Genomic DNA, 72,089 nt, shown 5'->3' on the forward strand with positions numbered 1-72,089 from the left:
CCCCTAGTCACCCACTATTGAGGGAGTGAATGGCTTTGAAAGGAGTGAAGCAGAAAGCCCCCCAAAGTGAGCTGCTGGTCCCCAGAGAGTAGGTATTTCACAGAGGCCAGTAGCAGTATCCCCCTTGTACCTCAAAAGCCAGGCACGAAATGTCCCCCCAAGTCACCCACTATTGAAGGAGTGAAAGGTTTGAAAGGAGTGAAGCAGAGAGCCCCCCCAAAACGTGCTGCCAGTGGTCCCAAAGAGTAGGTGTTTCACAGAGGCCAGTAACAATCTCCCCCTGCGCATCAAAAGCCAGGGAGGAAATGTCCCCCCAAGTCACCCACTATTGAGGGAGTGAAAGGCTTTGAAAGGAGTGAAGCAGCAAGCCCCCCAAAGCAAGATTCCGGTCACCAGAGAGTAGGGGTTTCACAGAGGCCAGTAGCAGTCCTCCCCCTGCACCTCAAAAGCCAGGCTGGAAATATCCCAAGTCACCCGCTATTTAGGGAGTGAAAGGCTTAGAAAGGAGTGAAGCAGAGAGCCCCCCCAAAGCAAGCAGCCAGTCACCAGAGAGTAGGTGTTTCACAGAGGCCAATAGCAATCCTCCTCCTGCATTTCAAAAGCCAGGCAGGAAATGTCCCCCCAAGTCACCCACTATTGAGGGAGTGAAAGGCTTTGAAAGGAGTGAAGCAGAGAGCCCCCCAAAACGTGTTGCCCATGGTCCCAGAGAGGAGGTGTTTCACAGAGGCCAGTAGCAATCTCCCCCTGCACCTCAAAAGCCAGGCAGGAAATGTCCCCCCAAGTCACCCACTATTGAGGGAGTGAAAGGCTTTGAAAGGAGTGAAGCAGAGAGCCCCTCCAAAGCGAGCTGCCGGTCAACAGAGAGTAGGTGTTTCACAGAGCCTAATAGCAGTTTCCCCCCTGCACCTCAAAGCCAGGCAGGAAATGTCCCCCCCCAAGTTACCCACTATTGAGGGAGTGAAAGGCTTTGAAAGGAGTGAAGCACCAAGCCCCCCAAAGCAAGATTCCGGTCACCAGAGAGTAGGTGTTTCACAGAGGCCAGTAGCAGTCCTCCCCCTGCACCTCAAAAGCCAGGCTGGAATTGTCCCCCCAAGTTCCCCACTATTGAGGGAGTGAAAGGCTTTGAAAGGAGTGAAGCAGAGAGCCCCCCCCCAAAACATGCTGCCAGTGGTCCTAGAGAGCAGGTGTTTCCCAAGTCACTCGCTATTTAGGGAGTGAAAGGCTTTGAAAGGAGTGAAGCAAAGAGCCCCCCCAAAGAAAGCTGCCGGTCCCCAGAGAGTAGGTGTTTCACAGAGGCCAGTAGCAATCTCCCCCTGCGCCTCAAAGCCAGGCAGGTAATGTCCCCCCAAGTCATCCACTAGTGAGGGAATGAAAGGCTTTGAAAGGAGTGAAGCAGAGAGCCCCCCTCAAAGCGTGCTGCCAGTGGTCCCAGAGAGTAGGTGTTTCACAGAGGCCAGTAGCAGTCCTCCCCCTGCACCTCAAAACCCTGGCTGAAAATATCCCCCTAAGTCACCCGCTATTTAGGGAGTGAAAGCCTTTGAAAGGAGTAAAGCAGAGAGCCCCCCAAAGCAAGCTGCCAGTGGTCCCAGAGAGTAGGTGTTTCACAGAGCGTAATAGCAGTTTCCCCCCTGCACCTCAAAAGCCAGGCAGGAAATGTCCCTCAAGTCACCCACTTGTGAGGGAGTGAAAGGCTTTGAAAGGAGTGAAGCAGATAGCCCCCCCCCAAAACGTGCTGCCAGTGGTCCTAGAGAGCAGGTGTTTCCCAAGTCACCCGCTATTTAGGGAGTGAAAGGCTTTGAAAGGAGTGAAGCAAAGAGCCCCCCACAAAGCGAGCTGCCGGTCCCCAGAGAGTAGTTGTTTCACAGAGGCCAGTAGCAGTCCTCCCCCTGCACCTCAAAAGCCTGGCTGGAAATATCCCCCTAAGTCACCCGCTATTTAGGGAGTGAAAGCCTTTGAAAGGAGTGAAGCAAAGAGCCCCCCCAAAGCAAGCTGCCGGTCCCCAGAGAGTAGGTGTTTCACAGAGGCCAGTAGCAATCTCCCCCTGCGCCTTAAAGCCCGGCAGGAAATGTCCCCCAAGTCACCCACTTGTGAGGGAATGAAATGCTTTGAAAGGAGTGAAGCAGAGAGCACCCCCCCCCCAAAGCGAGCTGCCGGGCACCAGAGAGTAGGTGTTTCACAGAGCCTAATAGCAGTCTTCCTCCCCTTGCATCTCATCAGCAGCCAAAAAAAAAAAAAAGCGGGGGAATGAAGGCAAGAACTCAAGCAGACAACACCCAAAGCTGCCTTGCACCCACTGTGGGTCTATTAGTGGGGTGGCGTCACAGCACAATAGAACCCACCGGCAACCCAGAAAAAAGGAAGAGAGGGGACAGCCAGCTTGCCATGTGCTCCCTGTCCTGCTGGGCAGGTGTGGGCAGCTGCTCAGCTGCCAACGCTGCTGTTGGCATGCTCCTGGTGGCTTTGGTGGTGCTGGGGCAGACTACTCTCCATGCCACCCTCAATCTGGCCCTGCTCCTTGTTGCCCTAGGGATCTGTATCTGAGTTTGTCATGGCGTATTTTTGTCATTGATGAGTCATATGTGCTTTCATATGTGCTTTGAATTGATGCTTCGTAAAGAATTGTTTAAGTAAGACAGGTGTGTCATTATAGAAATTACTCAGTGATGAATAAACGGATGCTGAAATAGATTTCTCATGTGAATGGAAAATAAGCCTGGTATGTCATTGATGCATACCAATAAATAAAGACCCATAAAATTTCATCCTGTATTGTTTTGGCACATCATGTAATGGCACATCACGTAACCCCATAGGACTTCTGAGGATGGCTAACATTCGTATCACAGTGAAGGTAAAAAAGGTAAAGGTGGTCCCCTGTGCTAGCACTGTGTCATTACTGACCCATGGGGGGATGTCACATCACAATGTTTTCTTCATGACTTTTTAGAGTGGTTTGCCATTGCCTTCCTCAGTCATCTACACTTTAACCTCAAGAAACTGGGTACTCATTTTACCGTTTCTGGAATGATGGAAGGCTGAGCCAACCTTGAGCCGGCTACATGAACTCGGCCTCTGCCAGGATCATTCTCAGGTCATGAGTTTGGACTGCAGTACTGCAACTTCCCAATCTATGCCACAGAGCTCATATTCTAATGAAGAAAGACACTAAATTGAGAATTGATGTGGTGGTGGGAATTGGGGCAGACATCAAGACTGATAGCAACCATTTCATTTTGATGAAAGTCTCAACACATCTAAACAGCAGGGAGGTATTACACAGGTTTTAAAACCTTCCTCTTAAGTTTAAAAAATTTATGAAACAGTTTTAAAACATGCACAGTTATATCCCAGGGAACCCAAGGTAGAGCCTCATAGAATCTCATTTTTGAAGCTTTTTAAATTGTCCATTTAATGCAACTGGGAACTGCAACTCTACCTCTCTGAGTCAACATTTTAGAAAGTTTTTCTCTTTTAAACTTTAAGAAATTCTGTGCTGAAAAGATGTGTTGTTTTCCCCTTCATTTCCTTCCACCAAGGTGCTACTATTTGTTAGGTTGCAGTTGCTTTATCCTCTTCAAGATTGTGGAGAATTATTTCCTATTTTTCTTCTCCAGTTCTGAGGACCATAGAAGGATTAGTATAGTTACTGTTTACATAAAATCATGAATGATAACTCAAACAAGTTCCTTAAATTGATGGCCAAATGTTAAAATGCTTTTGTCTCTCTTAAACTTGAGTCCATAGGGCAATGAAACTTCTATATATCACTGAAAATATCTTCCAAATTAGACATTGTTTTTGGGTAATGCAATTAGTATGTGCAATGCACAAATTCACTGCTGCTTAGAATACTGCAGCTTCTAACCCAGTTTATTTTAATGGATTAAATGTATTAAAAGGTTGTACCTGACAGCACCCATTGTGCTGTAAAAGAATACTTAGGCTTTCCATGGCTGTATTGAGACTTTCATCGAGGTGAAATAATTGATCAAAGAATCAGTGAGTTGGAAGGGGCTTTCAGGGTCTGTGTGCTTCCCCTCCTCCTTCCAGGCCCTTTCTCTTCCTTTCCCACTCAACCTTGATAACATTTTATCAAACAAGCAAAGTGAATGATTGGTCTAAGTACTACTTTGACCAAAAAAATCAGGGATAATTTTCTTTGATTAGAAGGCAGTACTGTGTTATTTTTAAACTCATATCCACCGTGAAGGGTTGCCTCACTCACTTGTTCTTGACTTATTCTCTGGAAGAAGACATCTAAAAAGGTACGTAGAGATAGTTCCCTGTGCAAGCACTGAGTTGTTGCTGACCCATAGGGGGACATTGCTTCATGATGTTTTCTTGGCTGACTTTTTACGGGGTGGTTTGCCATTGCCTTCCCCAGTCATCTATACTGTACCCCCAGGAAACTGTATTTATTTTACCAACCTTAGAAGGATGGAAGGCTGAGTCAACCTTGAGCTGGCTCCCTGAACCCAGCTTCCTACAGATCAAATTCTGGTCAAGAGCAGAGCTTGGACTGCAGTACTGGAGCTTACCGCTCTGTGCCACGATTAAGACATCTCTGTATGAAGACATGTTAGGGATATCCTGTCAATTATCATGAAACACTCAAAACGAGCACTACCTGGAAAAGAGAGATCAAATATTGTCTCCTTGTTTTCTCTAAAGGGATATGAATACATTATGGATCCTCGAGAATGTTGCTTTGTGTTCTTAGAACCTAGTAACTTCTCTGAGCCCCTCCAATTTAAAGTCCAATATATTCGTGTTCGCTCTTCAATTCAGTAATGGCATTCTACTACCTTCACCTTTGGATTTCTTTAATTTGGATGAACCCAAATGCTGGCCATTTCTATGTATAATGAACTAGCACCTTTTCAGAGCACAGAACCACTATTTCTAAAGGCTGCCCTATAGGAATGTCACATCTAAACATAATATTTAAATTACAAAGGTTTGGCACCACATAAGATTTTGTACAGCTCTTATAAGTCCTGTGAGTCAAGACTGTCCTCATGCACAAGCATAGAAAAGTAGACATCTTTCAGGTTCTTTGAAGACCCAGTCTAATTCACAGGACTGGCTCCAGTTCCTCCTCTCTTGAGAAACAACCAGAGCAGGCAGAATGCTGGGCCAATGACTGTTGGGAGTCTGTTGCAGAGTGAGAAAGAGAGGCCTTTGACGTTCCTGTGAGAAAGCAGCAGAGAGATAGCTGGCAGTTAATATGTTCTGTTACATTGAAACAGTCCATGTCTAACCACCGTATGTTAATGAATATAAAAACCATTCACTTTTATGTGTCATCTTGTAAATAAAGTTTATTTTGTTTTGTTTAACCCTGGCTGGCTTGTAGTTGTTGGCTGAGTTGAATTAAAGAGCACACACAAACCTCAGACCCTTTAATCATGAAAGGAGTCATTAATCTAAATGGTGGCAGTGTATACAAGAGAAACTATTTTTCAGTTCTCTTTCCCCGAGACCTCTGGGCAGTACGTGAGTGAGATGAAGTAAACACAGGGAGTGGACTGCTTATCTGGTGGAGGCTCCAGGATAGGAGAGAGGGGACCCTGGGAAGTTTTGGGTCAGGGCTCTCTGACTTAAAATTAGAAGGTAGACAGCGTGTGGTAAATGTCTTTTTCTGCCAGGGAAGCCCCTGAACTAGTGAAAAAAGGTTTAGGGAGGATGGCAGGGTGTGGGAAGGCTGTTCTGCCATACCCACCAATAGGGGCCAGTTTCTTCCACTTTCTCTGAGTTGAAGCAGTTTTTCATTGCTTTTCATATTTCACAGCAGACTCTCATAAACATTTGTAAACTTCTTTGTGTGAGAAATGTCCCCCATTAACTAGCCTGGGAAAAATTGTCCATCTATCCAAATATTTCAGAGACAAACAAACAATGTGTGTTTGCAATTAAAAAAAACTTTTATTTATTCTTTTATTTAATAATAACATCTTAATGCCTTTTCTACAGAGGATCCCTCCTGAGGCAGCTCACAACACAAAATAGTGGTTTCACAAAACTCAATAGTAAGAAAACTCCAGTCATGGAATAAAAAAAAATTCAAATTATTCTGACACATTCAGGGTTGTGAGCACAGTATAAAAAGGTGTTAAAACACAAACCATTTAATTAAAAGCCTGGACAAACAGAAACATTTTGACTCAAGTTCTAGAAGAAAATTAATACAAATATTACTGAAAGTCGTTATTTTTTACTCAAAGTTTAAACTATTTTTATTGCTTACAGCATTGGCCTCTGTCACTATGCATCATTGTGTGTTTTATCTTAATTTTTTTACAGAGAAATTACCAAACACATTGTATCTAATTACAAAAAGAATTACATAACATTTCCCCTTTTATACATAATTCACATTTCAATGATTACAGAATTCAACATTTGTACACTTTACAGATAAAGTATTTGTATTTATCTCCTACTCCTCTGGTTCCACATAATCTCCGCTGTAAGAAAAATTTCTTTGCAACAGAGGATGTTCTGTAAATAAAATAAAAGAAATAAAATGTGTAGATTTTCAAGATGCTGGTAGAATTTTGGTTTACAATTCCCGATTGTATGGGACTGCATAAACTGCTGTGCCCCCAAAATAATTTTGAGTGGCAGCTGCCCTCCCCCATTGAAGGAAGGATTGGCATAGGTTCCCCTTTGGGAAGAGCCCCAGGAGTTTGGGGATGCGTAATTTGTGTTGCAGTTGCTCCTTTGCTTACTTGGGGCTTATACAGAAATTGCTGGAGGTATCCACATATCAACCCTTTGTTTTCAAACCCATTATTTTTTCAAAACAGATTTTATTGATAGTTTATTGCTTGTTTCAGAGTACTAAATGTTTTCCTGCTTAATAGAATTACACAGAAACCAGTGGCAATTGATATACAAAAACAGACAGCAATCTTGGTAGTCAAGCATACTATTCATTTATTTCTCGCAACCTGCCGATCAAGTATTGTTGAGATAATGCATCATGCAAAACTTACTCCCAGACCACATGAACCAAGAAAAGGGGCAACAGCTTTCCTCTTGCCCCAATGAATCATAACAATATGGTAGTACAGTGCCATAGCAACAGTTCTACCACAGTATTTCTGCATTTCTTTTTCTCCATAACAGAAATACATGAGAAAAAAATGCAAGGAGTGTTCTCTCTTTGAAATGTTAAAACTGACAGTAAGGTATGTAAATCATAGGATATTATTATGAAGGCTAGTCTGCATGTCTGCGAAAGGAGAACTTCTGTTGATACTGTGTTCAGGGAGCATTTATTTTTATTTTTTCAGATAAAAATAAATTACAAAGACAGTCTCTTCTTTTTCTCTGGGGACTGCATGAGTGGAAAGGAGGTTTATCCTTCCCTCCTTATTTACTCCAACTCTACGAAGCTACTGTTTCCCCCTTGGAACAGATATGCTAGTTTAGAAGTTGTTTACATAATTTATACCCAGCTAGTTCTCCCTGAGCAGACCAAAATCAGCTTACAACATTACTCTCCTTTTCTCTATTTCATCCTCACAATAAAAAAATTAACACTTCCTCTAGAGCTCTCTTGCACAAGCAGAACCATGAGAAAAGATGGTGATCTCTCTCTCTCACACACACACACACACACACTCCCTGCACTTAAAACCTACTGAAGGGGTTAGAGCCTAGTGTTTTCCCCAACATGGTGATTTTTTTAGGTGCAAGTTCACCACCACTGCCGCCACCATCTATATTTTTGATAAATACACTTCAATTATAATGGAGTGAGCAAACCAAGGACAAGAATTTTCAAAACAAAATACAAATTGAAATTCTTTTTATTTACAAGCACTTTCACTGCTGTAGCACAGCTTGCTTTTGTCATGAACTTCGGGGACACTGGGATTGTAACAATTCACATCTAGTTGGTGATCTGTAGGAATTAACCCAAACAACCAGGAGAAATTGTGGAAAAGGTCTAGATAACAGGGGTTAACCTGGTAACATTACACACAGAATTTGACATTGCTTAAGTTAAAGAAGGTCTTACTAATGAGACAAATTTTAGCAAACATTCCAAGTACTTATGTATGCTCATTGTACAAGTGGCTTTTATGTTACCCAACCGTTGGTTAATGCTTTGTGTGGTTAATATTGTTTCTCTGTTGTACAAATCTGACAGTACATTGGTCTTTTAGATTACAAGGAAAGATGTAGCTAGTGAAGCACTTTATGCTTCAGAGAGAAATTTAAATACTAGGTAAGTTTTGCATTGGCATCAGTGGGATTTTGCTTCCATTTTGCGCAAATGTCAGCCCCACAAAAATGACTATTTTTAAACGCTAAATAGTCCAAAAGTAAGCAAAAAATTGTCTACATTTTGCTGGTATACCATCTCTCAAAGAGTGAAACTGAGTTTAAAAATAGATTGTGTTATTACCCTTTACATTCTAAAAGGGCTATGCTTTGGACTAATATGGGAGAACTGCATAAACAGTGGACAAGGCTTGTCACTTTTGGCAGGGGACCTCTGACCATTCATAGGGGTAGAGAATACAGCAGTTTGTGCCTGCATTTGTTAGGGATATACAGATAATGATTTTTTAACAAGATAATAGACTCAATTATTTACAGGTTTTCTCTACATTGATGTATGCCAATACATAAATATGATGTGAAGAGACCCATTATAAAACTGCTCTTTGTAGTTTTTCCCCTTTAATGCTAACGAAGTGTTCTGTGCCACTGCTTTGAAGAGTAGAAAAATAGACTGATGATTCAGGAATGTCAATCCCTGGGTCTCCATTAGGTGCAGTCAGTGAGAATAAGGCTGCCCTTTGCCTTCTGCAAGAAAATGCATTACACAGAGCTGGCATCTAGCTGTTCTTCCAGGTTAGCATCATCCATGGTAGAATGATGCCTCTAGGGGCCTGCTCCCACCTATCTTCCTGGGCCATTTATGTCACCTGCATTGCTGGCCTACTGAGTGTTAGGATACAAAGCCCTTGAAACAGATGTAAACTAACTGCTCCTGCCCATCCTTGTGCGGTGGTCAGCACTGCTTCCTGACCCCAAGCTTTGTCCAAATTGTGCCAAAGACCCTAATTGCTGGAGCCACACTGAAGGTCTGAGATTTGGCTTTCCAACCATGCCTCTTACTCTGTTCCCAGGATTCAGGTCCCCAGGGGCCTCTTATACCAACGAGGAACCACTTTCTGCAAAGCAGCCCGCTTTCATTGACTGCCCACCTTTTTTTCTTTCTTTCCCTGAAGCATTTTAACACAACCCAGCCTTGGGGAGAGGGCAGAGAAATCCCTTGGGGAGAGGGCAGAGAAATCCCATGGTTTACGGGCTCCCTTCTTTTCAAAAGCAGTTCAAGCTGGTGCCTCTGGGGAGGGGGGGGGAGCCGAGAGCTGCCATTACACCTCCTCTCTCCCCCTCCCCCAGTACATCCCAATTTGATTTTAAGTTTCTCTTGTTTTTAACATGCCATGGAAACAGTATGGTTTTATTTCTAGTCTCATGTTGCTTACAGTTTCTGAAGTCCCAGCCTTGTGGCCTGTCACACGCCATCAGATTCCCTCACCAGGTGCCCATCCTGTGCCCCAGGCTATTATGCCTCTGAAACTTGGATGCTGTGTTTTTAAGCAGATCTACTTTTTGGTTGGTTTTTAATCACAATCCATTCAGTGATCTTATTCAGACCGGGGGTATAGAATAGTTCCTCTTCCCTGAACTTGCTTCCTTCCCTGCCCCTCCTCCTTGTCATCCATTGGCTGTGCCTCCACCACAGTCTCTTCTTACTGGGAACAAGAATCTCCTCCCACTCACCCACCCCCTCCTCAGCATGTGGTAGGGGCATGGCCGACCATTCCTTGTTCCTCCAATCTTCCAACATCAACAGCACCAAGATTTCCTGTGGGAAGTCCCCACATTTTGCTACAGGATGGTATCAAGGCTGCTGTTCCCAAGCAAGCAGGCCAACTGCAGAAGCCTTCTCTGAACTTCAGAGAAGTTCAACTGTGTGTCGTCCCCATCATAGACCTTTCTCTAGTGCCGCAAATCAATGAGGTGCTCTCAAAAGGTGCACAGAAGACTAGTTTTAATTTCCTGTCTGCCCCCTTCCAGCTGTAAATACATCTTCCCATTTGCCCTGTCCTCCTTCAAAATGGTTTCCTTTTACCATTCTCCCTGTAAATAGATTATAATTTTTTTCTTAATGCAACATTGCAATGATTGCCCCAACCCTATTCTTCTGCCCTCCACCTTCAAATCACTGTAGGATTGAAGGTTCCCCCTGAGGAGCCAGGGTGCAGCCTGTGGATAAGCCCCCCCCAAAGGATCTTCACTGTCTTCCTCTCCCTTCCAACATTGTGTGTTAGTTTCTTTCTTAGGTTGTTTGGCTGTGTACAGACATCCGGTTCAATAGATTTAGCCAAGCTTTGGGCCTTTCGGTTGGCCCATGTTTCTTTACCTGTGGTGGACACTGTTGTGCTAAAGAAGAGAAGATGGCAGGATTAAGATGTTGGACAAAGAAAGGGCAGTGCTTATGGACTGCTTGACTGGAAAATTAGCCCCTGAGCCTCGGGCTTTGGAGACCGCATACGCCAAATCGTTGTCCATCAAGGAATTGATAGGCTAGTTGTCGGTCGGAAAAGTTGTATGTCTTCGGAGACCTATTCCAATTGGCTGACCAAGCAAGGACTTAAGGACACTTTGGAAGTTTTTCAGAAGCATGCGGAGGAAAGTGTGCAGGAGTGGTTGGGCTTTTAGGACTGCCCTGATAAGGAAGGCACTGGACTGACTTAGGAAGATTAGGCAGCCTGGTGCAAGTAGGCTCTTTACTGGATTGATGTTTGACTCCAAAGGAAGGCTGAGATGACAGACTCCTTGAGAGTAGAGAACAAGACGGGAGACAAAGTGCCAACTAAAGGGAAGACTGCATCATGAACGGAAGGTCTGGAGTTCATTCCATCACAAGCCCAGACTGTGATGACTGCAGAACAAGAAGCCCGAACTGGAGGTCAGGGAGATTCTGCTTTGCAGGGTCTCCCAAAAACGGGTGAGGTTTCCAATTCCTTACCCAGAGTTAACAAGCTGTTTGTGGAAGGGAGGGGAGTAGGAGAGGGTGGGAAAGAAAACAGTACCGGGGATGAGACTAGTGGTGATGATGGGGGGTGTCTGGGGTGGAGTCTGTTCCTGTATCAGACAGTGAATTGGAAGCTATCCCAGCATTAGAAGATGAGCAAAAGGGTGGGAAAAAGGAGGGAGAGAATAACGGAAAGGCCTTTGGGGAAACAGGCGTGCAAGAGCCCATTGGGGGAGGGTGTACAGAAACATCAGATAGTCGAGAGACCGGAGGAGAAGGGGAGGGCGGGAGGGAAGAAAGGAGGAAAATACAAAAAGTGGAGGGTCCAGGGATGTTAGAGGCACAACCCCCTCGAGGGGTAACCAGTAGGAAAAATACTGGGCCTTTTGGCGTGTCTGCTCTTCTTTCTGTAGTCAACTCCCCTTTGCCACTGGAAAAGACGGGAGGAGGTGAATTAGGTATTCTGAATTAGGTATTCTGCAACTTTTAGTAGCAGCGATTAGCTGCCTCATGCTTGCCTTTGCTTTATTTTGACATATGCTTATTTTTTATAACCTTGTGACCCTTGGTGCTGCTCCACCTTTGTCTCAGATGGAAGAGGCAAATCAATTCTTTTACTCAGGGTTTGTAGTAAATCTACCACTTTATTTAAAAGCAAAAAATCCCCAATTTAAAATAAAAGTTTGAGGTTATCTGATAGAAAAAAGGCTACGTTTTGTTGAAAACAACTGGGTGAAGGTGAGGGGAGGTTGGGGTGGAGGAAGCAAAGATCACTTTTCTGTGCAGTGTCAGTACCATGCATTAATGGCCAGTAATGTGGATGTTAAGTTTTCCTCCTTTTTAGAGTCACGTTGAAACATGTAAAAGCATATCACTCCTGCCTCTGGGAATGACAACCTTTGATGACACTGAAACATGCTGCTTCTCCCCCACCTCCTTTGACCCCAACTTTGTCTCTCCCACTCCTGCTTCCTTCCTTCCCAACAGCTACCACAGTTGTGGCTCATTCCTTTCTCCTGACTTCTTTCAGAAACCAGGGGTATGGTTTGGAGCTGGAGCATATTGAGGGAAGGGGAAGAGGGGGTATCAGGGAGCTGCACTCTGGTTGGCACAAGCTGAGCTTTCTCTTGAGGGTCTTGTTGTATTGTGAGGTGTCCCTTCAAACCACATTTCCCTTGTCTATCTAGGACCTAGGGCTTCCTTTGAGCAGTGATCCCCTAGTTTCATCTCTGTGTGTGTATGTGGGGCCTTTATCTTTCTTGCCTCAGTTAATCCAAGTCAATATCCCCATTTGCATGTGTATGCTCAGAATTGGTTTATTCCAGATTTTGTTTCTAAGGGAGTTGAACAAAATGGGAATAATCCAGAACAAAGGAGAGGATATCAACTAGATCCTATTTTTCTCTAGGCACACCAACTAAAGTTAATCTGGATGAATCTTCTCACTACCCCCCACTCCACATGGAATCCTTTTATCAGAGGCACCTCATGTGTTGACTGCTGTGCCCCAAAGCTGGTTTTTGTGCTTCACCATCCTTCTGATGGTGGGTGGTGTGCTGTACTGTGTCACTAGGCTACAAAGGACCACATACAGAAAGTACAGGAGCTTGCAGGAGTAGGGGTGAGTGGGACATGCATTTTGGGAGGGAAGGACTGCATTTGGGGATTGCCCCCGTCAGCTCCTCAGGAATTGTGGAAATTGTGTCATGGGATCCTGGCATTATTGAGTGCTTCCCCCACCCCCACCCCCACCCCCGTGTTTTTCCTCAGGATGGTACTGTCTACAATGTTTGAGCTGCAGGGTTTGTGGTAATGAGAGTGTTCTTCCCTTGCTAACAGAGGTAGATGTTAATGAAAGCTATGGTAGACATGGTCTAGCACCAGTCAAAACATCAAGGGTTTCTTGTTTAACTATAAAGCCTAAGCAATAGTGCTAAACTCAGCTGGATATACTTGATTCTATCAACAGCTTTAATTTGTACAGCAGCAGTACAGCAGCAGTGTTCGCTGTCATCCTTGAGTCACTATTTCCTCAAACAATGCGAATGAGGCTTCAGCTTGGTTAAGAAGCTTGGATGTCAGGCATGCTGCCATTAGCATCTACTCATCAGCCCACTGATGAGGCTGGCTCTGAAGACAGGAATGTCTCAAATCATCGTCCTGTTACATTGTAGACTGCCACCATCAATTGCAAGCATTTTGTGAAACCAGACACTGAAATTGCTAGTTGTTGTAATTCTTAAATATTTTTAAAATAAAAAATGCCTGCCATTGTGTTTTCTCAAGTACGGCTGCCAGTTCGCTACTATGGGACCTCTTGATCAACAACTGTGCTTATAGTTCTTGCAATTAATCTTTATAGACCCACTTTCATTTATTCTCATGCTCAACTATTTCATTCTATGGTCATCTGTATTGTTTTCATTGAGTTCATGTTTGTTTTGAACAACTTGTAAAACAATGACCTCAATCCTTAATGAATTTTTTCATATAGTACAACACATAAACTATTTAATATAATTGCATTAATTATGTTCCTATTATACTGCAGTGTTATTCTTGTTCCTTGCCACTTTTTTGAGAATGCAGCTGGTAAACAGAGTAAAACTCCTGCCCTAGAGATAGTGACAGAAAATAACAATACAAGACTCTTTGAATCCAGTGTTGGAATGAGTCAATTTAAAAACCTTTACTGAGGATCCATTGGAGGGCATGTCTGGTGCCAGAAAATGCTAGGTTGAGTTGAGGATGAGGAGGGTTTTTTGGTAAGAGCCTATAGATCATTTCCAGGCTGTTTCTAAGGGGAATGGCTCCATGGGGAGAACAAGTCAGTGTTGGGGTGTACAAAAATTAGGTGCCATGAGGTTTTATCAACTCCTGAGAGTTAAGTCCATGAGAGGCATTTATGGTGAAGGGTTGGTGAAGTGAAGTGAACATCAGGTGGAGAGTACTGTCCAAAACTGGGTGGAGTTAAGGGTGAGGTCTTTCCATAAAGGATCTATAGAGGATATCCCAGATGTACCAAATGTGGAGAGAATTAGTCAGTGTCAGGGTGAGAAAGAGGGTTAGGCAGGACAAGGCAGGGCATTCTTGGAAGGTTAGGTGCCATGAAGTTTCAAGCCCTGAGGATTAAGTCCATGAGGGGTGTTTAGGGTGAGGATTTGGTGAGGTGAATGTCCCATGGAAAGTTCTGTCCAATGTTCTGTTGGGTAGAGGACGAAGAGGTGTCCTCATAAGAGTCTAGAAATAAATGGAAACATATAAAAAAAGGCCTTTGCAGCAGACTGGGTGGGCTGCCCTGTCCTGTCTACAGGCTTAGTGTCAGAATCAGGGCTACAGTATCTGCCACTGAGTTCCCATCCTCCTCTCTCTTTCTTCTCCTGGATAGTGAGTCCTTCAGGGACTTTTACAGCTGGAATGTTGAGAGAATTGTCCAGAATATGGGGAAGTCCGCTGCAGACATGTGTGCAATCTTCTATAGAGAACTGGGCCTGGTTTTGCATTGGCCTGATTTTTAGTGCTGGAGCCTTCCTCACACATCCTCCTCGTATTCCTTCTCCTTTTTCTCCAAGAATATATAATGTACAGACTTTGGGATCATCAGAGTACCCCTTGACAAACTCGGCTTCTTATAGATGTAGAAACATCTTCCTGAACATTCATCTTCCCCTTCTTTCTATCATTACCGCTGTACTACCCTGAATTCCAATGCCTTGCAAGGTGTTTGCAAGCTTGCTGGCTGGACCTGTCCATTTTTTTATGTTGCTTGTCAGTTACCTCCACCCCAACTAAAACAACCCTTCCTGTGAAGTCACAGCCTCCCTCACTAAAGTGGAGGTGATGGGCCTGGGTTCCCCAGAAGTCAGTGCTCATTGACAGCTATCACCTCTAGAATTCCCTCAGTTATCCAAGGAACGGTGTGCGGCCATCAGAAATGTCAGTACAAGGTCAAAGGCCTTTTTTGGCATTCTTCACCTTGTTTATTTTGTTTTCCAACACCACATTCTTGGCTATGTCTTGGATGATGTCCGGATGCAGGATGAGAAGGATGATTTGCAAGGGCCAGACAGTTGCTTTGCGTTTTGTGCTTTAGGCAAATTCATCGACTAAATCGAAAAACCTCTCTGCACCTTCTGCCAGATCCATCTGTGGTGTCTAGTACAGTTTCATAAGCTCATCCAGATAGTTTTTCTACGGAGTTCTAAAACGCCTTTTCAATGTCAGTACCTGTAATTGTGGCTGAACACTGCATTGAAGTTGTTGCAGCTGAGAGAGAACTCCCGAGGCAGAATTGCGACGTTCCACTGCAATTACAGGAACTGACAGTGTGCTCTGAAGACAATGCCGATGTTCATGACACTGAACTCTTGCAGAACATCAGCACAGGCTGTGCTAAACTGAAGCAGATCCTGCAAGAGACGGTGTTCACATTTAGAGCCCTAAAGAAAGTAGCGCAACTGGCTGTTATCAACAGTCCTGAAAAAGGCACTTTGGAACTGGGTAGAAAACTATCTGGATGAGTTTACAACACTACCAGACACCACAGATGGATCTGGCAGAAGGTGCAGAGAAGCTGTTTCATTTAGTGGACAGATTTGCCAAAAGCACAAAATGCAAAGCAGCTGTCTGGCCCTTGCAAATCATCCTTCTCATCCTGTGTCCAGGCATCATCCAAGACAACCAAGAATGTAGTGCTGGAAAGCAAAATAAACAAGGTGAAGAACGCAAAAAAAAAGGCCTTTGAACTTGTCAAGAAATTTCTGATGGTTGCTCACACTGTTCCTTGGATAACTGAGGGAATTCTAGAGGTGATATCTGTCAATGAGCACTGACCTCTGGGGAACCCAGGCCCGTCCCTGGCTGTGACTTCACAGGAAGGGGTGGTTTTGGTGGAGGGAGTAACTGAAAAGGGACATTACAAAATGGACAGCTTCAGGAAGCAACCAGGGGATATTAATTTTCTTTTTCTTACTTACAAACCCCTTGCAAAGCATCGGAATTCAGGGTACTACAGCTCTAATGATAGAAAGAAGGGGAAGATGAGTGTTCAGGGAGACATTTCTACATTTACGAGGAAGCTGATTTTGTCAAGAGGTACTCTGATAATCCCAAAGTCTGTACATTATCTGTTGTTGGAGAAAAATGAGGAAGAATAATAGGAAGATGTGTGAGGAAGACTCCAGCACTAAAAATCAGACCAATACAAAAGAAGATTGCACACATGTCTGCAGCTGACTTCCCCATATCATCCTGGAAAATTCTCTCAACATTCCAGCCATGACCGCCCCTGAAGGACTCACTATCCAGGAGAAATGTGAGAGGAGGACAGCAACTCAGTGGCAGATACTGTGTTCCTGATTCTGACACTAAGCCTGCAGACAGGACAGGGCTGCCCACCCAGTCAAAGAACTCTATAAACATTATCACATCCAGAATTTGGCAATCAGTTCTCAAGACAAACACAATCAGCGGAACGCTTCATTTGTTTTCCATCTATACGTTCTTCCTTCTGGAACTACCTCACTTCCAAGTTTGATTTTAAAAGTTTGTCTCATTGTTTAAGTTAGAGGAGCTCTCTTGTGAGGCAAATTTTAGCTAATTGTTCAATGCATGCTCATTGTACAAGTGTTTTTGTTTACCAATTGCTGGTTTGAATTTTGTAGTGTTAATATAGTTCCTTTTCCATCTGAATCCAACAGTACATTTCTGGATCTGAACAAATGATGCAGCTATCCTTTCAATTTTGGGATGCCAAAAGAAAAAACTCAATTGAATGACAATATGGATTTTTAGTGAGCAGAATAAGAGTTGGCAAATGAAGAACTCAATGCATCCATGTGATGCATTTTAAGTTTGATAGAAATTTAGAATCATAGAATCATAGAGTTGGAAGGGGCCATACAGACCATCTAATCCAAACCCATGCCTAGTGCAGGATGAGCCTAAAGCATCTCTCACAAGAATTCATCCAGCCTCTTGAAAAATGCCTGTGATGGGGAGCTCACCACCTCCCTAGGCAGCTGATTCCATGTTTGAACTACTCTGACTGTGAAGAAGTTTTTCCTAATATCCAGCTGGTACCTTTGTGCATGTAATTTAAGCCCATTGCTTCGGGTCCTACCCTCTGCTGCCAACTGGAACAGCTCCTTGCCCTCCTCCAAATGACAGCCTTTCAAATATTTAAAGAGAGCAATCATGTCCCCCCTCAACCTCCTCTTCTCCAAACTAAACATTCCCAAGGCCCTCAGCCTTTTCTCATAGGGCTGGGTCTCCAGACCCCTGATCATCCTCGTCGCTCTCCTCTGCTCTTTGCTCTCCTCTCCAATTGTTGCTGAGTCATGGATAGTGGCGGCTGCCGGAGCACAATGGTTGTTGCAGGTTGAGTTGTTTTGGCAGACCCCAACATGTAGTCGGCACTCCTAAACCATCCTTTAGAAATGCTAGGGTTGGCCATATATATCCCCCCACCCCACCCTAAGTGTGTGTTGCTGTTTTGGCTTGGTAGTGTAACTTATCCAGCCTCCATATAAGTAAGTAGTAGATGATTCTTGGAAATCATCTGGGGAGATCAGGTAATTCTTGTTGCAGCAGTTGTGGGGAAGAGGAATAAGCAATGAGTAGGGAAAGAGGGTGTTTAGAAAAGGACTTGAAAGATCACCCAGATTTGGATAATTGTCTTCCTTTCCCCATTCTTAAAGACTTGCAACACTCATCTTCCTCCCTGCCAGACACTGTACAGTTGTATACAATCATCCCCCTGTGGTGTCCATTTTTTTTTGCAAGAGCATCCAATTGGGACAGGGTTCAGCAACTGAAATCCCCCACCTGTCCCCTACGGCAGTTAATGGTACATCTGTTCATCAAAGGCAAACTAATTCAGCCTGCTGCTGTGAATGTAGGGAGGTTAAAGAGTAGGTGGGAGCAAAGATTGGGGGGGGGGCGAAAGATCCAGTAAGTTGAGTCACTTGGGGAGAATCAATTGTACTTGAATAATTATAGAGGGGAGGGTTTTTGTTACCTCAGGGGCTGGGTTGGGGGGGTGGAGTATAATGCCATCAGGGTGGAGTTTTGGAGGAAGAAAGAATGCCCACCTTTTGAATGGAAGGGTGGGAAACAGGGCAACACATATCTACAACTGGGAATTTGAGGGAAGGGTTTTTGAGGAAGAGTTTGGAGCATCTGATGTCAGTTTTTAGGGTTTTTTATGCTGTGGATTTAACTTTTTTTCAAATTTAAATGTTAAGTACCTATTGCATGTCAGCCTGCCCACCTGCCCGCCTGCCAGAAATGTCCTTCAAAGCGTTGTGCAAAACACTGAGGGGGCTGTGATATCTGAAAATGCATGGCGGGGCTGCTCTCTGAAGTGTTTTTTAGGTGCCAAAGACACAGTTGGACACCGAGTGGGGCAAGATGAGCTGGTGCAGGTGCCCCATCTGCACACTGAGATGGATTGGCTGTGACAGCCTGCCACACCTGGAGGTGGGGGGAGAGTGATGATGAAGAGTTCCTGCTGAGCTGGCCTCCACAGGGAACTGCTGAATTCCACAACCCCCATGTTCCACCAGGTCAAACAAATATCTGGCCTGCACTTAAAGCCATATCTCAAGCTGCAGAAGAAGTGGCCTCTTGTGATCAACCAGGATCCCCCACAAAGCCCACCCAAGAGCAACAGATACTGGGAAAAGAAAACCATAGCGGCCCCATGGGCAGTCTCTTAGCCAGCCCATGTCCAGAAGCCACTGGGGAACCTCTGCCAACTCTCTGCTGCAGGAATGGCAGCCGCACTCATGTCAAAGGGCCAAATATGAAGGAGAAAAGGAGCACCCTGCCTGCCACCATCCACCAGGGGGAGGATAGAGGGGCTGTTGGACATCTGGGCAGTCATAAAACCAGGAAATACCAAGGAGAAGATTGCATTTTTTTAAGCCCATCAGTGCAGCAGCAACAGGATATCCTCCATAAAGAACAAAAGCACCTGGGACATGGGCGGGAGGGCGACCAAGCACAGGAAAAAAAATCACTGGACCTCAGGAAGGTGAAGATTCACCTGGAAAGGATGAGAGAGGCCAGTGGGAGGTGCTACCAGCTGGAGCCATTTGCCTGTGGCATTGAACACTGCTCCATCCATGGGCTCAACTGCAGGTTCTCTGGGAAAGGGTGACAGGAATCTTCTCCCATTGGCCAGACAGTACGAACCTGATTCAGCATGCGATCCCTACCAAACCAGGACAAACAACCCAAGCCACATAGCGCCCTATTCCCAGGAAGCAGTGAGAGGCAGTAAATGCAGAGACTGAAAAGATGCTCCAACTGGGGGCGACTGATGCTTCCTGGAGCACATGGTGGAGCCCCATTGTCTTAGTGCCGAAGCTGGATGGGTCCACATACTTCTGTATGGATTACAGGGAGCTGAACAAGGTGGCCAAATTTGATGCCTACTCCATACCCTGGGATGACCTCCTGGTGGACCACCTAGTGGCTGCCCAGTACCAGACTGCCTTAGACCTTACCAAGGGCTACTGACAAGTACCTGTGCAGCTGGAGGATCAGGAAAAGACAGCCTTTGTGACTCCAAGGGGCCTTTATCAGTTCCACTACATGCCCTTTGGCTTCCATGGGGCAGCAGCCACCTTTCAGCACCTGGTGGACCAAGTCCTAGGAGACTGCAGGGAGTTTGCAAGGGCCTACATAGATGACATCATCATCTTTAGCACAGACTGGGAAATCCACTTGCAGCACTTGGAGGCGGTCCTATCACCTCTCCAATGGGCAGGCCTCAGAGCCAACCCAAAAAAGTCACTTTGGTTTCTGGGAGCTACAATACTGGGCTTCGTGGTAGGAGGGGGGCAAGTCAAGCTGCCCCCAGACAAGGTGGCCTCAATCGCAGATGTTCCCCAACCCCACTCCAAGAAGCAAGTGGTGGTGGTTCTTGGGCCTGCTGGGGTACTATGGACAATTCATCCCAGTTTGCCACCCAAGTGGCCCCCTTAACAGACTGCCTCAAAAACGGAGCCCCTCCCAGAGCAGGAGGTGGTATTTGACAACTTGCACACCACCCTTGCTAACACCATGGCCCTGAGGAACCCCGACTTCAACTTTCCCTTTACTTTGGCCACAAATGCATCACAGACAGGGTTTGGAGCCATACTGATTCAAGAACATGGAGGAGTGGAAGTCCTGATACTCTTCCTAAGTCAAGTTACAGCCGGCTGAACAGCGGGACACAACAGTCAAGAGGGAAGCCCTGGCAGTCAAATAGGCTGTTGGAGCACTCCAATATAACCTGGGAAACAATCCTTTTGTGACCAACTACATGCCCCTCCAGTGCATGGCATGAAGGAACATAACCCAAGGATCCTCCACTGGTACCTGTCCCTCCTCCCATACCAGTTCTCAATCAAGCACCACCAGGGAGTGCAACACACCAATGCAGACTTCATGGCTTGGATGTTTGAAGCCAATCCCGACCCCCACAAAACAGAGCCAAGTGTGGCAGTATCTGGGGTTTGAGGTGCAGCCCCCAGACTTGCCAGGAGGAGGAGACAGGAGACAGCTGCCCAGTCGTCCCAGCAGGCTCCCAGGGCCAGAACCTACCTACACAGGAGTGAGGGAAAGAAGCACCCAAGCCTCAGAGGGTTAGAAGGGGCAGGCGGAGGCCCGTTAGTCCCACCCTCCAACGGGAGTCTATCTCAGCTGATTATTTTGGATACACTGGAAAAATATCTTGCTGGACAACCAAAGGACATTATGCAGATTGATCAGATGATGCTGGTCAAACAGTTGTTGATGGAGATCTGCTACTTTATCCACACCTACTGTGAAAGGAATCAACATGCAGTGGAACTTCACAATTCTGCCTTGGGAGTTCTCTCTCAGGTGAAACAACTTCAATGCAGTGTTCAGCCACGTTTCTACCCAATTACAGGAACTGACAGTGTGTTCTGAAGACAATGCTGATGTTCGTGACATTGAACTTTTGCAATACATCAGGGTGGACTGTGCTAAACTGAGGCAGATCCTGCAAGAGAGGGTGTTTAAATTCAAAGCCTTAAAAAAAGTAGTGCAACTGGCTGTTATGGACAGTCCTGAAAAGGCATTTTGGAACTGGGTAGAAAACTATCCAGACGAGTTTATGAAACTGTACCAGACACTACAGATGGATCTGGCGGAGGGTGCAGAGTTGTTTTGTTTTTTTTAGTGGTCTGATTTGCCAAAAGCACAAAACACAAAGCAGCTGTCTGGCCCTTGAAAACCATCCTTCTCATCCTGTGTCCAGATATCATCCAAGACATAGCCAATGATGTGGTGGAGGAAAACAAAATAAACAAAGGCCCCAAAGAGGCCTTTGACCTTGTACAGAAATTTCTGAGGGTTACTCACACCCTTGGATAACTGAGGGAATTCTACAGGTGATCTGTCAATGAGCACTGAGCTCTGGGGAACCCAGGCCCATCCCCTCCACTTTGGTGATGGAGCTTGTGACTTCACAGGACGGGGTGGTTTAGTGGAAGGGGGTAACTGACAAGGGACATGACAAAAAAATGGACAGGTCCAGCCAGCAAGCCAGGGGTACTAATGTTCTTTTTCTTACTTACAAGGCATCAGAAGTCAGGGTACTACAGCTGAACCGATAGAAAGAAGGGGGAGATGAGTGTTCAGGGAGATGTTTCTACCTTTACGTGGAAGGTGGTTTTGTCAAGGGGTACACTGATAAATCACAAAGTCTGTACATTATATGTTGTTGGAGAAAAATGAGGAGGAATGATAGGAGGATGTGTGAAGAAGACTGAAGGATTCACTAGCCAGGAGAAAAAAGTGAGAGGTGGAGGAAGGCAACACGGTGACAGATACTGTGGCCATGATTCTGATAATACCACCATACCTGCAGACAGGATTTTCTCATAAAGGTCTAGAAAAAAGGAAACACATATCAAAAACACCTTTGACTTTATACCGAAATTTCTGATGGCAGAGGGGGGGCCGGCGGGGGGGCCAGACCCCAAGAGTGCCCCGGCGGCTGGAGGCTGCATGTGCCAGGAGCCATGAAGACCCCGGTGGACGCAAGTTTCACCTTCACAGACTGGGCCTACAAGCCCAAATTGAGTCCTGTCTCACAGCAAATCCAGCTGTGGCATTTTATTCTGAAGCTGTTGCATAAACAGGAGTACCATGATGTCATCAACTGGCAGGGGGACTACGGGGAATTTGTGATCAAGGATCCAGACGAAGTGGCCTGGCTTTGGGGGTGTGTGGAAATGTAAGCCCAAAATGAACTATGACAAGCTCAGCCAGGCACTCAGGTACTACTACAACAAGTGGATCTTGCACAAGACAAAGGGCAAGTGTTTCACCTACAAGTTCAACTTCAACAAGTTGGTGCTGGTCAGCTATCCCTTCATTGACATGGGCATGAGAGGTGGAGCAGTACCCCAGAGTGCCCCGTCGGTGCCCTCAGGTGGCTCCCACCCTCCACGCCATCTGATGTGCTGTCCCCAGCCAATGATCTGTGCTCGCCTGGCATATTCTCAGCAGTGGCTTGCCACTTGGCCCGTGGCTCAGTCAGCGACTGTAGTGATGGGACATCAGCAAACTCCGAAGTGGAGGAGTCCTTGGCCAAGGAGCGGAGGCATGGTGGAGAGGGAGGTGGTTTCTGTGCCCCCCCCGTGCCTAGCCACCCCCGCTTGACCCACGCATGCAGGTTGACTGATCGGAGCCCCAAACAGAATCAGACTGAAAACATTTCCTTCAAGTCAGTGCCTTTGAGATCTAGCTGCCTGGAAAACTTTTTCCTCTTTATTGGGGTATCTTCCCTCTATATCCAAAAGAGAATGGGGGGCCTTTGGGGGATTTTTGAGCCTCGCTTTGCCCTGCAGTAATAATTGATCTGCCCCTCCCCAGATGCCTCCTCTCTGCAGTGGGATGGGAAGTGAGTCGCAGAGAACGGCCCGAGTGTGCCAGATTGGGATGGTGCCACGGACTCATGGAAAGGAGGGGCTTCTGAAAGCACCGCTCCCTCTACACAATGCTAATTTAAAAGACAATTATCTTTTTGTTTGTTTAATCAAAGGTTGTCTTTTTAAAAAATGGAGATGAGAGATTTGCAGTGCACACGGAGAGATTTTTCTAATTTACACCTTTCTCTGCCTTGTTACCTGAAAGGGCTCTAAACTACCAGATCCATATTTTAGGCACTTTCATTTATAAAAAAAAGTTTTGGGTTATTCCTGTTCTTTTCCTGGAATGTTTGATCCCGTTTGCAAGTTAAACCATTTTTTTCTCTCTTTTTATTTTGAAAAAGGTTTCAATTTTGAGATAATTATGTCTTGACCTTGATTGCACAACTTAAACAAAAAAAAACCCTTTTGGGTGAGGTTTAAATTGCTAAATTATACAGTGCCAGATTTGACATTCTGCAAGATGGTTGTTGTTGTTTTCCTTCAGGACAGGTTTATACTGTGTGTAATGCTGTTTACATTGTTGGATTTTTTAATTTTAAAGTTGTCATTAATTTTAAGATGTGTACCACAATTGATAACAGTGTTAACTGTTAACTACAAACGCATTAATTTCTAGGTGAATAAGACTGAAAGCCAATGAAGGCAGCCTTTTCCTTTCATGTAGCCTGGCTTTCTTATAAGTCAGCCCCCCTCCCTTTTAATGAGGTGATTTTTGGGGGGTTAGAAAAATCTCCGTACCTGCCATCTGGTGGAGATTTTAGTAACCTCTTTTTGTGGACTCAGCCATGAGACAAAACAGCCAACTTTCTCTCTAAAGAGGGCTTCTTTTACTTTCCTGATACCCCAGAGCGTCCCGTCCCAGTGAGCCATAACTTGAGGCTTATTTTTAACATCAGGCTCTTCCTCCTCCCTTGGCATCCCTACATGACCATAAAGGGGTGTGGTTTTTTCCTAAAACAAGCAGTGACTTGGCATTGGTTAGGCTAATAGCAGCCCCTTAGAAGGCTTGCGGAGTTGTTTTCTCGCCTATTCTTCCTTCTCCAGAGCTAAAAGGACCATTAAGACTGGCATTAGGGTCTCCAGACAGCTTGCGGACCTGTAACTGACCAGTACATGCTTTCGGCAAAGTGCATCAAAAGAATACTGCATCCCCTCTTTGTAGAGGCCATTGATTTTTTTCCAAGCAGAAGCATCTCTCCTTTTTAGATTAAGGACTATATTTTTCAAGGACTGCATTTTTCAAAGGGAAAGGAATTCCCATGCTAGCCTTTAAGAAGTTCCTTTAAGACCAATATGAAACCAGTATGAATCCAACGGTACATTTCTCTTTTACATCTTAACAAGAGATGCAGCAATACTTTCGATTATCTATCAGTAATACAAATATTTGAGTAAACCCTGTTTATGCTATGAGACAAGCCAATCTACATAACACGCGCACTTCCAATTCTCAATACAAGAAAAATTTTTAAAATTTCCAAGCAGAAAAAAATAGTGAGTTCTCCAAACATTTTGTATTTCATTTTTTGAGTAGGAACAGATGTCATTATGGCAGATTTAGTTTTATAGTAAAGAGACTATGAACCAGATTTTTAATTGTTACATTAACTTAGAAGTAAAATGGGATCTTCTGGCTCATAGAAAGTGATTGAGCTGGCCTGGCTCTCCCCAGAATCAGAATCATAAGGAGCAAGTGGACATTCCATTAAGCTGTATGCTAGTGGTTCATCTGCAGCATTTGACCGGATATAGCAAGAAGAGTTAGAAAATTCCTCTTCATCTACACGGATAAATCCTGGGGGATATATAATACCACAGGGTAGTTCCTGCTCACCAAGTCACTAGCAGTTTTAAGTGAGATCGTTCTAAATGCGATGAGATGCATATGAGAAAACTTGGAATATTTTAAACATTTAAAGCCCAGGGATTCTACTGCAATTTTCCAGCTTTTCAACATCATAGCATGGCAATTTTGATGGAAAGAGTCGGGATTAATAATAAGCACTGGCACCTGCACAAGTAATACTGTGAAGTGGGAGACTGACAAAATCTGGCGTGAACATTGTGAGGATGAGGAAATTCTTTGTGAATATGTTGAGGCAATGAAACACCTAGCAGACAATCGATGGACTAAAACCTGTGAAGGAATTTCACATGGGGGAGGTGTGAAATTCTTTTGATGTTTTGATGGACAGCTGTTTGGGAGGCCAGCTGCCTCAGGACCCCCACCCCTTCCTTTTTTCCTCTTTCTCTTTGGAACAGGATAGTTACAGGGGAATTGGCAGCTGCCTCCCCAACTAATTCTCTGCACTTTGCTTTTTTAAAAACTTGAAGATGGTAGACTCTTTTTTGCCCCCCCCAGTCAAGTTATGAAGTTCCCACTTCTAAATTGGGTGGGGGATCCACGGGTGCTGCTCACTGTGCTTTATCTCGGCATGGCTGCCTGCAGCATTGGCTGAGGTGGCTGCCGGATTGCCCATGTCTTCCATCTTTGGCTCTATGCCTGGGTCTCTCTTGAGCCCAATTAAAATCCCTGGCGCTCAGTGCCTTGAAATAATTCTCTTGCATTCTGAATCTTCAGAATAGTGAGATGGAAATGCCAAAGATGGCCTTCCCAGACTGCCCGTCTGTGAAAAACCGTGCACTTCTCTAGTCTTCAGGAACAAGGTCTCCACCAGTAGAATTGCCAAGATGGCCTCCCAAGATGGTGGCTGGGCTGAAATCTGCATGGGGGAGGAGTGAAATTATTTTGTTCTTTCTAAGGGCTGCCAGTTTTTCAAGGGAGGTTGCTCAGTCTAGTGGTAATATTTACATAATTCCTCTTACTTCATAAAGAAACCACCATAGTGCTGGAGCTGCTTGGAGACTCCCCTCCCTCCCTTTCACTGGGATGCCCCAAGCCTGTTCTCTTTAGTGAAGCCCCCCTCCCCCATCAAGGCTTCACTTCTGTAGCTCCTTTCTCCTGTAACTCCTTTTTTCCTTTGCTCCTCTAAAAGCCAAGCAAAAGAGAAAAAGGCTGGAGAGACCACAGATGCCCTATGTCTCCTATCAAAGACCCTTCCTCATCCAGGGGAGCCAGTGATAGTTCCCTCTGAGCCCCTTCTTTGATTGGAGGAGTTGAGAAAGAGGAGGAAGTCAGGGGGTATACTCCTCACCCCTAATATCCTGGAGCTGCAGCTGCAAAGGAGAAAAATATCTTGGCAGCTGCAAAGGCTTACAGGAGAAGAGCAAAGGTGAGGCCCCTCTGCAGACACCATGCCATCTAATGCCCAGGCTGGCAGCTTGAAGGACCTTGAAGTAGCTGAACTGTTCTTCAAGGATGACCCTGAGAAACTTTTGGTTGACCTGCGGGAGATTGGACATGGCAGTTTTGGAGCCATCTACTTTGCTCAAGACATACACAACAATGAAGTGGTTGCCATCAAGAAGATGTCTGACAGTGGGAAACAGTCAAATGAGAAACGGCAGGATATTATCAAAGAAGTGAAGTTTCTGCAGAAGCTATGGCACCCAAATACCATTGCATACAAGGGCTGCTATTTACGGGGACACACAGCATGGCTGGTGAAGGAATATTGCCTAGGTTCAGCCTCAGACTTGCTGGAAGTGCACAAGAAGCCACTGCGGGAGGTAGAGATCACCGCCAACACGCACGGTGCTCTGCAAGGGCTGGCATACCTGCATTCTCACAACATGATCCACAGAGATGTGAAAGCTGGGAACATCCTGCTGACTGAGCCAGGACAAGTGAAACTGGGGGACTTTGGCTCGGCCTCCATCATAGCTCCTGCTAACTTTGTTGGTACTCCATATTGGATGGCTCCCAAGGTGATCCTAGCCATGGATGAGGGGCAATATGACAGCAAGGTGGATGTCTGGTCACTAGGCATCACATACATTGAACTTTGGAGCGGAAACCACCCCTCTTTAACATGAATGCTGAGTGCCTTATACCATATCGCCCAGAATGACTCTCCATTGCGCCAGTCCAGCCACTGGTCTGAATATTTCTGGAACTTTGTGGATTCGTGCCTGCAGAAGATTCCCCAGGACTGACCAACCTCTGATGTGCTTCTTAAGCATCACTTCTACTTGTGGGAATGGCCCCAGACGGTTATCATGGACCTCATCCAACGAACCAAGGATGCCGTGAGGGAGCTAGACAACCTGCAGTACCACAAGATGAAGAAAATCCTTTTCCAGGAGGCACAGAATGGCCCAAATGCTGAGGCTCCAGAATAGGAGGAGGAGGTGGAGCAATTCCTCCACCAGACAGGCACCATCAACAGCATGGAGAGCAGCCATTCAGTGCCCAGTAAGTCTATCAGTGCCAGCAGCCAGAGTAGCAGTGTCAACAGCCTGGCAGATGCTTCTGATGATGACGACGGAGCAGAGATTGCCATGATGCAAGAAGACGCACACACAGTCACCTCCAACAGCTGTTATCCGTCATCTCCCAGGTCATGACAACCTATATGATGACCCATACAAGCCTGAGATGGAGCCCGAGTTCATCATCAGCTGCCCAACGTTGTGCCTACTGCCACAATAGAGACCACTTTGCCCCCATTCATACAGCTTCCCTGGTGACTCGCCAGATTCAAAAGCATGAGCAGGATTCAGCACTGCGTGATCAGATGAGTGGCTACAAGCGGATGCGTCGTCAGCATCAAAAGCAGCTGCTGGCACTAGAGAACAAGCTCTGGGCTGAACTGGATGAGCACCAGCTGCACCTCGACAAGGAACTCGAGGCCCACCGCAACAACTTCTCTGCTGAGGGTGAGAAACTGGCCAAGAAGCATCAGGCTATTTTTGAGAAGGAGGCAAAGGCAGCCCTGGCTGAGGAAAAGAAATTCCAGCAGCATATCTTGGGCCAGCAGAAGAAGGAGTTGGGCAACTTGCTGGAATCACGGAAGCGCCAGTATATGCTACGTAATGAGCAGCTCAAAGAGGAGCTGCAAGAGAACCAGAGCACCCCCAAGCGAGAGAAGCAGAAGCGGCTGCTGAGGCAGAAAGAGAACATGCAGCATTACCAGGCTGAGGAAGAAGCCAACCTTCTGCGCCGCCAGAGGCAGTACTTTGAGCTGCAGTGCCGCCAGTACAAGCACAAGATGCTGCTTGCCCACCACAACCTGGACCAAGACCTGCTGCGAGAGGAACTGAACAAAAAACAGACACAGAAGGACCTGGAATGTGCTATGCTACTGCGCCAGAACGAGTCCACCCAGGAGTTAGAATTCCATCAACTGCACACTGTCCAGCACACCCGCACTGAACTCACCCGCCTGCAGCACCACACCGAGCTCTCTAATCAGCTGGAGTACAACAAGCGCCATGAGCTGGAGCTACGCCAGAAACATGCCATGGAGGTACATAAGCAGTTGGTTCATACTTCATATTGTTAATAGTATCTATTTGTTGAACAATCACACAGTACAATTTGAATTTTAGATCACAACTAAAGATGCAGTTATCCTTTCAATGATGGGATTCCAAAAAGTTTATCAATAAAGTGACAGAAGATGGATTTCTTCAGAGCAGAGTAAGAGTAGCCTATTCAGACTTTAAGGTTTAGTGAGATAAATTCAAATATTACGTAACTATTATATTGGCATCAGTGGGACTTTGCCTCCTTTGTGCCCAGATGTAGCACATTGCTCCCTCCAAACAAGTTAATTTTTAACCAATAAAATTAATTTGACCTATATATCATTAAATTTATCTACATTTTGCAGGTATACCATACCACAAACAGCGAAACTGACTTTTGAGATGGATTCTGTTCCTACTCTTTACATTCTAACAGGGCTGTGTTTTGGACTAATGCAGGAGAACTGCAGATAACTGCATAAACACATGACAAAGCTCTATACTTTTGGCAGGGGGAGACTGACCAGGCAGATGGATAGAGAATACAGCAGTTTGTGCCAGCATTTCTTAGGGATGTAAAGAAAATTTTCTTGAACCAAGAGAGTTGAATCAAATAGTATTTACATGTTTTCTTGACATTGCTATATGCAAGACTATACAAATAAGAAGTGAAGAGACCCAGTGTAAAGCTTTCCTCTTTGTAGCTTTCCCACCTTTAATGCTAACTAATTGGCCTAGGCCACTACTTTCCTGCGCCAGAGATGGCATCACTACATCCCGCCCCCCCATACTTGTCCAGTGCTGTGCACAAGTGGTTCTGTGTGTACTGCTGTGCACAGAGGATACACAAAGCAAGAAAATGACATGTACAGGGCAACATTTCATACAAATTGAATGTGCACTGGTTATTGTGTTAACAGCCCTTAATCTGAGCTTTAAAAATCCACTTAAAACTGATTAAAGTCTCATTCTTGTCAAAAGGGAAAAGGATTCCTGTGCCAGCCTTTAAGAAGTTCCTTTTAGACCGATACGAAACCAGTTATGAATCCAATGGTACAGAGGACATACTGGGACATGACCAATCAGGATCTGAGTGACACTTGGAGGTCCCTGAAGGGGGTCCTCAACCTGAGGCCACCCACCAGATCTCTCAGATGGGGCCTGTTTTCCACTCACCCTCATGACAGGCTGTGCTGCTCTTGGCCTCTTTGGGATCCTTCAACCAATAGGATTCGGGGGGGGGGGGCAAAGTGGTAGGCTCATGATTTGGGAGGCCAGCTGCCTCAGGACCCCCACCCTTTCTTTTTCTCTTTCCCTTGGGAACAGAATAGTTACGGGGGAATTGACAGCCGCCTCCCCAAGAAATTCTCTCTGCTTTGCTTTTTTTAAAACTTGAAGATGGTAGATTCTTTTTTGCCCCCAAGTCAAGTTATGAAGTGCCCACTTCTAAATTGGACGGGGGTTACACAGGTGCAGCTCACTGCTTCATCTCAGCATGCCCATGACCTGCTTACTTCCCTAAATGGGGAGTTCTACTTGAAATCAGATCCGCTCCCTTGTCTATCCGGAGGGGGGGGGGGGTGAGGTGGTGTCTAGTCCACTTGGAATGCAGCCCTCCATGGTCTGATTGCTAAAGAGGGGTTAATGGCAATATTTGGCAGAACTCTTTGATAATAAGCCCTACATGACTTCTGTAGACTGGAGCTTTGGAAGTGTCATTAGTCAATTAGCAGCCTGTTACCTGGCATGACAAAATTAAGAAGGATCCAAATTCACCTTTGCATGGGAAGAGATGAACCAAAATTAATGGAAGTGCTATGGGGTGGCAGGGGGAGCAGGAAGCAGGGGGAATATTTCCTGGGGGAAAAGTTTTGGTGCTAAACTTGTGGCAACCATCCTTGTTTGAGCAGAGGCAGGAAGAATCAGGGTTCGTTTACCGGGTCCAAGTTAAAGGAGAACAGCTGCTGGATCTCATCCAGAAAGCAGAGGGGGCTAATGCTGCTAGCAATTAGCAATGCTGCTAATGTGACTTTTCTGTTGAGCATACTGAACACTGAGGGGGGCAGGATAAGCAGGTGTATCCCACAGGTTGCCCTTCTGTGCCTGGAATGAGCTGAGACGGATTGCAATGGTATGGAAGAGTGCATCAGGAGAGAGATCTTACTCCAGCGTGAGATTTTCTAGTTGCTTTCTTGGTCTGTCTACTTTCTTCTTATTAAGAATTTGAATGGTATTCTTTAGTGGTAGAATTAGCTCTTACATCCAAGACAATGTAAGAATTCATGGTATTAAAGCTATGATATAAAGAAAAAGATGAGTGTTCGTGGAGATGTTTCTACATTTATGAGGAAGCTGACGTTGTCAAGGGGTACTCTGATCATCCAAAAGTCTGTACATTACATGTTGTTGGAGAAAAATGAGGGGGGATTATAGGAGAATGTGTGAGGAAGACTCCAGCACTAAAAATCAGTCCAACACGAACCAAGCCCGGTTCTCTATAGAAGATCGCACACATGTCTGCAGTTGACTTCCCCATGTCATCTGGAAAATTCCCCCAACATTCCAGCTGCAACAGCCCCTGAAAGACTCACTAGCCAGGAGAGAAAAGTGAGAGGTGGAAGAAGGCAACACAGTGACAGATACTGTGGCCATGAGTCTGACAATGCCACCAAGCCTGCAGACAGGATTTTCTCATAAAGGTCTAGAAAAAAATGGAAACATATCAAAAAAGGCCTTTGAGCTTATACAGAAATTTCTGATGGTCCACTTGGGTCCATCTCGTAAAGATGAATGTGAATAGTCCACAGCAGGCAGACACCCATTTTGGGAGGATGGCAAACAGTAGCTAGTATACGGAAATGAGCATTTTATCCAGTACTTAGCATTTCACACATCTGACCAGATATAGCAAAGAAGAGTTAGAACATTCCTCTTCATCCACACTGTTAAAATCCAGGGGGATATATAACATCCCAGGGTATTTCCTGCTCACCAAGTCACTAGTAGTTTTAAGTGAGATCTTTCTAAATGCAAATGTGAAAACTTAGAATATTTGAAATGTTTAAAGCCAAGGGATTCTATTGCAGTTTTCCAGCTTTTCATCATCATAGCATGGCAATTTTGATGGGAAGAGTCGGAAGTAATAATAAGCACCGGCGCCTGCACAATAAATACCGCAAAGTGGGAGACTTTGACAAACTCTGGCGTGAACACTGTGAGGATGAGGAAACTCTTTGTGAATGTGCTGAGATTGTCAAGGAGAACTCTGATATTAGCTTTTAGTTCTTGTAAGCTACTGGAATGGTTGAGATACAAGTGATTCACTTTTAGGTAAGTTTCTATAGAAGATATTTTAGTGTTTTTTTTTTAAATATGACTGGGCTTCATTCTTTGTAAAAAATTCTTTTCCCCAAAACATTTAATAACAGTTCCAGTTCTGAGGTGATTGTTCCATTAAGCAATACTGAGGGTGAGAGTCTCTGTGGAAAATTGATGGAAATTGGAACAGACCTAGGTATCTCATCAGCTGCCGACATTGTCACCTAGCTTATCAATGTTATTTATGACTCCCCCCTCCTCCCAGGCTACAGCTGCTTTGTTGGCCTTGTGCTTCGGCTGTGGAAAGGGACAGGAGATGGAGCCCCACTGACCCCTTCTTGTTCCAGTTTTTGGGAAGGGGTACACACTACTTTGTTTCTAATAAAAGTTTTAAGTGCTCAGTGGGTTAGATTCAGTGTAAAATTCCCACTTCCTCTAGAGCAATTGCTTGCGAAACCAGAAACACGAGAAAAAGATAGTGATCTCTGGTAGCGAATCACACCAAGAATTTGGCACTGTTTAAGTTAAAGAGGGTCTCTCTCGTGATGCAAATATTAGTGAAAACTTCAAATGATTATGCACGCTCAATGTACAAATGGTTTTTAGGTTGACCAACAGTTGGTTCATATTTTGTATTGTTAATAGAATCTCTTTGTTGAACAATCCAACACTACCTTTGCCTCCAGGATGGGAACAGAGGAGGGATCCTCATGGTAGAACCTATTACGTTGATCACAATACAAGAACTACAACTTGGGAACAGCCACAGCTTTTGCCACCAAGGTGGGAAAAGAGGGTTGATGATCGTGGAAGAGTTTACTATGTGGACCATAACACATGAACAACAACATGGCAGCGACCAACAATGGAATCAGTCAGAAACTTTGAACAATGGCAGTCTCAATACAATCAATTTCAGGGAGCTATGCAACAGTTTAACCAGTGATGCCTCTATTCGGCCTCAACGTTGAGCGCAGAAAATGAACCTCTTGGTCCTTTACCACCAGGCTGGGAAAGGAGAGTAAGTTCAAATGATAGAGTATATTTTGTGAATCACAACACAAAAACAACATAGGGGGAAGACCCCAAGACACAAGGCTTACAAAATGAGGACCCCCTTCCTGAAGGATAATTTCCCAGCCTTCAGGAAGGGGGTCCTCATTTTGTTCTTGTATTGTGATCAACAAAATAGGTTCTACCATGAGGATCCTTCCTCTGCTGAAAGCATGAAAATAAATGTAACTATTACATTGGCATCAGTGAGACTTTGCCTCCATTGTGCCGATGTAGCACATTGCTCCCTCCAAACAAGTTAATTTTTAAGCTATAAAATAAATTGGACCTATGTATCATAAAACTGATCTACATTTTGCAGGTATACCATACCACAAACAGTGAAACTGACTTTTGAAATGGATTGTGTTCCTACTCTTTAAATTCGAACAGGGCTGTGTTTTGGACTAATGCAGGAGAACTGCAGATAACTGCATAAACACATGACAAAGCTCTACACTTTTGGCAGGAGAAGACTGACCAGTCAGATGGGTAGAGAATACAGCAGTTTGTGCCAGCATTTCTTAGGGATGTAAAGAAAACTGTTTTCTTGAACCAAGAGAGTAGAATCAAATAGCATTTACATGTTTTCTTGACGTTGCTATATGCAAGACTATACAAATAAGATCTGAGGAGACCCAGTGTAAAGCTCTCCTCTTGGTGGCTTTCCCACCTTTGATGCTAACTAATTGGCCAAGACGCTACTTTCCAGTGCCAGAGATGGCATCACTACATCCTGCCCCCCATACTTGTCCAGTGCTGTGCACAAGTGGCTCTGTGTGTACTGCTGTGCACAGAGGATACACAAAGCAAGAAAATGACATGTACAGGGCTACATTTCATACAAATTGAATGTGCATTGGTAATTGTGTTAACAGCCCTTAATCTGAGTTTTAAAAATCCACTTAAAACTTATTAAAGTCTCAGTCTTGTCAAAAGGGAAAGGAATTCCTGTGCTAGCCTTTAAGAAGTTCCTTTTAGACCAATACAAAACCAGTTATGAATCCCACGGTACATTTCTCTTTTACATCTCAACAAGAGACGCAGCCATCCTTTCGATTATGGGATGCTAAAAAAATTCTCAACTGAATGACAAAATGGATTTTGCTGAGTAAAATAAGAGTTGGCAGTAGCATATTTGGATATACGATAAGCAACAACAAATGAAGAACTCAATGAAGCCCTTCAGCACAACCCAGCCTTGAAAGGTACATGGGAATGAGTAAAAAAACAACTTAAAGACTAAATTTATTTAGTGCCAAATTAATTTCCTAGCATCCAAACTTCAGAGTGTGTTGTGTGGGAAATATATAATCCAGATTGGATGGCTAATCTTTCACACATTGAAGTAAATTTTGATTTGTTTTCATTAATAAGCTAAGTGTTTGCAGGATTAGGACTCGAGTAATGTGCAGATTTCACATACTTCGAGACTTCTTTCATACCTATTTTGATCAAAACACTTTGTAACAATACTAGTAAACAGGAAAAAATAGGGTGACAGTTGTATTACTGCATACAAGCTGGCAAAAATATTCTAGCTCTGAAGTTAACACAAGAAGTATTTAAGCCTAGCTATTATGCATATATTTCTGTGTCATTCAAAGAACCACAATGGGAAAAGAATCAAGCCTCCAATCCAAATAAGGATAATTTAAATAGAGCTGTGTTGCAGATAATTTGGTTTCACCAGAGTACAGTTAACACCTTTGTGTGTCTTTCATTGAAGTTAAAAAAGCCAGCCAAGCTTTCCAAATATTTTCTTTTGACATTCATTAACAGTGCCTGTCAGAAAACAGAAAAAATAGGGTGACAGTTATATTACTGCACACAAGCTGGCAAAAATATTCTAGCTCTGAAGTTAACACAAAAAGTATTTAAGCCTACCTATTATGCATAGTCCTACATAGCCTACTGAAAAGGCAAGTGTGAACCTCAACCTTGTCAACAGATTAAAATATCAAGATAGCATATTCTGCAAGATCACAGCACTGGAAGGGGGGGACACCCTGTACCTATCAGTAATAGAAACATTTGAGTAAACACTGCTTATGCTATGAGACAAGCCATTCTACATAACATGCGCACTTCCAATTATCAATACAAGAATAAATTTTAAAATTTCTAACTGGAAAAAAATAGTGAGTTCTCAGAACCTTTTGTATTTCCTGTTTTGTGTAGGAACAGATGTCATTATAGCAGATTTAGTTTCATAGTTAAGAGACTCTGAACCCGATTTTTAATTGTTACATTAACTTAGAAGTAAAATGGGATCTTCTGGCTCATAGAAAGGGATTGAGCTGGCCTGGCTCTCCCCAGAATCTGAATCATTAGGAGCATCTGGGAGTTCCGTGAAGCCGAATGCTAGTGGTTCATCTTCAGCATCTGACCGGATATAGCAAGAAGAGTTAAAAAACTCTTCATCTACACTGTTGAAATGCTGGGGGATATACCCATACATGTATATACCCATACATAAATATTATGTATATAGCATGGATTATAAAAGTACTTGAAAAGTACTATTTGAAAGGGGCCTACATTTCCCATCTGGCCTGGGCCTATATCTAGCTCTACATGGCTCTGAAGATGCTTTTGGTTCTGCCTCTCCATCCATCATTGACTTCTTCTTGATACTTCTTAGTCCTCCTCCTGTTGCATATGGTGAGCTCTCTGGACTTCTGGCTGATCTTTGTGTAGAACCCAGGAGTCGTGGTTGCTCCGTGTCCCCTTGGACAGCCAGTCTGTCCAAGATACCCTTCCTAGCTCTTTCCACCCTTGGGTGCTACACCTGTTGTCTTTTCCAGAGAACTTGCTCCCTTGCCTTGGACAGCTGCGAGGCTGTTCTCCCCCCACCAAGAATCCCAGACTCCTCACTGCCATCTTTGACTCATTTGTGCTCTTCACCCCCTCAGGCCATCTCACCTCCTCCTGGACCAGCACCTGCTCCACTATTCGTCCTTTGGGTCTGTGGGCTACTGGCTTCGGGCCATCAAAATGGGCTGCTACGAAGAGAACTTTGCCACTGCTGGGTTCACCTCCTTTGAACTCATCAACCAGCTCTCAGTGAGAATGTCTGCATTAAAGCAGTGAATAAGCTTCCTGTTTTATTCATAACCTAATGTTTTATATATTTTGGCTGTGCCGTTACATAAAGGTCAAACAGCCAAACACCTTGAAGTATTAGATACAAGTTAAATATCTATTATAGATTTTATATTAAAATATCTGGTTATGATTTTGTGTGAATGGTCTGATATTGTAATTGTGATGATGGATTCAAAATTATGTGAGCAATAAAGAGGCAATTGGCAGGTACTCAAACGCTTTGTGAAAAGCTGTTATTTATTACAAAAGGAAGGCAGTGGCAACGTACCACTGGGAGAATAGACTTTTTCCTATATGGTTTTGCTACCTAGACATGTAAAACTAAAAAGTTGCACATATTTTGGAAACAAAATTTTAGTTGCAAGAGCTTAGAAATGGAGTACATTTACATGAAGAGTTGCATATGTTTGTATATTAAATTTGTGCATTGTTTACACCTAAAACTAAAAAATTGTTGAGACTTTTAGTTGAAAATATAAAACCATTGAATACAACAATTCTTGTCAATGCAGCATAATTTGTCAATCCAGTTGGTTATTGAATAGGTGAAGAGATGGGAAGCCAACCCGTTTAAAATACATTTATTAAAGCCCAGTTTTATTGTAGATATGGTTCTGCAGCATGGACTTGCACAAATAATGCACGTTTTCTTATGGTTAAGTGAGCATGATGCACACTGTTCTGCAACAGAAAACCCTATTGTGCCTTACCTGTGTGCTTTTTGTGGGCAACATGTTTAATAATGGAGGGTTTCTTATCTGAAAAAAAAAACCCTGTTTAGTCTGTTTTACGTCTTGGATGCTAACACGTATGTGTAATATAATCAGCCATGCAAAATTCTACTCACCAAGAGCAAGTACATATTTTTGACAAGCGAGTAGATTTTTGTTAAGTCTGATAGATTTTTAATGAATTTTAGGATATCCGCCCTGAGCCCACTTGGTTGGAAAGGGCGGACTATAAATCTAAGTAAATAAATAAATAAATAAATAAATAAATAAATAAATAAATAAAATGCTGGAATGGTTGAGATACAAATAATTCACTTTTAGGTAAGTTTCTATAGAAGATATTATAGTGTGTTTTTTATAATATGACTGGGTTTCATTCTTAGTAAAAAAAAAAAATTCCCCAAAACATTTAATAACAGTTCCAGTTCTGAGGAGGTTGTTCCATTAAGCAATACTGAGGGTGAGAGTCTCTGTGGAAGTCTCTGATGGAAATTGGAACAGACCTAGGTATCTCGTCAGCTGCCCGCATTGTCACCTAGCTGATCAATGTTATTTATGACTCCCCCCTCCTCCCAGGCTACAGCTGCTTTGTTGGCCTTGTGCTTCAGCTGTGGAAAGGGACAGGAGATGGAGCCCCCCCAAACCCCTTCTTGCTCCAATTTTTGGGAGGAGGTACACACTACTTTGTTTCTAATGAAACTTTTAAGTGCTCAGTGGGTTAGATTCAATGTAAAATTCCCACTTCCTCTAGAGCAATCGCTTGCAAAACCAGAAACACAAGTAAAAGATAGCGACCTCTGGTAGCGAATCACAGCAAGAATTTGGCACTGTTTAAGTTAAAGAGGGTCTCTCCAGTGAGGCAAATATTAGCGAAAACTTCAAATCATTATGCACGCTCATTGTACAAATGGTTTTTAGGTTTACCAACAGTTGCTTCATACTTTGTATTGTTAATAGTATCTCTTTGTTGAACAATTCCACAGTACATTTGTATTTTAGATCACAACTAAAGATGCAGTTATCCTTTCAAGATGGGATTCCAAAAAGTTTTGCAATAAAGTGATAGAAGATGGATTTTTTCTGAGTAGAATAAGGTTAGGCAGTAGCCTATTAGGACTTTAAGGTTCAGTGGGATAAATTCAAGTATCAGGTAACTATTACATTGGCATCACTGTAATGCAGAGATTTCTGTTGTCTCCTGCAGAGCCCAAAGTGTTTGAGATTGATCTACCTATTAGTGTCATTGAGTTGAGCGATGATGATTTTCTTGAAAGGGAAGATGAAGAACAAACCACTTTGGATTAAAATTCTCTTTGTCCTACTTCTGAAAAAGCTGAGGCTGCAAAAGCAGAAGGTATAAATGAACACATAGGAAATGACAAGTGTCTGTAAGCAAAGGTATTTTTGAACTTTAATTGCCTACCAAAGAATATGTCTAAGAACACATGAAGGCAGAGATGATTCATACTCAAACTTACAAAGAAGTGATAAAAAACAGGGAAGATCAGATTACTTGATGTTGGCAGCTGTTTTAATCCCTTTCTGAAGTTTGAAGAATTTTTGACTGTAGGTACTGACATTGTGCCAGCAGCCTCCCCTACAAATTCTCTCTGCTTTGCTGTTTTTTAAACTTGAAGACTGGGCTGAAATTTGCATGGGGGAGGTGTGAAATTCTTTTGATGTTTTGATGGGCAGCTCCTGAAGCCACTGCCTCCCGCAAATTCACTTCTGCAAGTGATGTCTGGAGTTATGGCATTGTGATGTGGGAAGTGATGTCCTTTGGAGAGAGGACATACTGGGACATGACCAATCAGGATCTGAGTGACACTTGCAGGTGCCTGAAGGGGGTCCTCAACCTGAGGCCACCCACCAGATCTCTTGGATGGGTCTCTGTTTTCCACCCACCCTCATGACAGGCTGTGCTGCTCTGGGCTTCTCTGGGCTCCTTCAACCAACAGGATTCAGGGGGGAAACAAAGTGGTGGGCTCATGATTTGGGAGGCCAGCTGCCTCAGGACCCCCACCCTTTCCTTTTTTCTCTTTCCCTTTGGAACAGGATAGTTTTGTGTCTGAGCTGAGCCTTCCTTATGATAGTTCTGCTACTACAAGAATCATTCTATCTCAAACTGAAAAAAATTATATTCACAGTGCCCCAATCTCAGGATATTAATTATGGAGAAAATATGCAGAAGCCTTAGCACTTAAGGAATATTTAAAGTATACTTTTAAAAATTGAGTTTTACTCTACTTGACTTAGTTCTGCATTGATAAGGAGATTACATTTGCTTTCTAATTCAGTTCTGCTAATCGTTTTCTGCTCAGACAATGAGGTTATAAAAAGGAATAACTAGAAATGCTGTTTTTAATATGGTAACTCTGTGGATATTTTTGGCTACTGTTTAATATGTGTTATTTATGTAAAAACTATTTGGATGGTTTTGCACAGATGCCTACACAATGTGCACCTTGAAGACTTGTCATAGAAAAAGGCCCCAAGCTAGAGGAATTGGTTATGTTTAAATCCCATTTGTTGCAGTGGGATTTCACTGTAGCTAATCCCTGGATTGCAGCCAAGATGTGCATATTTTGAGTGATGTAAGCTTGTTAATATGATTTGTCTACCGAGATATACAGAAGCATATTGGTTTTCTAAAACATATTTTATTGTATTGCTGAATGTGAAAGAATACGGAAACTAAATTCAAGGGTAAAGTTATCAAAATGTAAATTACACATTTTTGATGGGAATTGCTCATAGGATTTTAAGGAATTAAACTGGCAGCAAGCCAATTTTTTTGCTTTAAAGCTAAAGGGCCCACCAGGAACTCTTCTGTTTCAAAAGCCTCACTGAAAGAGCTCCAGCATAACTCTGACCCACTTCTGTGGGACTTGCAGAAGAAACACTCCAGAGGAGCTGTGCTCATTACTGGGATGCTAAAAGGGGGTAGGGGGGTCTCAGGCATTTGGCAAACATTACACCAAGGATGACTGCAACGGTCAGCATCTTGTGTACTATTACAAGCTGTTTGTAACTTCCAATGGTGGCTGAGTATATCCTTTTTGAGTTCTAAACAGAATCACAAAGCCAGTCTGGATATAATGGCTTTCCTTCTTTTAATGCTAAATTAAAGAGTTTTCGGAATGTATGTTTTTCAGTGAATCCAAACAACGTCCAATATTCTATAAACCATGTATGTTACAACTACTGTTACTAGACTGAAGAAAAACTATTTCACAGCCTCTGAGCAATATCTCAGCACTCAAAAAATAACAAAACTAACACATTTCAATGGCAAATAAACAACAGAACCGATTATTACAATATTTTTAAAAAGTAATAAAGATATTAGTGATTAAAAAAAAAAAGAACAGCATCTTGACATTAGCTTAAGGATAATGAAGTGCCGCTCGCCAAAGAAGGCTCAGCTCAGACACAAAAAGTGTGGAGATTTTTGCAATAAGACTATGCTGATCACCAAGCCTGAACACATAGGAAATGGCAAGTGTCCGTAAGCAAAGGTATTTTTGAACTTTAATTGCCAACCAAAGAATATGTCTAAGAACATATAAAGGCAGAGACGATTCATACTCAAACTTACAAAGAAGTTTTAAAAAAACTTTTCAATCAAGGTACTTGGCTGTCAATCTTTTAAAGTTTTTATATGAAAGCTGGGGGTAGGGAGGGAAGAGATATAAAGAAAACAGATTACAGCTCTCTTTACACACAACAGCTCTGAAAGGCTGCAGCAGCCAAGTCTGATTGACTCCTACATGACTGGTTGCACCGGGATTGACTAATGCAAGTTCTTACAAAACAAAAGTGAGATGCACTTCCTACTCGGTGCTAAGAGATCACTGGAAAGGGAAATGCTTAAGCAAAGGATTCAAACTTGGCGGAAGGGAAGTCACCTTTGGTAGCCTGGCTAGATCAATTTTTTCCTGTGTCCTAAAATATTAACAACAGAGAGGATAGAATCCATTTTCAAAGAAAAGACAGAATGACTGGAATTAAAGGGGGAGGGGAGAAAATACCTCTTCTTTGACCAGAGAAAAAGATTATTAAACCATATAATTCGAGAACAGAATATTACATATGAGATCGTCTAAGAATGAAAGTAGCTTCTGTCTCCAATTCCTGGCCATTTATTGCTTCTTGGGAATTTTGCAATGCAGGCAGCTACAGACTGGTTTAACTGCCCTTCAGTGGGGGGGGGGAGAGGAAGGGAGGATCTTTCTCATTGCCTGGCGCTTACCTGTCCCCACAGTTGTGGCCTGCTTGCCTCCTGGGTCTTGGGGACTGCCTGCTTTACCTCCAAAGTGGTGTTTCCTCATCTGCCATTGCTTTTATTCTTGGGAAGGGGGTGGACTTGGTGCCTTCTGCCCAGTCAGGGCAGGGGGTTGTGTTCTTCGGCACCTAAAAGGGGATGGGGAAAGCCTTTGAAATACTTTGAAAATTGCAGCACTTAATTCTTCTGCTTCTGCTGAACCAATGCACCTTTGTGTGCCTGCACGTTTAGCGCAAAGTGGCTGCCTGCAGCGTACGTGCCTTCCCTCCTCACAGTGTGTGCTTGCGATTGGATGCCATGCCTCTTGCAAAGACGCCTACCTAGATTCCTTTTTGAATGGATGTTTTCTGGTGTTTGTTTGAGGATATTAAAGGCAGCCCGTGATCTGTGGCTGCTTTGTGATTTTTAAGTTTGACTGCCACAAAGTTGAATACCGAACATTTGCCAAATGGGAAAGAGAAATGAGGTACCCGACTGTTCGTTTGGAGCCATGTGCTGTATTGTGGTGTCTTTCTCATAAAATGAGGACAGCGACAATGATGGAGTGGCGGAGTGGCCCTGTGGCCAAGCAGGATACATTTCTTCAGCCCTCCCCTGCCAGTCTTATTCTCGACCCAGATGTACGTGCATGCCTGACCAAGAGGGCCGTGCATGCCTGACACGGAGCCCCACGGGGGGGGGGGTGCATGCATTCTGGGGCAGCGGCATCTCCTGGCATCCCGTCTGCCGTCTGCCCTGGGATCTTCATGCAACAAGACAGCCTCACAAGACCCCTTGGCAGCCTGGAAGAGGCACCCAGATGTGGACGGTGCAGTTCTGAGTAATCTCAGCATACATAAACCCTGTTTATAAGAATCAATTTAGTAACAATCTAACATATACAAAAGAAAAAACGTACACACTGATAAAATACGGGATATGAATAAGATGGGATAAAAGGTTTTGGAACAGTGACATTGTCCCACTTAAAGTATTAAGATTTCAAAAGGCACTCCCTCTGAAGGCCCACCTCATAAAGGGGATCAGACAGGGGCATTCTCAATGGGAGATAGTGATCCCTTCTGCTTTGTTGACTCTAGAGAACCCTGGGCTGATGGCAGGATTCCGTGGCAGCAGCAACGCTGCTAACGTGACTATTCTGTCTGGCATACTGAACACAGAGGGGTCCAGGATAAGCAGGAATGTCCCACAGGTTTCCGTTCTGTGTCCCAGATGAGATGAGCAAGAGGGATTGCAATGGTATGGGAGAGTGCATCAGGGGAGAGAGATCTTACTCCAGCATGCGATTTTCTGGCTGTTTTCTGGGTCTACTTTCCTCTTCATAAGGATGTGAAGCACGTTTCTAGTGGTGGAATTAGCTCTTTCATCTGGATTTTGATGAATCCCAGCAGAATACAATTAAGGGGGTTCAGTTTTATAAACAGGAAATTAGTTCTCCAGTAACTGAAAACCTTTTGCCAACCATAGGAAGTGTAGCGACAGCTTTTAGTTCTTGTAAGCTACTGGAATGGTTGAGATACAAGCAATTCACTTTTGGGTAAGTCTTTATAGGAGATATTTTAGTGGGTTTTTTAGTTAAAATCTTTTTTCCAAAACACTTAATAACTGATCCAGTTCTGAGGAGATTGTTCCATTAAGCAATACTGATGGTGAGAGTCTCTGTGGAAGACTGATGGAAATTGGAACAGACCTAGGTATCTCATCAGCTGCCCACATTGTCACCTAGCTTATCAATGTTATTTATGACTCCCCCCTCCTCCCAGGCTACAGATGCTTTGTTGGCCTTGTGCTTTGGCTATGGAAAGGGACAGGAGATGGAGCCCCACTAACACCTTCTTGTTCCAATTTTTGGGAAGGGGTACACACTACTTTGTTTCTAATGAAAGTTTTAAGTGCTCAGTGGGTTAGATTCAGTGTAAAATTCCCACTTCCTCTAGAGCAATCGCTGATCTCTGGTAGTGAATCACACCAAGAATTTGGCACTGTTTAAGTTAAAGAGGGTCTCTCCCGTGAGGCAAATATTGACGAAAACTTCAAATCATTATGCATGCTCATTGTACAAATGGTTTTCAGGTTTACCAACAGTTGGTTAATACTTTGTATTGTTAATAGAATCTCTTTGTTGAACAATCCAACATTACATTTGTATTTTAGATCACAACTAAAGATGCGGTTATCCTTTCAGTGATGGGATTCCAAAAAGTTTCACAATTAAATTATAGAAGATTGATTTCTTCTGAGCAGAATAAGAGTGGGCCTATTCAGACTTTAAGGGTCAGTGAGAGAAATTCAAATATTAGGTAACTATTACATTGGCATCAGTGGGACTTTGCCTCCATTGTGCCGATGTAGCACATTGCTCCCTCCAAACAAGTTAATTTTTAAGCTATAAAATAAATTGGACCTATGTATCATAAAACTGATCTACATTTTGCAGGTATACCATACCACAAACAGTGAAACTGACTTTTGAAATGGATTGTGTTCCTACTCTTTAAATTCGAACAGGGCTGTGTTTTAGACTAATGCAAGAGAACTGCAGATAACTGCATAAACACATGACAAAGCTCTACACTTTTGGCAGGAGAAGACTGACCAGTCAGATGGGTAGAGAATACAGCAGTTTGTGCCAGCATTTCTTAGGGATGTAAAGAAAATTGTTTTCTTGAACCAAGAGAGTAGAATCAAATATTTACATGTTTTCTTGACATTGCTGTATGCAAGACTATACAAATAAGAAGTGAAGAGACCCATTGTAAGGCTCTCCTCTTGGTAGCTTTCCCACCTTTGATGCTAACTAATTGGCCTAGGCCACTACTTTCCAGCACCAGAGAGGGCATCACTACATCCCGCTCCACATACTGTGCACGAGTGGCTCTTCCACTTAAAATCCACTTAAAACTTATTGAAGTCTCAGTCTTGTCAAAAGGGAAAGGAATTCCTGTGCTAGCCTTTAAGAAGTTCCTTTTAGACCAATACAAAACCAGTTATGAATCCCATGGTATATTTCTCTTTTACATCTCAACAAGAGATGCAGCCATCCTTTCGATTATGGGATGCTAAAAAAATTCTCAATTGAATGACAAAATGGATTTTGCTGAGTAAAATAAGAGTTGGCAGTAGCATATTTGGATACACGATAAGCAACAACAAATGAAGAACTCAATGAAGCCCTTCAGCACAACCCAGCCTTGAAAGGTACATGGGAATGAGTAAAAAAACAACTTAAAGACTAAATTTATTTAGTGCCAAATTAATTTCCTAGCATCCAAACTTCAGTGTGTGTTGTGTGGGAAATATATAGTCCAGATTGGATGGCTAATCTTTCACACATTGAAGTAAATTTTGATTTGTTTTCATTGATAGCTAAGTGTTTGCAGGATGACTCAAGTAATGTGCAGATTTCACATACTTCGAGACTTCCTTCATACCTATTTTGGTAAAAACACGTAGCAATACAAGGGAACAGGAAAAAATAGGGTGACAGTTATATTACTGCACACAAGCTGGCAAAAATATTCTAGCTCTGAAGTTAACAAAAAAATTATTTAAGCCTAGCTATTATGCATATATTTCTGTGTCATTCAAAGAACCACATTGGGAAAAGAATCAAACCTCCCATCCAAATAAGGATAATTTAAGTAGAGCTGTGTTGCAGATATTTTGGTTTCACCAGAGTACAGTTAACAGCTTTGCGTGTCTTTCATTGAAGTTAAAAAAGCCAGCCAAGCTTTCCAAACATTTTCTTTTGACATTCATTAACAGTGCCTATCAGAAAACAGGAAAAAATAGGGTGACAGTTATATTACTGCACACAAGCTGGCAAAAATATTCTAGCTCTGAAGTTAACACAAAAAGTATTTAAGCCTACCTATTATGCATAGTCCTACATAGCCTACTGAAAAGGCAAGTGTGAACCTCAACCTTGTCAACAGATTAAAATATCAAGATAGCATATTCTGCAAGATCACAGCACTGGAAGGGGGGGGACACCCTGTACCTATCAGTAATAGAAACATTTGAGTAAACACTGCTTATGCTATGAGACAAGCCATTCTACATAACATGCGCACTTCCAATTATCAATACAAGAATAAATTTTAAAATTTCTAACTGGAAAAAAATAGTGAGTTCTCAGAACCTTTTGTATTTCCTGTTTTGTGTAGGAACAGATGTCATTATAGCAGATTTAGTTTCATAGTTAAGAGACTCTGAACCCGATTTTTAATTGTTACATTAACTTAGAAGTAAAATGGGATCTTCTGGCTCACAGAAAGGGATTGAGCTGGCCTGGCTCTCCCCAGAATCTGAATCATTAGGAGCATCTGGGAGTTCCGTGAAGCTGAATGCTAGTGGTTCATCTTCAGCATCTGGCCGGATATAGCAAGAAGAGTTAGAAAACTCTTCATCTACACTGTTGAAATGCTGGGGGATATATGACATCCCCGGGTAGTTCCTGCTCACCAAGTCAATAGTACTTTTAAGTGAGATCTTTACAAATGCCATGAGATGCATATGAGAAAACTTGGAATATTTGAAACGTTTAAAGCCCAGGGATTCTATTGTGGTTTTCCAGCTTTTCATCATCATAGCATGGCGATTTTGATGGGAAGAGTCGGGAGTAATAATAAGCACCGGCGCCTGCACAAGAAATACCGCAAAGTGGGAGACTTTGACAAAATCTGGCGTGAACATTGTGAGGATGAGGAAACTGCGAATATGCTGAGGCAATGAAAACTTCAGAAATCCCACTTCTTTAATGGATGAATTGCCGCATCCTTCAGGGAAGATCAGATTACTTGATGTTGGCACCTGTTTTAATCCCTTTTTGAAGTTTGAAGAATTTTTGACTGTTGGTATTGGGAGGGAGCCATGGAGCCATGGAGTCATGCAAGGGAGGGCTGCAGAAAGCTCTACCCCCCTCTGCAAAATGCTAATTTAAAACACAATTATCTTTTTGTTGGTTTAATAAAAGGTTGTCTTTTTAAAAAATGGAGATGAGAGATTTGTAGTGGACACAAAGAGGCAGGCAATGGGGGTTTAAAGAGAAGTGGGTGGCCAGAAGCCCCAGGAACTCTTGGGTTATGGAGTGGAAGGAGGAGGAAAAGGTCTGGTGGGAAGAACCAGTCTGGGAGGGCTCATGGGCTATCGCATCCAGACTCTACCTTCGATGTTTCAGGCACTCCCTCCCGCCAGTCCCATTGCCTATGCAATTCTTATTTAAATCAAAAAAGAGACTCCAAAGCAAAAAGTTTCAGAAGATTTTGCTGTGATTTTGTGCACTAACCAGCACACCAGCCCTATGCGATCAAGACTTTGCAATAAACGGGGAAACTGGCTACCTAAACCAGCTTGGTAGGCCTAAAAGTTGTCAGGCCAGGGTTTGAGTCTGCCTCAGTGGCTTTCAGTCATCAAATTTTGGACCAGAAGTCCATCCACCCAGTTGAATGTTTGGTTCAGGCACAGCTGGTGTGATTGGAATAGTGTCACACAGCAGGTGCCAAACAGAATTTGGCAGACAAAGAATCTGTCCTTAAGACAAGTGTAATTTAGAGGCTTGTGCTCTTTCATTCCGGGTCGGGATTGGCATCTGAGCACAAGTGGCGTCATGAAAGCAACATCAACAATAATATCACTGTCATAACATCAGCGAGGAAGGATAACAGGCTGTGGAGGCTACTTATATGAGCCATTGGAGGGATTTTCTTGTTTAAAAAAAAGGCCAGAAGAAAACATATAGCTAAACTTCAGATAATGGAATCTACAACAAATCTAGATGTCAGAGCCCAACTGACTGTGGAAGACTGTGCTAGCAGCTACAGCCTGCCTCACATGCCCAATATTAAAGAGGTGCATCATCTGGATTCCAGGGTTGAGGATGGACCAGCTCAGAGTGTTGCTATGGGAATGAAATTCATTTTGCCTAATAGGTTTGACATGAATGTTTGTTCTCAGTTTGTCAAGTCCTTGAATGAAGAAGATAAAAAAATATTCAAGATCAAGTGAACTCTGATCTTGAAGTGGCATCTGTATTATTTAAAGCTGAATGTGGTATCCATACTTCTTCTTCTCCTGGGATTCAAGTAAGACATGCCTATACCCCATCTACTACAAAGCATTTTTCACCTATAAAACAGTCCACCACTTTAACTAACAAACACAGAGGAAATGAAGTCTCTACAACACCTTTGCTTGAAAACTCTCTTTCAGTTCACCAACTGGCAGCTCGGGGGAAATGTATCTAGCCACACGCATAGAGCAAGAAAATGTAATCAACCATACTGATGAAGAAGGCCCTCAGCCCTCAGATGTGGGACAGATAGCAGTGGTAGAATTTCTCCTTCAAAATGGTGCAGACCCACAGATTCTGGGGAAAGGGTGAGAAAGTGCTCTGTCATTGGCCTGTAGTAAAGGCTACACAGACATTGTGAAGATGTGGCTTGACTGTGGAGCTGATGTCAATGAGTATGACTGGAATGGTGGCACAGCCTTGCTCTATGCTGTGCATGGAAATAATGTGAAATGTGTCAAAAAACTCTTAGAACATGGTGCTGACCCAACTATAGAAACAGACTCTGGCTGTAATTCCATGGATTTGGCTGTAGCCCTGGGCTGTCACAGTGTTCAACAGGTGGTTGAGTCTTTTATCAATGCTCCTCCACAACGTCAAGGAATGATACCACTGAGACGATGAGCAGATTCTTATCTAGAGTTGGAGCGGGAGGAGGGTGGGATTCTGGAGCTTCCCCTCATCTATCCTCCCCGCACATCCTCTTCCCCCGCTAACTTTGCCTTCCCCAAAAGAGACTGAAATGGGAAATTGGTTACCCTTGCCCTGAGCACTTTCTGGCCTCCCTTTTCTTGCTCCTGCCCAGCTGGTTTGCTCTGCAGGGGGGCGGGTTGTGGACTCCTGCAGCTCCCTTCCACAGATGGGAGCAGTGGTGCTGAAATTGCAGCCATTCCAGGATGTAGGTGGAGATGCTGGGAAACTTCCAAGGGCAGGGTGGGACTGGGGGCGCCGTAGGCCGTGGGCAGGACACCTGTAAAGCGGCATTCTAGTCCTCACACCTACTTTTAATTTTAAATATTTTCAGACTACCCAGCCTCCATGCATACTTGTTGCTTCTGTCTCGGTAACTGGGGAGGGGGAGAGAAGTGTCTTTCCCCTCCATGCTGCAGAGCGGGTGCATTTACGGCCATGCCTCCTGAACAGGCAACTTGCTTTGGCTATTCTAAAGGCCAGGTTAGGAGAGGAAGGAGAAAGCGAACTAGGAGACTTTTCCAAGGTGTTCAAAATGGGGAGTGGAGTGGGACTGGGGGGGGGAGAGGTTGATTGGGTTGCAGCACAGCCTGGATCCAACCGGGCGCAGAGACGATCTTTGGGTGCAGGAGACGACCCAGCTAGAGGGCTGTGCTGGCAGGTGGGGGCTCCCCCCCCCCCAAAGCGTGAGCATGCTGGTGGCCAAAGCCACATGTTGACCATGTGTAACCCCTTCTGTATCGGCGTGGTCCCACCTCACATGCTATTAAAGCTCTTGAACAATCAAAAATCTAGAGTTGGACAGTGTGTTAGCATTGGATAGTGTGACAGACTGATTTACCTCAGTCCAGTCATTACAGGGGGATTCCCAATATTTACCAAGTAAGAATAGAAAGTTTCTTTATGAATAATGCTGCAGTGATAGCATGCCACCCCACCTGCATTTTAACAGTTTCTGCTGACATGTCCTTTTTAACAGGTATTGGCACATTGTAGTATAGCCTGCCAATTGTCTCTGCAGGCCTTGCCCTTACTGTGGTGTCATTGTCCTAGCAGGGCTTGAAGTCACAGGTGGGTTTAAAAAAGTAATACTATTACGGAACGTTTTGTGCAAAACAAGAGATGCCAGCATAGCAGTGTATTTTACTGCAATGTCTTTTGCTGTTTAGATAACTGTTCTCGAGATTTTTTTCCCCTGATGTTCCTGGATGTTGATAAAACCAAACCTTACCCTGTTTGTAAACATTTAATGAAATTTGATACTAAGTTGTATAAGATCCTTGAAAAAGAAACGGGGAAGAGGTCTGTCATTGTATGTAACATAATACCTCATTCTGTCTGTCAGATTATGTATTTTATGTTTGGGGAGATAACATGAATCTTCAGAATATATTAATGTATTCAGTCCAGCAGTTGGAACACTGCATTAGTATAGATATTGAAATGAATCCTAGAAAGCACTAGCATTTGTCAGCTTTAAAAAAACACAAAACTTTGCCATCTCCTATTGATCACCCAAAACGTACATCCACCAATGGTTCTCAGTCATATTCACTTCCTTTCCACCAAGTATTTTGAAATGGGGGGGAAGATGTCATAACCAAGCAGAAATTCTTTGGTATCCATTCTTTAACCTTCATATTGAAGGTGATGTAAATTTTTATTAAAAAATTGTATCTTGTAAACCAAAATTAATGGAAGTGCTATGGGGTGGGGGGGGGGAGCAGGAAGCAGGGGGAATATTTCCTGGGGGAAAGGTTTTGGTGCTAAACTTGTTGCAACCACCCTTATTTGAGCAGAGGCAGGAAGCATCAGGGTTCCTTTACCAGGTCCAAGTTAAAGGAGGACATTGGCTGCCAGATCTCAGCCAGAAAGCAGAGGGAGCCCACTTTCTCAGGTTGTGAACCTATTTAGCTTTTTAGAAGGTGTGCCGATTGACTGATCTGAGCTCCAAACAGAATCAGACGGAAAACATTTCCTTCCAGTCAGCTCCAGCGCTGAGAGGAAAAGAGGGCGGGCCAGACGAGGGGAGTGGTGAAGTAATGGCTGGTCCGGCTTCGCAGGCGCTTTGTCTTGGAGAAGCAAAGATTTCAAGAATCTTTTACCAAGGCCAAGCCAGGGACCTTCAAGATCCAGGCTGTCCCTTCAAGAGACCCAGTTTCCAAAGTAAATGCAAAGGGTCTATGGGAACCTCAGAATAAAAATGGCACTCAGGAACAGGATCCTGGCCCGGTGGATCGAGATGATGCAAGCCTTCCAGTCAGTTATGTGTAATAATAGGAAGAGTTTGGAGAATGATCCATTTGTTTTGGTCCTTGAATTTCCTTGCTCAGACTTCTAGCCAAAGAAGACTACGGGATGAAAGAACAAAGAGTGGAATGTTGTTTGTGTAGATCTGTATGTGTGCATACATTCAAATTTGTGGATGTTGAAATGGTCATATACTGCCTTGTACTAATTATCAGAGTAGGCCTTTTGCTTTTTCCACAGCCTAATGATAAATCACTTTCTAACAGGGAGGGGCCAAAATACATAATAAAAATATTATTGTTGCCAATCAGCAAGGTACCAGCTGCTCTACATCTTCAGTTTGGCAAAGCTAAGATAAGCATCTTAGTGCCCTAATAGAAATATCAACAGGTGTAACTTAATTATACTGTAAGTTAGGTTAATGACAAGGGAGTTGATTTCTTATGCTCTAAAGACTGACAAAGCCTTTTAGACATTTGAACATATGTAATCATAGGATTGATGTATTACCTTTCTGAATCCAGCAGTGCTTCTCACCATGCAATTTTCCTATGCAGATATGGTCTTCATTTAGAAAACACTGCAGTGTCTGAAATGAGGCATTTTTTCCTTTGTAAATTGCACAGATCAAGTAGCCACTATGCAGTTTCTATGGCAGGAAAACCACTTATGCCTCATTTCAGGCAGTACATGCTGGTGTGCTAACTTACACAGACCTTAATGTATGAAAAATTTTGTGCGAAGAAACCCTAAAGGGCAGAGCTTCAGATCACTTACACTGATGTAAACCTGATGACTTAATTGGAACTCTTCCTTTGCAACTGTTCTGTGAATTACTGCCCTTCCCCAAAGACTTCAACTCCTTTAGAATTCCAGGTATTTGGTGCTGTGAAAAGGTTCATTAGAGTAATACAGCTATTTTGAATATTAAGCCTATTTTGGATGCACTCCTAAGGGTGAATTGTTACTTTTGCACGTTTGGATATTGGAACACCAGTAAATAAGGGATTACGGATTTTTTTTTAAATAGGGAGAAGGGAAACTGGACTACTCAAACCTTTTAAAGGTTTAACTAAAAGTATTATATATTAGGCTTTACAGAACCTAAATGTTTAAACTATTGTCTTTTCCCCCCTTTCGTGAAGTTGATCCTTCCCCACCCCATTGTGTTGTGAACAGTTCCCATTTAATAGTTGGATCACTTAAAGACTGAAAAAAAATGTTTCATGCTGTTAACTGGTACTGAATTGTTCAATTATGCAATTGTGGCCTGTAACTTTTGGTGCACTAAATTTATTAAAAGTGAAAAAAACCCTGCCCTGTCTACTGATGCCATTGCAATGACATCACAGGAGAATAAAAGTGAAGCTTTGAATTTGGGGGGGGGGGTGTCTCGCGTTGGTCATACGAGACCAAGAAGCGCTCAAAGAATTCTACAAGCACGGGTACTCGACTGTGATATCCACATGGAGCGGCTGCAGACATGGATCATCCTTCTGTACATCTGTGGGGAACTGTTCTTTGCTTCCCTGAAAGAGGGGGTGCCTGTGCTTGCTTCTGGATACTGTCTAGACCCTGGCTAACTACGGCCAATTTCAGCATTGCCCAGTGCAGCATTTCAGTGCTTTCATTCCATCTCCAATTGTGTTGTATCTGGAGCCATGAAGGATTTCTCTCCATGACGGCTTCTGGGGGAAATTCTCCTTTTTTTGCACATTTCTGTACTGAGATTTCCCTACTGAGAATCAAGCCTGGAGCTTTTGGGGTGTGGTTGTGGTGCCCCTTTTTGTTTTGTTAGAGCTGGAAACAGTTGCATGTATTCTAAGGTGGTGGAGAAAAAAAAGTGTCAGCATCACAGCAGTGAAAAGCAAACGACCTACAGGATTATCCTCAGAAAAAATGCTGAAAGCCTGGAAAGAAATGGAAGAGAAGGCCTTGCAGGTGAACAGGCTGGAGATATTGGCTACCTCGATGATTAGATCATGTCTTTGCATACAGAGATTGTAGAATTGCCGAGGAACCCCCATGCACGGCGTCAAGGCAATATAATGGAAAATCTTGAACAAAGAGCAATAGAACTCTACAAGCAATTAAAGCCCCGGGCCCCAGGTCATTCCTATAGTGACAGCACAGAGAGGGTGAAGATCATCACTCAGACGGCTCAGAGTCAGGACAGGGATCTCAAGGAACTCTACAGACATCTTGGCAAGCTGTTAGGCTGCAAGCAGAAGATAACTGATTTGCTGCCCAAGATTGAAGTGGCTCTGAATAATATCAAGGAAGCCAACAGTTGTGTGATGCAGATGCAGAGAGAAATCTGGCATTTGCTAAAAATAGCTTACACTCAAGAGTTCTGCTAGATCTCCTAGTTCCAGTGTAGATGCTTTTCCGGTGCCTGCGTGGCTCTCCCAAATGTTTCCAGGAAATGGCTGCTGGACCTCAGCCAGAAAGCAGAGGGAGCCCACTTTCGCACAGGTTGTGAACCTTTTTTGCTTTTTAGAAGGCATGCTGGTTGACTGATCTGAGCTCCAAACAGAATCAGACTGAAAACATTTCCTCCCAGTCGGTGCCTTTGGGATCTAGCTACTTGGAAAACTGGTGGTTGTTGCAAAGAGAAGATTCTGCTATTGGCAACCCCCAGCTGGGGCAGCCTGGCCTCATCCCACCTTGCAACCCTCGACTGAACAAGCAGTGGCTGCTGCCCAATAACCACATGCCATCAGGATTCTCTGGAGAGGGTGGAAGCGTCAGTGTTCATTTCATTTTTGGTTTTATCATGAACATTTGGGATAAGACAAATGAATAGACTGCAACACTGCAGCAGGTGGAGTGTGGTCTGCAGCCTGGCAGAGAGAGTTTGGCTCAGTTGCTGTCTGTGAACTCTAAAGGACTTCTCAAGGTTTCTGTAGGCCATCTTCGTGGCAGGTTTTCCCTCTAAATGTGTATGCAGTTTGCCATCTGAGGCGTGTGTGGAATGGGGAGTGAGGCTAATTGGAGTGAGGAGGCATTTGGGTGTGCAAGCCCCATCAAGACGTTCAGGCTGACAGCGGTTGAGAAAGTCAATTGACCTCCAAGTACAAAGAGATGTTTGGGCCTGCTTTAAGAAGGATTTTTGTTCAGGGCATTTTTAGGTGCACCAAGAACTACAGTTGCCACCAATGGGTAGGTGAAGAGAACAGTGCAATGTCCAGCCCCTTTCACTTGTGTGAATTCAATGTTTGCTGAAATCTGAATGGACTGTGGTCTCTGCAGTGGCCTTCAGCTAGCAAGCCCCACCACTCATTTCCATGGGGCTTCTGGGAAGGGGATGCTACTGCAGCAGCTCAGTGGGGTGTGGGCAGGGGAGGGGGTTGCACTTTGTGGCATGAAAGAGGGGTCCTTGGGGAAAAGCTGAGGAAGCCCTCTCTGCTGAATCGAGATGTCCTTTCAGTTTCTTGTGTTTGTGCTGTTTGGCTAATTTCATACAAAACTGCAATGGAATATAGCAACTGTTTGCCTTCCTGGCTCCCAGGTGACAAGAGGCCAGCTTCAAAAAAGTTTTTTAAAAAATGGAAGGGAGGGGCTTCTGAAAGCCCCACCCCCACCACACAATGCTAATTTAAAAGACAATTACCTTTTTGTTTGTTTAATCAAAGGTTGTCTTTTTTAAAAATGGAGATGAGAGATTTGCAGTGCACACGGAGAGATTTTTCTAATTTACACCTTTCTCTGCCTTGTTACCTGAAAGGGCTCTAAACTACCAGATCCATATTTTAGGCACTTTCATTTATAAAATAAAGTTTGGGGTTATTCCTGTTCTTTTCCTGGAATGTTTGATCCCGTTTGCAAGTTAAACCATTATTTTTCTCTTTTTCTGTTTTTTGAAACAGGTTTCAGATTTTGAGATAATTATGTCTTGACCTTGGTTGCACAACTTAAACAAAAACAAACCTTTTTGGTCAGGTTTAAATTAACATTGCTAAATTATACAGTGCCAGATTTGACATTCTGCAAGATGGTTGTTGTTGTTTTCCTTCAGGACAGGTTTATATTGTGTATAATGCTGTTTACATTGTTGGATTTTTTTTACTTTAAAGTTGTAATTAATTTTAAGATGTGTACCACAGTTGATAACAGTGTTAACTGTTAACTACAAACGCATTAATTTCCAGGTGAATAAGACTGAAAGCCAATGAAAGCAGCATTTTCCTTTCATGTAGCCTGGCTAGCTTCTTAGAAGTCAGCCCCCCCCCTTTTAATGAGGTGATTATTTTTTGGTTAAAAAAACCTCTGTACCTGGCACCTGGTGGAGCTTTTAGTAACCTTTTTTTGTAGACTCAGCCATGAGACAAAACAGCCAACTTTCTCTCTAAAGAGGGCTTCTTTTACTTTTGTGATACCCCAGAGTGTCCCCTGTCACAGTGAGCCATAATTTGAGGCTTATTTTTAACAGCAGGCTCTTCCTCATTGCGTTCCTGCATTGTGTTCCAAACCAAGATTTAACCACTGTATCTTATAGCACACCACCAGTGCAACAAATTTGAAGTTTCTGCTTTTCAGACAGCCATTGAAAGGCCCAAACTTATTTTACTAAAAAGCATGGCCTTAAATGGCAAAAATTAAATAAATAAAGCTTGTTTTTTTAAAAAAAGGAGATGAGAGATTTGCAGTGGACTTGAAGAGGCTGGCAATGGGGGTTTAAAGAGAAGCAGGTGGCCGGAAGCCCCAGGAACTCTTGGGTTATTGAGTGGAAGGAGAAGGAAGAGGTCTGGTGGGAAGAACCAGTCTGGGAGGGCTCATGGGCTATCGCATCCAGATTCTATCTTTGACGCTCCAGACACTCCCTCCCACCAGTCCCATTGCCTATGCAATTCTTATTTAGAGCAAAAAAGGAGTCTCCAATGCAAAAAGTTTCAGAGGATTTTGCTGTGGTTTTGTGCACTAACCTGCACGCCAGCCCTATGCGATCAAGACTTTGCAATAAACGGGGAAACTGGCTACCTAATCCATCTTGCTAGGCCTAAAAGTGGTCGGGCCAGGGTCTGAGTCTGCCTCAGTGGCTTTCAGTCAGCAAATTTTGGACTAGGAGTCCATCCACCCAGTTGAATGTTTGGTTCAGGCACAGCTGGAGCGAACAGAATAGTGTCACACAGCAGGTGCCAAAAAGAATTTGGCAGCCAAAGAATCTGTCTTTAAGACAAGTCGTTAGTCCTCCTGACCACAGAATTATTCTACTTCCTGCCTTTCCCCCTTCCAAGGGACCACAGGCCAGTACATAGATTTTAACCAAAAAAACAGAAAATGTTGTTGGGGGCAGAAGCTCAAAACGTAAGGGTCAGGGGCGCTAGGCAGGATTTTCAGTCATTGTGGGTCTGGGTGGGCATGCTGGCCTTGAACATTTGGATAGGAATATACTTTTAGGAACTAGGGATAGAATTCCAGATCACTGCGTCAGAACAGTGCATTCGCAAGGAGAAGGCACAGCCAGCCAGTTGCAACAAAGATCTACTCGGGTTTATACAATTTTGCACTGCCATTCATTGATGATATACCCACATTCACCAAAAACTTCCCAGGACACTTTATACACTTAGAAAAGCTTCTATGTTTTGAAAAAGGCAGTCTTGACAGTAAATGCTAACAATGCCACTTGGGGTTACCAGAAGTCACATATCTGAGACACAAAATAGGAAGAGGGAACATACCATTATCATGGGACGCAGAGGAGGCAATTGAAAAACTAGCCATATCTCAGACCAAAAAAACAAGTGAGTGTGCTCCTCAGAATGGAAGGTTTCTATAGATGATTCATCCCAAATTTTGGGGAGATTGCAGTTCCCCTACATAACCTCATGAGGAAGGGCAACCCACCCACATTAAAGTGGACAGAGAAGTGTCAAAAGGCTTTTCAGTCTTTAAAAGAGGCCTTCATATCGAAGCCTGTGCTGTGAGCCCCAGAGTATTTTATGCAATTCATCATAGCAACTGATGGCAGTCAGGGAGCAGTTCTGATGCAAAACCAAGATTGTCTAAGACATCATGTGGCTTAACTGAGCCGTAAATGACAGATTGCAAAACTATTCACCTGTTCAGAAAATGTGCCTAGCCATCATATGGGCTCCCGCCAAGCATTATATTTGGCACTAAACACACATTATTAGCAGACCACCATTCTTTGAAACGGCTGCAAACAATTAGAAAGAACAACGCATTATTACAGAGAATGTCCTGGTGTATCCATAATTGCAATTTTGGTAGCCACTCATAAAAAACAAAGAGAACACTGTTGCAGATTTCTCAGTACGAGGTGTAGGTCAGTGACCAGAGGAAAGTTCCCAGACCACAGCAACCCATGCTGACTAATGGCCAGTGACAAATAACCAGACTAGGGTAACAGGTGATGAAAGTGAATAGATTCAAGTACACAGACCCGAGAAAACAGAGATGACCAGCACCCAGAAACAAGTACCAAGACGAGATCAACCAGCGGTGGAGAGTGATCTGAGGTGGATGTCCAGCCGAGACTGTGTAGGGGTGAACAGAGACCAGGGAGTCAAGACCAAGTACCTGAGAGTTGACGTCAGATCAGGGAACAACTGTGTACCTGCCAAAAGGGAAGAAGATAATCCGACTTTAGCAGAGGCAATGGCAGAGACTCCCAAGGGGTACTGCATTGCGAAAGGGATGCTACATGCTGCCCTTCTGGGAGAGACAGTGTTCTGCTACGAAAAAGTGGGGGATCTGTAATGTTTTGCATTTAAATAGTTTAGGCTTCTTTTCTGCTTGCTAATGTGGGTTTTTTAATTTGTTGATGTTAGTTTAAATGGAGGCCTCTGAGGACAGAAGGAGGGGGCAGGATGGATGAGTGGAGTATAATCAGGTTGGACAGTAGCTGCACCACAGAGGCTGAAGTGAACTGCAGTATTGAGTGCTGTGAGAGAGCCCAACACAGGCTCGTCCCTTCATGCCCTCCCTCTGCCAATCTGCATATATTCACATTGGTGGCAGGTGACTATCTAGCGTCTTCTTAAATACTTCCAAGGAAGGAGAGCTCGCCACCTTCTGAGGAAGCCTGTTCCCCCAAGAAACCACTCTGCCAAGGAATCCGTCCTAGTGTTTAGCCAAAATATCTTTTGCTTTGATTTTGTCCCAGTGTTTCTGGTACATCACTCTGGACACTCCATCTTTGAATCGCTCCTTTGAGCATGTGACAGCTCGTCAACATCCTTCTTAAACTGTCATGCCCAAAACTGAGCACAGTACTCAGAGTGAGGTCTAACCAGAGCAAAGCGATACCATCACTTTGTTAGATCCGGATACCATATTTCTGTGGATACAGCCTAGAATCGCATTTGCCTTTTTATCTACTGCATCACACTGCTGACTTATGTCCAGTGTGTGATCTATTAAGCCCCCTAGATGCTCTTCATATGCACTACTGACAAGACAAGTCCCCCTCATCCTATAATTATGCCTTTGGTTTTTCCTACCCAATACAGAAGTTTACGTGTATCTCTGTTGAAATGTATTTTCTTAGTTTTAGCCCAGTTTTCCAGCCTGTCAAGATCATCCTGAATCTTGGGTACCAGATTGCATACAAGTAAGTTGTGTTAGGCCCAGATTTTAAGCTAGAGTCTCACCTGAGCTGTCTCTGATTCAGTAGTCATTCTGACAGCCTCAGCGTTTGTGGGATCAGGCACAGCTTAATACAAACACTTTCTTGCCCTAGAAAAGAACAAGGGAGGTTAGTGAGAGGGGCTGCTTGAGGGGACAGGCTTTGGCTTTGTGATAGTGCCCCCCTACTCAAAGTACACAGGAAAACCCTTTCATATAACCCTGTAAGGAGGGCAATACAATCAGCCCCACGTTACAAATGGAGGACATTGATTGGGTGGATTATCTCAGGCCCCCTTGTGAGTTTGTGGCTGAGCTGAGAACTATCCTTCTCCAGCTCCTACAGTCAGCCTTTCTGTCACACCACCTGCTGATAAGAGCATCCCAACTCCCACTATTTCGCTCGTTTAATGATCTGACTATTTTGAAAAATGTGATCGTGGGGGTTGTGATATACAAATACAGTGGCTCAAGAGTTCACTTGGTTTCATGATGGCAGTTTGTTCTAGATTATTGCCAGGTTGCAGTGAATCAGACTGCTGTTCCATTTGGCCTGCTACCGCCTGCTCTGATTAGATTTCCTAGCCTGTCTTGGATCAGTGTTCTCTCTGTCTCTTTCTGGATTCTCTTTTCTACGCTACAGGACTGAAGTGGATGGAATTTGTTTTTATTTTACATATTTAATTTTATTAATATATCAGTAAGTAAAGCCCTGCAAACTCAGCTGCATACTCAGTTTTTCTAGATAAAAGGTGCGGGACTGCAGAAATCAACCAGACTTCAGCGTTCAGAGACAGAACGGTGGGATGTGTCTGATCCCGTCGTCACAGTCTCTGCCCCCCCCCCAGCCAAAGCTCAGCCAGCAACAACAAAGGAACCCCCCTAAAAGACATATACTTTGCAAAAAGTGAAAAGAGTCCAGTAGCACCTTTAAGATTAACCAACTTTACTGTAGCATAGGCTTTCGAGAACCACAGTTCTCTTCGTCAGATGCATGGAGGGTATGAATCTGACTGTGGTTCTCTGTAGGCCGGAGTAGGCATGCCACACAGCCTCCATTAATTGCTCTTTACATTTCTACATTCCTGATCTCCTGGTCAGTTGGCACACCACAACAGGAATCAGGAAGTAGTTGTAACATGTTTCATCTTGTTCTCTCATCATTCACAGAGCACAACATTCCCATACACTCTAAGTAACATTCTCCTATGCTCAGAAGCTCATGATGTACCTTTCTTTCCGTCATGCTTCCTAGATAAGACAAAAGTCTGATCACAGCATATTTTGCTTAGTTGGATGAGAATGGAATGTGTAACTTGTAACTGTTGCTATAGCCATATTTGGGCATCCGGGACTTCCTGAATACAAGTTAATAAAACTCTCGCCTCCAACTTTGGAGGGACAGACTTTGCATCCAGATCCTGCCTCGTGTCGTTCTCGAGAGCCTATGCTACAGTAAAGTTGGTTAGTATTAAAGGTGCTACTGGACTCTTTTCTATTTTGCTACTGCAGACTAACATGGCTAACTCCTCTGGATCTATTGCAAAAAGTGGAAACCCACAATTCAAGGGAAGTCTCTGTATAAGACCACACACAAAAAAGAGATCTTAATAAATATTTATAAATAGATTATAAAGTCCAAAGTGACTAGGTGCTACAATACATTATAAAGACATTAAAGACAGTCTCTTCTCAATAAATATGAACTATTTACTTCAGAGAATATCCATATCTCACAATAAATATTCTGGCACAGAAATAGGTGTGTTTTTACAAAATTGGATGAATGGCCAAATTGGGAAAATGCACTAACTTCAGAAAGTAGGAAGTTCTTTCTCTTCTTTACTAGGTGAGATGAGAAAAAGCATTCCTGAAAGAGAATTCAACAGGTAAGTTCAACAGGTAAATATCAAAGATGAACCTACATGGACCCAACAAGTGGCCAGCGGCTTTATTTTGTTTCATTAAGAAAACTTCATCGGGGTCATCCATCCAATCCACCATACATCCACAGACATACACAGAATCGTGTGTGTGTGTGTGTGTGTGTGTGTGTGTGTGTGTGTGTGTGTCGGTGCACCACATACCTTGGCCATGATAGATTGTCTTTATTAAGACCAAACTGTCTTTAAAATGCATTGTAGCACCTAGTCACATTGTATTTTATTATCTATTTATAAATATTTACTAAGAACTCTTTTTTGTATGTGGTCTTATACACAGACTTCCTCTGAATTGTAGGAAGTTCTGCCAGTGGCTGCACAGGTCCACACACCGAGGTCCGGCAAGCCACCAACTCTCAACACCAGAAATCATTTAAACAGTAGAAGCCTCTCCTCCCCATAAAAGAGAATCGACTCCATACTTGACACTACATAACTAGGAAAACAGCACGTTAATTCTCAGCTAATAATGTTAAGGGAAACAGAGTTTTGAAACTTTTAAATCCTAATCCAAAGCAAGATGAAGCACATACATTAATGCCACATCTTCTCCTTGTCTCTCCAGAGAGACAAGCTGCCACCACTGCTAATGTGACTCAGTGATGTCAGACCCAAAGCAGAACAGTTCTGAAAGAAAATGAGGCCAGACATAGCCCGCCCTTGAGCATGGCTTTGGGCTGAACCCCACAGCAGACATGCCAGAGCACTGTCTCTGGGCACAAAGTTATGATGCTGAAAGTGAGAGATGCCCTCTCTCCTCCCCACAATGATGGTGGAGTGAACAATGCCAAAGACCCCACAGCCTGCATTGTTTACTCCACCACTGCTGTGTGGTCCTACCTGCGAAAAAAGAAGAGAACATCACTAGCCGAAGGATTCATAATAGAGACTTACCTTGATCACAGGTGCTCTTTTGAAGCATTCATCCTCAGCGCACCTACAAAAGAAGAGATTAGACTTTGTTGGTTGTGTTCATGTGTGGATGTTAATGACAAGATTCTCAGTATGACTGACACGTTTTTGGAATGTTTATTAAACATTCCAAAAATGTGTCACTCATACAAAGGATGATTTATAGTGTATGGGTTTATATATTTATGAATGTTCGTAAGTATTTATAATAGCATGTAGTCACTTTACAGACATTGTATAAACTCAAATTTATTATTCCCTGTGATATTTACTGATTTTTGTACATCCCTCCGGGTGTGGATCATCTGCTTTTTGGTTTTGTGTTGATTACCAGGGAAGCTCTTTATTTAGTATTTTGGATTTGTACTGAGGCAATTTCAGTTTATCTAGGGGGCCATTTCTATTACAGTAAGAACAGCAAAACTCTTCTGTTCTGGTCCCACTGGTGTAGGTACTAAAGGGACAGCTCCCCAGGGGGTTCAGTCCTTTTTGTCCAGAGGGACAAAGAATTGCTGCCAGAGCAGCTGAGTCAAAAACAAACCCAAAAGAGAGGCACCCCAGGGACATCATGATGCTGGGGCAAGGTGGAGTCTATCCCAAGGAATTCCATCACACCTGCCATTCCCTTGATAGGCCCAAGACCGCTTATAACAAAAAGGCCACTGGCAGCAAAACCACATTAAGAAACACCAGCTTTTGTTATTCATAACCTCAAATGGAATTACTCGTAAGACATTCGCTAAAGAAAAGGCTTCAAGCCTCAAAAGCCCATAACAGGTCAGCAAAAAAAGCAGCCTTCCATTTACTCCTAAACAGGAGCACGAGTGGTGCCGCCAGCATTGCTTCCCTCTTGTCTGGACTGAGCCTCAGGCTGTTCTGCTCCAGCCGCCTGGCCACTAATTTCAGACCCTGTTGGGGTCACCGTCAGTCAGTTACGAGATGACAGTATACACACACACACACACACACACACATCAGCAGCATGTGGAGGACTTCCAGTCCCCAAACTCCAGGTGTTTTCACCTAGTACTAAAAACATCCAAATCCAGTGCCAGGTAGACAGCTGAGGAGCTGGCTTCTCACTACCAGAGTGCAACCACCAAAGTGGGCCCTGCTTCCCACCGTGGTCTGCTTCAGCTCAGAAAAAGGAAGGGGGCAGAGGAGGGCCTCTGAAGGCCATGTTCATGGTGCAGGAGGCACGCACTGGAAGCAGGCAGCCATTCAGGTGACTCAGTCCCAGGCTGCTTGTGGCTTCCAAGGCAATAAAGAGAACTTTGAATTGAGCACAGAGGCAAACCGGCAGCAGATGCAGTTCTTGACACTGGCAGGTTAGAATGCCCTATAAGAGATACCAGCCAGCAACCTAGCTGCCATACTGAAGCTTTCAGTCTTCAAAGGCCACCCCTTGTAAAGCACATTCCAGTAATCGAGCCCAGACATGCGCAGAGCGTGAAGAGGTTAGCTCTGCATTCTGGCTGGCTGCATGACTGGCCCACAGCAGCTCTTCCCTGGACTGAGCTTCAGCTGCTGATCCTCAGCCCATCATGGTTCAGAGCGCCCACTGCACAAGCAGGCTCCAGTCTCAAAAGCCAAAGAGAGCCGAGAAAAACGGACCACACTTTCCTGTCTCATTCCCAGCTAAGGCTGCCTATTACGCAAACTGGAGAAAGCCAGACTGAGACGGTTTAGAAGATCGTTAGCCTTATCCAAGATTTGGGTGTGATCTCAGTTGCACTGAAGGTGAACAGGCTACTTTCCTGGCCGAAGAGCCTTTTAGCAAGTTATAAAACTAAGGACTAGGAACAGAGGGGCACCTGCAAGTTCGTTTTCTGTTTCCCCTTCTGTGTGATTCTCTGTCTGTGCAGGCACGCAACCATTACGCATATGCAACACAGCTGCTCAATATATTTGATGCTGTCCCTGGTGCTGAACTGACTGTTCTCCCGACTATTTGTCTTCGGACAAAAACCAAAGATGAACAACTGTCTCTTAGGCAGGGAATCTGTGCCAGAAAGAGTGCAACAAGAAGCCAGAATTTGGTACCAAGGCAAACAGCAATCGCTCTCCTTCACTAAGGCGCAGCCACATCTGCAGAACTCTGCCCATTTCTGAACAGAAACAAAAGCAGCCAGAAGAGAGTGCAAGTTACACCAGATGTGTATAAAGCATAGCAGCTTACTATCTAAAGGACCCCCATGGGTGACCACACTAGGCGACACCAGTTGCTAAGGCACTGTGTTAAAGGCGCACTTATCAAATGCTTCAATATCTTGCAGGCACGGACACACAAGTTTTCAAACTCTGCATCTCACCCCTCTGAACTTCAAACAAGCCACGTATCAGTTCCTTCTGAGTTCTACCAGAGCAGACATTTCCCTACTTCTCCTCCTTTGGAAAGGCAGGTCTGTACTCCCCAAGAGCCACCACCATGCATGCTGACAGAGAAGAGCCAGCAGCCAGCACTCCAGTTTGTGCCTGCAGAGCACAAAATCATGCTTTCTTGGAACAATGAGGCTATGACCTAAAGGCTTCTGCAGATTATTACAGAAACATCTGATCTAAGACCTTGACGGAAACACAGGGACAAAGAGTTATAAATAAATAAGGTGGCATGAGGTCCTGCATTTCTTTCAAAACCAAACTCTCCGATTCTTTAGCTCAAACATCCGCCCAGCAGTATTCACACAGAAGGGGAAAAGGATATCAGAGAAGGGCTTCGATGGCTCACACCTGACCTGCCGCAGGGCACAGTTCTAAAGCAAAGAGAGGGCATTTCTGAATCAGCCCATGGCCGCAGGCGCTTGAACCAGCCATTCCCACCACCCACACAAACCACCCACTGCAGCGGGTGCCTCACTGGAGAGCCTTCGCCTTCTCGTCTAGGTGGACGGATGCAGGAGAGGTGAACAGTTTTCTAGTCACCAGAGTTAAGCTTCACCACAACGGCATCTGCATTCAGCACCTGCATCACCTGAGCAGACAGAGGAACAGGAATCGATGGGGAATCCCAATGCCATCCTGAGCTCTGTGGGCAGGAATGTTCTCTCATCTACAGGAAATCAACTACAGGGCCAAAAGGCTCCCGAGAACCCCTTTTTTATCAGCAAGTTTTAGGAGGAGGTCAGGATTTCTCCTACACAGCCCCACAGTCTCCCCACCCCACCCCAGGCTCAGAGCAGCACCAGAGGCAAAACAGGCTCAGCTGCCCACCCACCCCCCCGGGCCCAGAGATGCTGGCGGTGCCTGCTGCAGAAGGCAAGCCCGTGAGCCACACCAAAGCACTCCCAGAAGAGCAGACAGGCGTCTGTCCCAACCCCTCAGCCAGCCCTCAAGTGCAAGAGGGAGCATGAGGCTGGGCAGACCATGGTCAGCCCAGCAGAGCTTTGCTTGGCCTCCTATTCGGCCAGTCTCACCTTTCCCCAGATACACCATTCCATACTCCTTTCTGGCCTTGGCGAGTCTTGTGCTCCACTCTGAAGCAAGCCTCCTTTCCTTTCCGAAGGGATTCACGGGCTGGAAATCCCCACGGCTGGGAGGAGAAAGCAAGGCACAAGTCACTTGTGGATGAAGTCACTGCCATGCAATTCTAGCCCTACCCCTTCTTTTTGGACAAAACCGTACTTTGCTGTAGGAAAGCCACCAACCTTCCTGCTGACAAGAGGACACTGTTACCTTCACCTCACCTGCTTGACAGGCTATCCTGAAACATCACTGAAATCCACCCACTACCAGTCTTGCAATAAAAACATATCCCTCTGCCACAGATTAACAGGGCCCCACAGCAATCTCAGGGATGACCAAACCCACTAGGTATCAATCGCTCATTTCTATAAACCATGTCTGAGCAGATAAGAGTATACCCGTAGGGCTGGCATTTCAAACATACGTACGTACATACATACTGCTTTTTCAAGCTTTTAAAAATCAATTAACGTTTTGCTGCAGCACAATATTGTTACAGCAACAAAGTGTTAATTTCAAGCTACCATTTTTTAAGTCTCTAACGCTCTTGATTGCAAAGTTGTAAGGGGAAGTGTGCAGCGTGCACATTTCACCTTATCAATCTGGAAGGAAAACGACTAGAGAGTGACCATTAGTTCTGGGGGGGCCAAGTGGGGTACTCTCCAGGAAGATCCGTACTTCAGTCAAAGGGCAAGGGGCAGAAGCACCAAACACACAACTGTTGCTTGCCTTTTGAATAGCGCAAGACCCCCTGGTGCTTTACGCACAGGTTCTATTAAAGGCTGAACAGAAGCATGAAGAAATTATCCTACTTGTTAATGATACAAACTGGCAGCAGCTACAACGACTGTAGAGGAACAGATACACATTCCCAGCAGTCTCGATACCAACCATGGTGAGGACCAGCTCTGCGCCTCCTTTTGTGTCACCAACAGCTAGGAGTCAGTGTGAACAGGCCTCTTAGCAATGCAAAGGGGTTCACCTTGGGAAATAAACATTATGGGGACAGAACTACAATTACCTTCATGAAGAAAAACGGGATGCCAGGGAGCAAGTCTGCTAGATTTCAAGTCTTGAAGTCTCTCTCGACTGCTGGCAGGAAAGTTCTCCTCAAGCATGAACAAATTTATAATCCTACAAAATTTGTTTCCATCCGTTACCTCCAGTGGGAGAAATGATTTTGTGTCAAAGATACACAGGTTATACCCATCTTCTAGAAGATCAAGGACATACTTCACAGAGGGATATCTTCCCTTCAACACCCTTGACACCCAAAACATGGAAAACGCAGCTTGTTTGACAGTGAGGTGTTTTATGGGATGTTCCTTTGGCTCTGATAGCTTATAATTTTTTTCATAGTATTTGACTCCTGAGATGATTCTCAAAGATTGGGGACCTTTATTTTATGCTCTTGCCTCACCCTCCTCTTCCGCTCGGAGAGTATGCTGGGAGATGGTTCAGTGCCTTCCCTGCTGGTGCTGGGCTCAGACTGGGAACTGGGCTCTTCCATTGTCATGAGGGGGGTGGATCTCAACTTTGTCCTGAAGGCTTCTGAGAAGGGCCCCTCTTCAGTGGCAGAATCCGGCACAAACACACTCTCTTCCAGAAAAGGCTTTTCGACTGGTGGAGCTCCAGGTGAAGCTGTTTCTGAGGGAGGGCATACCAGGCTTGGCCTCTGGAGGAGGTCTTCTTTGCCATCTGCAGCCTCCGTTGCTGATGGTATTGCCTCTCCCTCACCTTTTTCACCTTCGTGTGGGTGGCCTTTTTCTGAACTGACAGATGTTTGCTGTTCAGAACATTTCCTTTTCCAAAATTCTGTGGATCCTTTTGCCTCCTCGATTGTTTTTTGCGGGAGCTCAATTGTTTCGTTAGCCTCCTTTTTTCAGTTTTTATTGAAACTGCATAAAATACAAAAATACAAAAAACATTACAAGTCGTAAAATGATAATTACAAATGACAATGAAGCAATACATAGTGCATTGAATTACAACAGATTGTAGCTGGTTAATTACAGATTACAGAGAGAATGTGCTTAACAATACCCAACATGGATAGCCTTAATGTAGTAAAACAATATTTAATAAGAGCGTAAAGATAACTTACACATTGGCACACACGCTTGACAGCTTGCTGTTGATTCTGTAGTTTGTCTTTTACCCTTCTCTGAATTTCATCTAGCCTGGATTTTATGACATGGACCTGCTCGCTGAATGCCTTTATTTCACTCCTCCTCTCCTCAGCTTCCTTTTCATAATTTCCCAGTGATTCTTTGTGCCTCAAAAGCCTTTCTTCCTTTTCTTTGGCTCTGTGCAATATCCGTTTGGCTGGCGCTGAACACTTCTGAGAAGAACTCCTCTTCAACAGCAGAATCTTGCACAAACGTGCTCTCTTCCAGAAAAAGCTTTTGTCATTCTGAGGAAGGGCATATTGGATTGGCCTGCTTTCTGTCAGTACGAGTGCTTTTTCATAATGTATCCTGAGAAGGTCTTCTTTGAGATTTGCAACATCAGTGGCTGATGGCACCACCTCTTCCTCGGTGTCTTCACCTTCTTTTTCCGGGCCTTTTAAAAAAGTGACAGCTTGTTACTGTGGCTTAAACCAGCAGGTTAAAAATAATTTTCTCTGGGTGCTCCAGCCCAAGTATTTCTGAAAGAATGGTGCATGTTAACTAGTTAATCAATTGCCAAAGCATGTTTATATTACAACTAAACAGAGTATCTAAATTTTCCAGGATGGCATACTTTGATAGATCTAAAAACAGAAGCTTAATTTTCCCACAAAATGTTCACATAGACAACCATTCCGCATCCCCAAAGCTGTCCTTAAAATGTCTGAATCTATATTCATTGTAGGCCTGGAGTTGGCACAGCACGCAGTCTACATGACGACTTCCTGCATTCCTGATTCCTGGTCGATCGGCACACCACCCAGGAACCGGGAAAGTAGCGTCAATATGTTTCATCTGAGCGTAATAAAAGTCACTCATCCTTCTCAGAGCACAATACTCCCATACACTCCAAGTAATACTCTTACATGTCTTAAGGTCCACTGTGTTCCTTTCGCTATGCCTGATAGATAAGACAGAAGCCTGATCACAGCATATCTGCTTAGCTAGCCATGACTGGTTTAGAATGTGTAGCTGTTGCTATAGACATATATGGGCATTGCTCTTATCCGGGTTCCTGAAAGCTTTCTCAATAAAACACTCGCCTCCATGTTGGAGGGACAGACTTTGCATCCAGATCTTGTCTCGTGTCGTTACTACAATTCATAATATGAGAGGCAAGCAAACCAAAGGGCTCAGATATTTAAGAGCAGGAAATTACACAAGTTCACAAGGTGGGCCCAGTGCACAATCCTCTAAATGTTACAGAAGATGACATCTCCAGGAGTCAGGGCTAGACCAGCCAGACCCTGGCTCCCACTATCAACAATAATAATAATGACATTCGATTTATATACCGCCCTTCAGGACAACTTAATGCCCACTCAGAGTGGTTTACAAAGTGTTATTATTACCCCACAACAATCACCCTGTGAGGTAGGTGGGGCCGAGAGAGCTCCAGAGAACTGTGACTCGCCCAAGGTCACCCAGCTGGTTTCATGGAGGTGTGGGGAATCAAACCCGGCTCTCCAGATTACAGTCCCATGCTCTTAACCACTACACCAAACTGGCTCTCAAGCCAATCACCATTCCTAAGAGTAACCAGTGTGGCTCATATGCCAATCAGGAAAGGAGCAACCCGAATCCACTCACAGGAAAGGGCTTCCAGATAACTGGGGGAAGGCTCAGGCATGCAGAAAAACAGGACTGTAAAGTTAACTATAAAAAACCAAAAAAAGGTCTAAGGAGGACTGAGTTTGCTCAAAGAAAAAAAATAAGGCATCATGAATAAAGCCACGAGTCTGCAGAATCCCAGAAGTGGGAAGGGGGGGGGGGTCCCCACTCCTGCAATCCCTCACGGATTTCTACTTTGTCACCCATAATGCAGGACACTCTGCTCATCATGATGTTTGAACAAGGTTGTTTACTCATGTTTGTTAGCTTATTAAGAAGAACACTCTTTGATTGATACAAAACCATGATTCTGTTATAAACAGGCTACTTTGAAAGAGAACCTGAAGTATTTTTTTTTAATCACCCACTTTTATTCACCCCATAAGCCACCCAGTCATCATTCAAAACAATTTAGGTCTCAAAATATTCTTAACCGGAGCATGACTGGGCTCGCTTTTCTCCCCGTTGAAACCTTCCCCAAAGACTGGCAACTCTGCTTACTTGTACTGTGGCAGCCAAGAAGCATCTTCAACTCACCAGGATTCCTCCTCCAGACTAAGCTTAGGAAAAGAGGGCAACCCCATCCATTTTGCCAATTAAAGGAGACAGGGAGAAAAAGAAATGCTGTGGAAACAGAAGAGCAATACTAAGAACATAAGAGAAGTCGTGTTGGATCAGGCCAATGGCCCGTCCAGTCCAACACTCTGTATCACACAGTGGCCAAAAACCAGGTGTCATCAGGAGGTCTGGCAGTGGGGAAGGGACACTAGAAGCCCTCCCACTGATTGCCCCCCCCCAAACACCAAGCATACAGAGCATCACTGCCCTAGACAGAGAGTTCCATCTATACCTTGGGGCTAATAGCCTCTGATGGACCTCTGCTCCCTATGTTTATCCAATCCCCTCTTGAAGCTGTCTGTGCTTGAAGCTGCCACCACCTCCTGAGGCAGTGAATTCCACGTGTTAATCACCCTTTGGATAAAGAAGTACTTCCTTTTATCCATTCTAACCTGACTGCTCAGCAATTTCATTGAGTGCCCTCGAGTTCTTGTATTGTGAGTAAGGGAGAAAAATACTTGTTTCTCTACCTTCTGTATCCCATGCATAATCTTGTAAACCTCTATCATGTCACCCCTCAGTCGTTGTTTCTCCAAGCTAAAGAGCCCCAAGGCAGCCTCTGACTAATTTGGTTCCTTGCCACAGACAAGCATGCTGTCCTCACATGAAGTGCAATGGGACTATGTAGTTCTACATACGCACCCCTCTGTCACTAAACACAAGTACTGTTCATTTTTGAAGTGACTAGACCAAGTGTGGACCCTTCTCTTTTTTTAAACAATCCCTTTTACCTGGGTGGAGGAGACTCCACCCAGGGAAAGGGTTGCATAACAACAGCTACCAACGTTTACTCGTGCAAATTAGCCAATACACTCTATTGAAGCAAGAAATCTTCTGAGAAGGACGTAAAGAGACTGTTCAATGTCACCTCTTTACTGTTCATTGCTGAATGCAAATATTTCCCCCCATGGCTCCCAGATCCACAGACATACTACTGGAGAATGTAAAAGGGTTTCAGGAAATTCTAGCAGCAATCTTTAGCACAAAGCCCGAAAGACTGCACTGGCACCACTGGGCAAGCTATTCATATATACCCCCTGGAAGGTGCAGAGTCATTAAAAATAACTGTCAGAAAGTTTCAAAGATACTTTTGGTTTGGGGTAAGCAAATTCCACTTTCCAGACTCCTACCTGTGTGGAAGCTAAATTAAAAGGAGTGAAATTTATTAAGTATAGTCCTGTGACACTTTCAAAACTGACAGATTTATTTTTGCACAAGCTTTTGGGGAGCAGAACCAACTTCATCAGGTGCATGGTTAGGTGTATGTTAGACAGAGAGAAAACATTTTCTTCATATCCATGTCAAATGTTAGAAGACTCCTTTTTCTAAGTTCCATTCTCCAGTGGGAAGCAGGCCTAGACTCTGAGGAATTAAAGCAAGAGGGCTCCATGTTGCTGACCAGCTTCCAAAAAACAGTGGGATGAGCAGGGGCCCAGTTTGGTGTGGTGGTTAAGAGCATGGGACTCTAATCTGGAGAACTGGGTTTGATTCTTCACTCCCCCGCTTGAAGCCAGCTGGATGACCTTGGGTCGGTCACAGCTTCTAGGAGCTCTCTCAGGCCCACCCACCTCATAGGAAGTTGTGAGGATAACAACATACTTTGCAAACCGCTCTGAGTGGGTGATAATTGATCCTGAAGGGCGGTATATAAATCAATTGTTGTTGTTATTCAGTTACCCAGTTCTCAGGATCCACGAGAGGCATTCAAGGGACATTTCACTGTGGCTTTTTTCTTCTAGACAACATACCTCCAGTCCCAACGCAAACCTTTCCTCCCTATGTCTTCCAATTTCTCACACAGAGCAGAAAGCCAGCACTAGGAGTGATACAGCCTGCCACTAGAGAAGCTGAATACAAGGAAGCCTCACCTATATCCTATGCTTTCTCAGCTGATACTGATAATGTAGTTAGATGTTTCTTCTCGAAGGGAAAAAACCCTTATTCATGGGGTAAAAAAAAACGTGTGAACGTATGGCAAGCTGGGATTGCAGCAGGTTGGCTGTATAAGCAAAACCACTTTGGCTGCAGATATTCACTGGCCCAGACTGTAGGAACTTGGGTTTTAGTCTTTTGGAAACCATACACCAGGCACCACTGGAGCTTAATGTGATCAAATGCTCTGTGGGGTTTCAAACTGCCCCCCCTCCAAGTAATTTATTGTAAATCACTGACTGTAGCCTGGGGGTATTTGGGACATTTTATCCCTATTGCACTGAGAAACGTAAAGGAGTATACAAGGTGAATCTGACGGTACACCATATTTTCTCCATTTATTTATATAACCTTAGTCCCTGATCTCTTTGCTACTGTGCTGTGCCAGCATTGTCAAAGGGAAATACTTAATACTTTACACAAAGGGTAAGAGGTTTTTTTTCTTTGTGTTTGGTATGCTGAATGCATCATCCAAGGTTTTTTTAATTATTGTTTTTATGGCTTTGGAAGATATTAGTAAAACACACTCTTAATCTGATTGCAAATTTAACATTAACAACCGGAATTAACTTTGGTACATCGTGCTACGTCTGAAACTGTAAACTGGAAAGTTAGATGAAATAAAGAAATTCAAAGTTGCAACGGAATTGTGATTCTATAAATTCTTTGCCTTCTGAATTAACACTTGCAACTCCCTATTCGTTCAAGAATCAGTTACTATTAAAATGCCAGGGTACCCAAGTCAAAGTGCTTCTTGCTGTTGGGAAAGGCTTGTGTTACCCAAACATCAAGATCTGGCCCCATTTGGTCAAAACAGTCTTTTCTGCACTGGAACAGGTCTGTTTTCAGAACACAAATTGATGCTGGAAGCAGGAATGGAAATTGCCTCTTCAGGCCTCAGATTTACATTTGCATTCTTTCTGGGAGGTCAGAAGGAAGACAGACTCAAACTTGGAAAAACAATTCTGCTTAGCAGCACTAGGATCTTACACCTACATGTTCATTATCAGCTCTGTGAAATACAGCTGAAAAAACCACTATCAAAAGCCACTTCAGCCTCACTCCTGCACAGAGGAGCAATGACCCTTCAAGCTTCTCTAATGAAAAGTGTATGAAACGAGAATTACACTCAGGTTTAACATTACAGAAAGATTCCAGCCACGAGTCCATGAAATGTCAGCTCTGAGTGATGGTGAGAAAGAGCAGAAAAACAAGAGTGTGCTGTTTTGGTGAGACCAAGATCAACCAGAAACAATATCAACCTAAAGCATGTGCCTTAGTGACAATAAGTGCCCAATGCCATTCAACAGTTCGGTCATGTTGTATTTTTAATGCATTTTGCATTAAATTAGGCAAGATCCTAGTTTTAGCAGAGTGCTACAGAGATGCTTGCACGCAGTTCAGGAACTAACATGGCACAACAGGAGCTACACAGCTGCCACTAAAGCTTAGATAAAATCCAAACTGAAACACAGCAACAATCTCATTAAAAAGAAACAGCTGCAGGTAATCAATCAAAACACCCCAAAAGCTGGAGACACAAAAAAAATCCTACAGGCTATCCATCACTATACAGGACACGGCCTAATACCACTGGGAATGTTGTTTGGACCAACTTCCACCTCTATTTTTTCTTTTGACAGACTCACATCAGCAGATGAAATCACAATGTCTCTGCTTAAGACTGTTGTCCAAGCAGAGGGTCTTTTGGACACTCTCAGCAACAGACAAAACCCCTCAGCACACATTGCTTAGAATAGAAGTGATACAGGGTGCTCTGAAAAGTGGCACTTACTGAAGTGTTCTATCAGCATTCTGCTTGAAAAAGTACATTGCAAAAAGGCTTCTCCCGCTCATGGCATAAGACAGAGGCAGTGTGGTACAGTGGTTAGTGTCCTTCCCTCACTGTCCCTCCTACAAGCCTGCCTGCAGTAAGTTTTCAGTATGTCC

The 72,089-nt window shown here is 43.8% G+C and overlaps 3 pseudogenes; all 3 read left to right on the forward strand.

The window, feature by feature from the left end:
* The first annotated feature begins 22,110 nt into the window (after positions 1-22,110).
* LOC129346788 (ETS domain-containing transcription factor ERF-like) lies at positions 22,111-26,107 on the forward strand (annotated as a pseudogene).
* A 173-nt stretch (positions 26,108-26,280) lies between these two features.
* On the forward strand, positions 26,281-35,859 carry LOC129346785 (serine/threonine-protein kinase TAO2-like; annotated as a pseudogene).
* Positions 35,860-46,644: 10,785 nt separating this feature from the next.
* LOC129346789 (ankyrin repeat family A protein 2-like) lies at positions 46,645-47,567 on the forward strand (annotated as a pseudogene).
* Positions 47,568-72,089: the final 24,522 nt, after the last annotated feature.

Source organism: Eublepharis macularius, unplaced genomic scaffold, assembly GCF_028583425.1.
Source record: "Eublepharis macularius isolate TG4126 unplaced genomic scaffold, MPM_Emac_v1.0 Eublepharis_24, whole genome shotgun sequence".
In the NCBI taxonomy this organism is placed as follows: Eukaryota; Metazoa; Chordata; class Lepidosauria; order Squamata; family Eublepharidae; genus Eublepharis; species Eublepharis macularius.